The following is a 72,089-nucleotide window of genomic DNA, read 5'->3' on the forward strand; positions in this document are numbered from 1 at the left end:
TGGTGAACGGTTGCTCAAACATCGTGGATTGGTTGAGGTAAGAAATTAACACCGTTGGGTGCCGGCAGGCTCAGTGGTCTATCGGTTAAGTGGTCTGGCGCGAGACTGGTAGGTCCTGAGTTGGAATCTCGCGATTGTGGGATTGTGGATGCGCACTGCTGAGGAGTCCCATGATAAGACGATTTGGCCGTCCAGTTCTTCCAGGTTTTCCCTGGTGGTCTAGCTTCAATTGACTCATGATTTCAACTTTGAAAAGATACTGAAATCTCGACAAAACCCCTTCTCATCAATGAAATGTTAATAGAATAGTTGGAGAATAATGAGTTGGTGTAAAAAATACACTTTTACGTTCAGACAATGTGAGAAACCGGGAGGACCAGTCAAATAGCATCAAAACTGAGGGGATACAACTTGGCAGTACTTGGAATTAGCAAAATCCATTGGAAACAAGCTGGACAGTAAAGGCTAGATACGGGAGAGATGCTGTTGTACTCCAGTCACGAAGAGGACAATGCTTCACATACTCAGGGAGTTGTTTTGATGCTGTCCAGAGAAGCATGAAATGCACGTGTAGGATGAGAATCTCATGGATCCAGAATTATCAAAGCATCATTTAAAACAAAGAAGGACGAGATGACGATGAATATTATTCAATGTTATGCACCCACCAATGATAGCAACAACGACAATGAAGATCAGTTCTACTCGAGGCTGCAATCACTAATAACAAAGTGCTCAAGAAAGGACCTCATCATCCTGATGCTGAAGTCAAAGTGGACAACACAGGATATGAAGATAGATTATATCTTCATATAATATACACAAAGTGTATAACGTTTAGTACATAATATAACATGATTGACATTTTTGAAATAACTCCCATTGGACTTTGTAAATCAACCAATTATAGTTTGTAATTTATCAATTCTTGGCTAATAATGCTATCATTAAATATAAATAATATCTGATTACTACTCCATTCAAAAGTTTCGAAAGTAAGTATCAAGTTTTAATGGTAGCTAATTACTATTGAACCAGTAAATTTGAATAAAATTCTTATCGTTATACAATGATTTACACTTTGAATGTAATAGATTGAGATTGGAATATACCATCAATGAAATGTTAATAGAATAGTCGGAGAGTAATGAGTTAGTGTGAAAAATACACTATTATTCAGTTCAATCACAACTCGGATTGAAAATGTGAAATATGATTTCGAATAATATATTTCAAATAAATCTCTCTGTGATATAAAGTGAAAGTTGGCCAGGTTAAAAGGAACGACTGGACATATTTTTTTTATGGATGCAAAGCTCTGGCGATTTGATCGGAATAGCAATTGCCTCAGCTGTCTGCAGGATTCTCAGTTTGACGGAATCAGGTAGACTGCTGTTAACACGATATATTATTGTGAATGATTGCTCAATGTTGGTTCTATGTCCTGTCTGAACTAAATGGGCTAAAATAGAGTTGTTAACTTCAAGGTCAACTTGTTAATAATCAATTTTATAATATGGTGACATTAATTTGATTAATGTTCATTTTTATATCTTAAACTTAGTTTATCTACACATCTTACCATTGTTATTATTATTATTATTATTACACTTGCTAACCTATTAGAGAAATTTATTCATCATCCACCCCCTATCTACTATATCTGACCTAATTCATATTATTCTATATATTACGTAATCTCTGATTTGTAATCCCATTGTTCTATCTTCACCCTCATGTCAACTATATTTATTCTGATCATTTATCTCATCAGTTCATTTCACTTATAAACTGATTCAAGTTACCATTTCATATAAGTCATCTCCAACATTAACGATTCGATCTTATTTTTATTTTATATGACAAACAATCCTTGATTCACATATTACAGTTTCTTAAATTGATGTACTCTGCCTTAAACTTGGCCAATCTTCTTTTTGGATTATTAATTTGGATTTATAATTGTGGAATCTGATTAGAAATTATAGAAAAGAATATTCTTTGTACATATAATTGTATTTTAATATGATGGGAATTTTTCAGTGATTAAAATCTCTCTGTGATGAAAACTATTGAAATTTGAAATATCATAATTTCAGGACTATATCAAATTCACATTGGATTCCAAGTGATATGATTAACATTCATAATTTACGGGAGAGTTAAAATTCTACTTATATTGTGATAAAAGTATTACAACTCCATTTTTATCAGTTGAATAATATAGTCACATAAGCCATTGGAATTACAACTAGACGGATGATACGCAGTAATTTAAACTATCGGTCGTGGACGCTCACTGCTGAATCGTCTCATTCAGCAACAAAACAGTCGTCTGTTGCTTGTCCTACATCAATTGGTTAGTGATCTCACAAAAATGTTCAATTCAAATGTTCGATAGACATTAACACCGTTGGATGCCAGCTCAGTGGTCTATCGGTTAAGGGCTTCGGCTCGAGACTGGTAGGTCCTGGGTTCGAATCTCGCTCGCGAGAGTGTGTTCGTGGATGCGCACTGCTGAGTAGTCCCATAATAGGACGAAACGGCCATCCAGTGTTTCCAGGTTTTCCATGGTGGTCTAGCTTCAATTGACTCACGCTTTCAACTATAATAAAATACTAAATCTCCACAAAACCCCTTCTATAATTCACAATCTGTTTATTTTCATTTAAATTCATCCCACCAAATGAATGATAAAAACTAGTTTGTGGTTTCGATATTCAATCGTATTACAGAAATGTAATCATGTGAGTGTTTGGATGTATTTCGTACTAACATGAACTCTTACACACAGTTTGCTGAAAGGTAACTACCATTACAGTAGAAATCATTATCATTTAAGCAACACAGAGTTCGTTGACATGAATGACATCAATAATAAAAATTGCTATCATTACGAACCATTAGGATATATAGTATTGTTAGGAAGGTTGTGAATTATCCGATTGTTTATAATGTTGTTCGAATTTTGATGAATCTCTGATGAAAAGAACCTCAAATCCCAGTTTCTATTCCTCTTCATAACTAAATCCATTCTGTATAAAAATTGGGACATATGTTGTTCAATTGGATATGAGGTTGACGAAATCATAGTTTGTGCGTAGGATTTCTGAACTATGTTTGTAATGGATGTCAAATATGATGCCCAAGAAATTACGGAGATCAACGCATGAATTTGTATTCTACTCTTGTCTCAGGTGAAGACGTTTCTCAACTATGGGCATCGTACAATTTTCACACCGATGGATTTTTCAAAATGTCATGCCTCGAAATGTGCTGTTATCACTGATATGAATAGATGGAGAGAAGCTGATGCACTTATACTGACAGAAGATAAAGTGCCAAAAGGAACTCGACCTCCAGAACAATTGTGGTTTAGTTTAATACAAGAGTCGCCTGTACATATTGCTATGGCAGGTTTTCTGGAAAATGAAGTGAGTAATTCTGGTCATAATAATATTACTTATCTTTGTCATTTCAATTCCTTCAATCATCAATGTTTATCATTAAATATCATGTAATATTACAATGTCAATACGGTTGAATGTAGGTGACGAGGTCTACGAAAGGAGGATGGATTCGTGTTACCCAGCGAATAATATCCTTGTTCTTCATTTGAATCCATGGACGGGACTAATTGTATGGAGTTTATGAGCTCCCATATAACACCTACCTATGCGTCACACAACAGTAGAAGTTGTCCAGTAAAAACGTTAAAACTTGATACGCTTTAGTACATATGTTACACTGTGTTTGATTTTGTAAGAGAAGTTTTGCAAGAAGATGAATAAATAAGTCATTTCGTGTGCAGATTTGGGTTACAATTGTGGTCAATGTTCAAAATCAGGTAAAACACATCCATTAATTTAATGGATATTCATTGATTAGTTCATGGAATTTTATATAGTTTCCAACTGATTGTTCAATTATTCGAATGAAAATAATGTTCACCTCTTGGTGGAACTCCATAGAATTCATTTCACCATTTCAGACTATTATTCTACTCTACCATATGTACTGATATGATGGGCGTGCATTTCCGGATAATTTGCAAAATGTTTTGTTTATAACAGTCGGTTGTAAGTGGTTCACAGATGAAGCTTTACTATTTGTTATGATGTGTTTTCCGAGTTAGATGGTTTAATACGGCTGTTTCCAATGTTGTTGACGACAACTTTGTCAGTAGCCACCTCATGTGAGTCAGGAAGTTTTCGTCAATCTATCAGAATTAAATCGGTTTATTTCTGTAGTCAATCACAAAGAGGGTCATCAAAACGAGCTGATTCGACACTGGGTTGTAAATCCTCTGAGTCGCTTCAAAGTGATACTATGCTGTACATCATGGATTCACTCTTCATATCGTGCAGATGATAATTAATTATCTCGTTCTTTATAGCTTGAGAGACCCTTGAGCATTGCAAATACACCACGACACCAGCGATCGTGAACAAATCACTCAAGTCTGTATCGTGAATCTATAGTTCAAAACGATAAAACTCAAATCTACTCACGAACCACTTTAGTAAAACATTATTGGAATACCAAAATTACTAACTTCTTCATTTATTTCAATATCCATGATGTCATTTTACTTCAATTTATCCCTCTCATATCCAGATTAATTTTACTATCTCCTTCCGTTTGGATTCAACGATTTATTCACCATACGGTTCCTATGAGCCATACATAAAGCACCATGGACCAGAAACACGGTATCCTTTACCTTCTAGAAATATCGCTAGTGGGAAATCAAAAAAAGTTGCATGGTTTGTGAGTAACTGTATACCGAAAAGTCCAAGAATGCAATATGCCAAAGAACTTTCAAGACATATCTCAGTGAGTTTAACAAAGCTTAACTTTGAGTTTCTACACTTTTTTCAATAATTTCGAGGAAACGAATAATTGAGGAGAGACAAAATGTATAAAGCACGAATAAAATAATTAGTAGTATTTGAACTACTGTGAGAACTAGGAATTCCCGAAGTAGTGCAATCTAAGTATACAGAACTAGGTGAGCACTAACGAACGTATTGTGTTTGGAATTCGAAACCAGGCAGACATCAGGTACAAATGAATCATTAGCTCATACAAACACCACAACGAAGCATGCGAAATGTGTCACTCGGAACGAATTCGGGATGAGAGTGATCTTCATGTTATTATTCGTTGCATATGCAATTATGACGAAAATGACTGAAAAGTTGATTCATGGAGAAACGAACTAATAATAATTGGAATACAATGAAACAAGGTCTACTGAAATTGTCCTCATTGATTGACAACAGTGCATGAAGTAGACATCGATTCATGTCATCAGTGTATTATTCTCAAATCTGCATGATTGTATGTTCTATCATTGTGTTGATAATAGGTTTCCATCCTTGAAACTAAGACCTCTAAATCACGCATGTGGTCTCGATGGAGTTCAAGCACTGATTCTTTAGCATTACTCACTTTCACAGTCTTTCAAGAGAGCTTTCTTAGTTGCTGATTGGTCATATACTATTGACATTTAAAGACCAGCGAAGGTGTTTGATTTCCTCATGATGTCTGTTCATCATTGCAATTTATACTCAATATCAACAATTTGAATATTTGATTCTCTTTCACTTCATTGTAAATTTATCCTTCAAATATACAAGTTGGTTAGACTGTACATATAAACAAATGAGCATCTCAGAAATCCTACGGATAATCCTCAGAATGAAGATGATTTAATCGAATGGCAATTCCGTAGGGAACTGGATTACTGGATTAATATCACCACATGTAACTATTCCATAAACTAGCCGCACAAGATTATCAATTCAGGTATTCTTACACCATACTCAGTGATCACTCATTTCTATATCCAGGTGTTATATGCATGTACATGTGCATTTCTGAAATCACTGTGTTCATGAGTCGTCGTAATTCTTCCTTCAACTCCCTTCAACTCCCTCCCAGACACCGGAGGATCTAGAGGCGGAGTTTTTATCAAACATATGCACAACGAATTCGATGCAGTCACTAAATTCATCATTGAAACATACAACTCATCTGTTCAATAGTTTACTAAAGTTTTCTATTTTCAGGTTGATATTTATGGTGAGTGTGGTACGTTATCATGTCCAAAGGATATTCCAACTTTCACCTCATCAGTTGGCTGCTTGAAAATGATGCGCGAAAACTATAAGTTTTATTTGAGCTTTGAAAATAGTTTGTGCAGTGAATATGTAGCAGAGAAGTTGTATAAAAATGCACTGAAGTAAGTGGTTTGGCATTTATCTCGCATTGTGGTGTAATCAAAGTAATCAATTTATTTATATGTGTGCGTAATCATCGTCTCAAAGTGTTACATCATTTCAGAAGAACGAAATGAAATTGTCAGAGTGAACTGGGATGGATTACAGTGATGTTGGTTTTAGTGATAGGCGGGAACATTCAACATAGAGAATATGTATCTGCAAGAGAAATGCACTCGTGTCACGAAGATGATAGAATAATGGTGGACATCCAGTTCCAATGGAAGGAATCAGAATGAATTCATCTACTGGAATGAGAGGGATGTTAAGCGATCTCACTTGTGCTTGAAAGCTGATCACTATTTTCGTGCAGGTTCTAACCAATTAGTAGTAGTAGTAGTTGTTGTTGTTGTGGTGGTGGTGGTATTAGTGGTATGAGTAGTCGTGACAGTAGTGTGACTTGTGTTTATAATAGTGATCGTAGCCGTAGTAGTAGTAGTAATACTAGCAGCTCAGATCAATAATCAGTGTTTGCATGGATAGTTACTATGTCCTAGTTTGGCCACCCCGTAACTGGTTTACGACCAACTCAAAGTCATATAGTACTCACTGACTTACTTACTTATTACTTGGCTACTTACTTACTAACGCCTGTTAACCCTCGTGGAAGAACATAGGCCGACCATCACCATTCCACATCGAACTCTGTTCTGGACAATACTTTCCGGTCATTCTCACTTGACATTCATCCTCTTCACATCCGCTTACAATTCTCAACGAAGTAAGTTATTTGGCCTTCGTCTTTCCCGTTTACCTTTACAATTCCAAGTTGGAGCTTGTCTCATGATTGAGTTTGAAGATTTCCTTAATGTGTGTTCTATTCACTTCCAACGTCTTTTATTAATTTCCTCTTCAGATGGAAGCTGATTTGTTCTTTCCCATAGTAGGCTATTGTTGATGGTATCGGCTCAAGGAATATTGAGTATTTTGCATAGACAACTGTTTATAAATACTTGTGAGCTTTTGATGTTGGTTGTGGTAGATCTCGAAGTTTTAGTCTTGTACAGTAGAAATGTGTTGACGTTCGTATTGAAGATAGTGACTTTGATATTGGTTGATAGTTGTTTTGAGTTCAATATGTTCCTCAACTTCGCATAGTTCATGTTCATTATTGCAGATAAATAAAGATTCTTCAATGTGAAATAGGTTTCAGTAAGGTCTTCTGAGGATGTTAACCAGAATATTGCACATAATATAAAATTGTAATTTTCATGCTCAATACTCGAAGTTAAATTTACATTAGAGAGGAGAGAATATGATAAGTCCATGATAGATCTTATCATAGCACGGTGACAGGTGTCCTCAAATATCAAAATTGATGGTACTCGATCAATTTTCTGTATATCTAGTTCCAAAAATATACTATGTTTTATGGACCGTCAACTACCAGGCAACAAAATCGTCAGGCAGAATACCGACTTCTATGACATTGTCCCTGTGCTGAACCAATGATGCTTCAAGCAGCACTAGTAGCCTTGAGTCAGCTATGAGTCCTTATTGGTCTTCCGAATAGCAACTTCACACCTACTCCACCACTTCCAGTCCGGAACGCAGATATCAGCCCCCACTGTATGAATCGTATATTTCATACATACGTGGTTTGTATATATATAATCTAGTTGCTCAATAATTTTGTGATAAGAATAAATGCTATCATAATAGATGGTGTCTAGTAGTGGAATCCAGGTCGCCCGTTTCTTCCTACTTATTGCTCGTCATTTGGATGTACCTGCATCCTTGCATTGATGTTCACCCGTGGACTGAAATCTAGTACTATGAACTCCTGGATTCCACCGCTAGCCCTCATCCATCTCTGCCCATAATGCTTGTGACTTAAAGCAATATCGAGGCAATCGACACAGGATGCACATATGTCGATCAGAGACTGATCAATGTCAGTCCTGAACATCAATGGAACGATTCAAACAAACAATACCAAAATGAATATGTAAAAATGGTCTACAAATAATTCCTAGCAGTTACCATCCATTTATTCATCGTAACAAAGGGCACATAAATTCACTCACAATCTTCAGTCGTAATAATCTATCCTTCAAGAAGCGTCACATGAGCAAGGGATTCATGATGGTGGTGGTAGTTTTAACGAATAACCGGTCTGCAATATTGTCATTCGCATTATCAATATCAGCTTCACGGTCTAATTTAACACATATTAAACCACACTTCGACAGTTTAAAGGCTTAACTCATAAACACCAAACCACAATAGTCCTTAATATCTTGTGTCCATGGAGGAAGAGCATCTCTGATCAGGATTATTCAATAAAATAGCAAGCTGAATAATGGGTCAGTGTACTGAAGTGTCCGTGACAAACATTTCTCTATCAGGTCATATTACTGACGATGCTTTGACCAAGTACTGCTACAACGGCCTTTTCAAAACTATGTGAATTAAGCAATCAAAGTTCACACTTTACAGCGTTTGTCAATTCAAAATAAAACGTTGAAACTGTCAAAAACTGAAATCTGATCTCCATCGTGCTATGAGTTGAAATTTTGACATTTTCAATGTATCTACATATTTTTGTGAATGTTGACGATTTATTTGAATGATGAAGTTTTGACCAGTGTTTAACAGTTTGAAAACTTATTATTTGTTTCAAGTAACGAATTACTTCCAATTGTGATGGGTGCCTCGATAGAAGAATATGAAAGAGTCGCTCCTCCACACTCTTTCATTCACGTTGATCAATTCGAATCACCAGCTAAACTGGCAGACTATTTGAAGTATTTGGATAAGAATGATACTGCATATAATGAATATTTTGCATGGCATGGTCATGGAATCATACATGATTACGATGCTCAACTTCAATGTGCGATGTGTCTACTGGCACATACATCTCAAGCATTTGGTCCATATTGGGTTCCGAAAGTGGCACGATGGTGGAATGATGGATGTAATGGTCGGAAATTGCGTTGGAATCCATGAAAGATGAATATTGAGAACAAAATTATTGTTTTATTTTCTAAACTGTATTAAGTTGTAATGTACATAGTGCTTTCTACTTTATACATTTTCTGGTATAGATCAAAATACATTTGAAAATGAATAAGATTTTCCACATAGAAACAATTCTGATATTTTTCGTGAAAACAGTTGTCATGTTAACTCAGACAATTTCATATGGAATGATTATGGAGTAACATAATGCTATACACTATTCACAAACGTTTGGTCATGTGATAACGAGAAAGGTATAACTGTTCATCAAGTAACCTTGAATAAAGTATCAATGGAGAAGTGTTGTTAAGGAAAATAATGAAAATGCGATTTGAGGGAGGGAAAGTATTATTTTTCCAATATTAACTTTCCATCTTGACTTTCGACTAATTCTAATATAAATACCATAGGATAAAATAATTAACACCGTCTAAATTGAAATTTCAACTGATTTAAGTGAATATAAATAGGTGGGTTGTTTGTGGAGACTTTTAGTAGTTTTTATATAGACTTGAAATCATGACTCAATTGAAGGTAGACCAGCAGGGGAAACCTGAAAGCACTGGACAGCCGTTGCCGTCTAAGCGGTCAATCGGTTGAGTACACTAGCGCGAGACTGGTAGGTGCTGAGTTGGAGTCTCGCGAAGCGGGATAGTGAATGCGCACTGCTCAGGAGTCCCACAATTAGACGAAACGGCCGTCTACTGCTTTCAGGTTTTCCATGGTGGTCGAGCTTCAATGGACTCATGATTTCAAGTATATATATGGATATAAATAAGTCAATAATCGGAAAAATGTCAATATTATTTAGTTGGTTAATTGTTAAAAATAGTCGGGTAAATGAATGGATACGAATGTCAAGGGGTTATCTAGTTAGACATATGATGATCAGACTGAAGAATCTATGCGAACTCGTTATAGATGTAAATGTGATAATTTAACTGAATGATATAGAAAAGGATTATGTACTCAACATAATATACGCTATATGACAGAAGGATTGTGATACTACTTGAATAGCTAGAGGGTAGAATGTGCAGGAGCGTTTCGAATATATGATACAATGTCACTTTTTGAAGTAATAATTATGTCGAGTGAAACGTGATTCTTGCAGTCAATATTGACTAAATCAATAGAGAGACAGTGTCCTAATGTTTTTGTCTGTTTTTTTTTTGTTCACCCATAAAAAGCGACATTTTGAAATAGTATCAGGTTGCTTAGTTATGCATCATGTGAGTAGTCAAAAGTATGTAAAGAAAACAAGCTTCAAAAATCAATCTTGGTTACATAGATATTTACCATGAATATGATACACTTTATTGTTTCTTGAAACATCTCTCTGAAGTTGTGTCACATTTTCATTGTCTTTGTCAATTTTAAAATTAGAGTTTTACTTTGATTTCCAATCAAATTTTAGATGATATGAATGATATAATCGCTAGTTGAGGAAATCGTAATTAAAACTTTAGGTTACTTCCAGAATGACCAATGAGTGTATAAATTGAGACGAAGCGGTCACTTAACAATTTTCTACTAAACATCAGGGGATAGAGATGATAGAGTTCACTTGAATATCTGATGATTGATTCGTCTCGTGATAACTGTCAAATTAGTTTAACAGTATAACATATATTTTCAATGAATGTGTAAATTTTCCCATACACGTTTTCCTATGTGATTCATTGGAAAATATTTATCATTTGAAAATAGTACAATGTGTGGAACGAAAGCTCTTTTCAACCTCTCATTCATCTGCGTAAGATTTATTTCAGGAAATGTCTAGTTGTTTGCTAATCAATTAAAAGCGTTTAGTGATATTACATCTTCTATCTCATAACCCATTACTTGACGGTCATGAATTACATAACGAGTGACTGGCTCACTAGTGACTGACTTCGATAAGTAAATCTAGGAGTTCTAGTGAGAAGCAGTGACCAGTGGAGTTCAAACCACGTCTATTGTGAGATATCAACTCACTGAAGACAATTGGTTAACGGTTGCTCAAACATCGTGAATTGGTTGGAGTTAGACACAAACACCATCAGATGCCGACTCAATGATCTATCGGTTAAGTGCTCTGACGCGAGACTGGTAGGTCTTAGGTTCGAATCTCGCGAGGTGAGGTCATAGATGCGCACAGCTCAGGAGACCAACAATAGGACGAAACGGCCGTCCAGTGCTTGCAGGTTTTCCATGGTGGTCTGGCATCAATTGACTCATGATTTCAACTATGATCCATTTTCAAAAATTCGAAATTTCGTCCAATTAAATCATAGAATACCTCCTCTAAAAATGAAATGACAATAAATCGAATAATCTTTACATTAGATTGTCTATTTCATGAATAAAAAAACAGTATGCCATGAAGAACTGATCAACAATGAACACGCACACACACATACACAAATCAAAATGGAAGTTCCCATGTAACTCTAATGTTCTGAAATGTCATACTTTCTGAGACGGTGGATAAGATTTGTAACTCAGGTGGGTGATTTTGATGGAGTTTTGTTCTCTGAGCTCTGTATTGACCAATCACAACTGAAGACAAATCTACAAATTTTCATCGTTGTATTCCTGAGTTAATTGAAACTAGACCACCATAGACAACCTCAGAACACCGAATGGACCGTTTCATCCTAGTACGAGACTCCTTAATAGTACGCATCCACAATTCCACCTTTCAGGATTCGATGTTTTGTTTTTACAAAAAAACCTTCATTGATTCAAATTAAGTTATTGTTATTATTTCTTTAATATTAACAATTGCTTTAATTATCAGAAGGAGGTTTTGTGGAGATTTTAGTAATTTTATATAGTTGATATCATGAGTCCATTGAAGCTAGACCACCATGGAAAACTTAAAAGCACTGAATGGCCGTTTCGTCTTATTGTGGGACTCCTCATCAGTGCTATCCACGATCTCGCCTTGTCTATCGGTCAAGTGCTCTGGCGCGAGACTGGTAGGTCTTGGGTTCGAGTTTCGCGAGACGGGATCGTGGATGCACACTGTTCAGGAGACCCACAATAAGACGAAACAGCCATCCAGTGCTTCTAGGTTTTCCATGGTTGTCTAGCTTCAATTGACTCATGATCTCAACTATATAGAATTAGTATAATTACAAATAGAAGATTAAAAATGGTAATTGTTTTTATTGAACGATCATATAAATTCAATAACTTCCAATACTGTCAGGTCATTCTATATAAATTTATGTATTTCTTTTCTTAATCGAATAACCTTGACCAGTATTTATATACAATAAGTTGATTTGTTAATGGTTTTATGTTTATTAATTTATATGGTTGTTAATATTGTTCAATTTGATTGGTCTTGTATTTGTTTAGATAACCAAAACAACCAACAAGTTCATTTCAAATTACGTCTAGATCTAATTCAATCATTGAAAAATGGTACGTTTTATATTAATCGTTTATTCATTTGTTTTTTTATTTATTTAAATATAAATATTGGTATAAATAGGCTGTGATAATGCTCGGGTGCTAAAACCGAAGAAGGTCGTATTCTTAGGGAGTTATATCGGAAGCCTTCGACTTAGAGATCTAACCCTTAAGTCAGTGGAGCAACGTATGGAGGTTCAGTCCAATGGTAGCCGGTGACTAATGATTGGTTCGTACGCCATTTGTACCCTCAGGATCCTCGAACTCATGTAGACGATTGGTTTAGAATCAGGGTTTTCTAACTTCCGTATGTGGATCCTCCCTAATGTGAACCGCGAAAGAAGAAGCCTTAACAAACTACAGAAGCTATTTTTGGGGACGTTATTTCATTTAATTCAAAGCTTGTAAAACTGTAACATTTACTTTTGTCCCTAGTCTATTCTACAGATCATAAGCTTTCGTTTGATATATGATTCACTGCCATAGCATTTTTTGTTCCAAAGCTATTGTAATTTAGACGCAACCTTTTGTACTCTATTTTCTACTATAATCCCCCAGTTTTGGACATAATTGTATTTTTCTAATCATTGTAAGTCGGGGTTAGGTTAGTCATCTATTTATTTATGTATCTTTTTACATTAATCTGAATTGGGAATTTGAGTACTAGATCGGGATTGGGATAAAGTGATTAGTGTTCCAGTTGTCCTTGTCTTCTCTCTCTCGTGCTTGCCAGCCAATCAGGAATAGAATAGTTTTCGGTAGTTTTCGACTCTTTACCCCCACTTCGAACTCACGCATATTAGCCTCAAAGTTGGGCCAGTCAGCCTATCGTGTCAAGGTCTTAATCTACATTATACTCGGCACTAAAGTGGGTAGACAGATTCAAGGACGTAACACTGCCAATCCACCAACCCGGTTAAAGCGCCGGACATTCGCCTTTTGTCCTCTCAATTTCGTAAACAACAGTAGTGTCACGAGAAGGTAGTGAGTAGGACTTCCCTGACAGTGGTTGTATACGCATGGCCATGTGGGAGTATTTCAAGAGGGAGAGTGGACTCTCTCCACCCTCAGCTGTACTAGGGCATTTGAGGCATAAATCTTTTGAGTTCCTAAGAATTTTATAGCCGAAATCATGAATCAATTGAAGCTGGATAACCATGGAGAACCTGAAAGTACTGGACGGCCATTTCGTCCTACTGTGGGACTCCTGAGCAGTGCGCATCCACGATCCCGCCTCGCGAGCGAGATTCGAACCCAGGACCTATCAGTCTCGCACGCGATCGCTTAACCACTAGACCACTGAGCCGAACGGCATCCAACGCTGTTAATGTCTAACTTCAACCAATCCACGAAATGCGCGACCGTCCACCATCATCTTCAGTGAGTTGATATCTCAAAACCGACCTGGTTGAAGTCCACTGGTCACCGCTTCTCACTAGAACTCCAGGAAATAACTCTTGAAGTCCGTCACTAGTGAGCCTATTATTATTATTATCAGCAGGGGTTTTGAGGAGATTTTAGCAATTTTATAGTTGGATTGTTTATCATTGTAATGATATTATTACCACTTTTTAATAAATGACTTTTCTTGACATTTGAAAAATTGGTTCAGAAAGTAATATTTTAATGGTTAGACAGTTCAACTTTCAAGTACTTGATTACATTTACTGTAATTCATTTATTTTTTAACGTTGATGATCGATGTCGAATGATTGGAAGCCTACTCGAGATAGACGGTGACGGTGTAACGAATAAGCTAACTTCGAAGTCACACCTCGTGATCAGCACCTTACGTGGATTGCCCCATCGACGCATCAACGGACCATGAATGCTCTGAAGACTGTACAATACAAAGGATTTTATTACAAGAATTTATTAGTTAAAGTAGATACAAGCGAAAGTAGAACCACTGTGCATGGGCCAGTCCATGGCGTATGATTAACTGATGCGCGTTGATTGTCCGTGACCTTGACGGGGATCGATGATCTGTTCGATATTTAGTGACTCGACTGCCAGATGATTTGACTAGGGTTCAGTGACATTTCACTGGCCCTACAATAGAATTCTTCGCATGAAGTATTTCAACGGGTTTCCTTCATATTTCTTTATCAATCCTGACAATAAATATTGAGTGATCTCCAGTTAGGTGTTAGCATTTCAGGAAATGACATTGGAATAATGTTTATTCTTTTCAATTCATATAGCCAGGCATAATGTAATCTCTGATTGTACTTTTTTATATGGTGTACAGCGAAAGGTCGTAGACTTTTCATAAACGCACCTGAATAGATTATTGTATTAATAGACATAATGAGGTATTTAAACAAAAATCATTTAATCGATGCCTTCTATATTGGAGAGTCATCTCGCGAAATCTCGATTCGCGCTAAAGAACATATCAGGTACACAAAGAAACCTCCTAATAATCCTGTAGAATTAGATGGACTTCAAATTAAATCGGCAATAGCAGTTCACGCCATTTTCAACAATCATCAAATTGATTTCAAAAATATCAAAATACTACAGAAAGGTTTTCATATAATGCTTAATCCCACAGCTCTCAATAGAAATGAAGGCCTTACCATACATCCTACTTGAACTATCTATCCTAGTCACTTAGTCTGATATTATTTACAATTTCACACCATTACATTACAAATTAAACTCTATCCTTTGTCATTATAAAGATCACACATTTTCCATTATTGACAGTGCATACATACACACAAAATTACATACATGTCGCTTATGAATCAAACTATTGAAATTTGAAACATCATATTCTCAGCATCATATCAAATTCACACTGGATTCTCAATCTTTAGAATTACAATTAGTCCGATGATACCCAGTGATGTGAACTGTCAGACATGTGGAGCGTTGGTTGCCGGCCTCATCGACTGGACATCCCGTGTTTGAATGTGAGACTGAATGTACTGTGTTTGGTTCTCAGAGGGTGACGGTCGTGGATGCTGACTGCTGAATCGTCTCATTCAGCAACAAAACAGTCGTCTGTTGCTTGTCCTACATCAATTGGTTAGTGATCTCACAAAAATGTTCAATTAATGACTTCGATTCAGGCTTGAAATTCATAGTAGTTGACTAATTTACAAATCAAACACTGAGAACATTAATCCACTGCCACAGTACATTCTGGTTTGCATGCAATTGTTGTGCCAGTAAACAATTAGCTACTGAATAAGAAATACATATGTTACGTGAATATTTTCTCAACTAGATAACATGAATACGTTCTATTGTTGCTTATGATATTTCACTAATGAAAGGTTGTAATATAAGCTTATCAGTGATCTATTGACTATTCTACAATTCTCAGATATCCCACATTTCTGATGATCAATCCTTATAACTGACATCCAATTACTTCTGTAATAAACATCATGTGTGAAGTTTTTGGTATAGTTGTACGAAATGATAAATATTCATTGAAAGTCAAATTGTTGGTCAGTGTATCAATTATTCTGTTGATCATATGGTTGGTCAATGTTGTACCAAGTCTCATTCAATGGAAAATCAATCAAGTCGATCATGATAGAATGCCTGAAACAATAGAAGTCTTGTGCAGTAATATATCAATTACAAACCAGTCAGAATCAGATCTTGCTAGTATATTACACAAAATATATTCCCCTATCAGTAAAACATCCGTTCACAAATACCCATTAAGATTTAGTCTGGAAGAAAATAGACTGGAGAAATTATATGATTCATTAAATATGAATAAGACGGTAAGTTGAACATTAGAAGTATTCTTTGATGTTGATAGAATGACCATGTTCTAATTAACTGATCTTTGCTAACTATACATTGATTTGTCAAAATGATCGAGATTATGCGTGCAAAATATTTGTGGACATTGTTCAATTTCATAGTAGTTTACATCACAGAGATGCACTAACAACCAGGTTTGTTGTTGTAGCATCACAGAACTTCTGGTTCACAGATATTGTTTGTAAGTGGAATGTGTATAGTGAGATATTTGAGAAGTTGAAAACACACTCTTCAGGTGTTTGTGGAAGGGAAGAGTGAAATTATGTCAGTTTCAAACTCTTCATCAGATTGATGTTTACATCACCTGATCGTTTCATTCAAATTGCATCAATGTAATCTTTGAATGTCTCATGTTCACCTAGTATTATTTGTTCATATAATGTGTGTTTTCTCAATAATCGTTTTCTGGTAATGTTGATTTGATTTTGTTCATTCCATTCCATGGAAGATGTGTTAAAGAAGGATGATTTGGATGAGCATTGTTTCGAGGAAGTTCTTAGGAGTGTGATCTCGGATATTTATCGACCTGTCCAATTATGACTACATGTGTGTTGTTTATTGGTTTCCAAAAACAGTTTCTTCTGTTCTAATTGGTTGCAATAAATGTGTTGGTAATCCTACAATGTGTTTATTTTCATTTAAATTCATCCCACCAAATGAATGATAAAACTTAGTTTGTGGTTTCGATATTCAATCGTATTACAGAAATGTAATCATGTGAGTGTTTGGATGTATTTCGTACTAACATGAACTCTTACACACAGTTTGCTGAAAGGTAACTACCATTACAGTAGAAATCATTATCATTTAAGCAACACAGAGTTCGTTGACATGAATGACATCAATAATAAAAATTGCTATCATTACGAACCATTAGGATATATAGTATTGTTAGGAAGGTTGTGAATTATCCGATTGTTTCTAAAGTTGTTCGAATTTTGATGAATCTCTGATGAAAAGAACCTCAAATCCCAGTTTCTATTCCTCTTCATAACTAAACCCATTCTGTAAAAAGATTGTGTCGTATGTTTTTTAATTGGATATGAGGTTGACGAAATCATAGTTTGTGCGTAGGATTTCTGAACTATGTTTGTAATGGATGTCAAATATGATGCTCAAGAAATTACGGAGATCAACGCATGAATTTGTATTCTACTCTTGTCTCAGGTGAAGACGTTTCTCAACTATGGGCATCGTACAATTTTCACACCGATGGATTTTTCAAAATGTCATGCCTCGAAATGTGCTGTTATCACTGATATGAATAGATGGAGAGAAGCTGATGCACTTATACTGACAGAAGATAAAGTGCCAAAAGGAACTCGACCTCCAGAACAATTGTGGTTTAGTTTAATACAAGAGTCGCCTGTACATATTGCTATGGCAGGTTTTCTGGAAAATGAAGTGAGTAATTATGGTCATAATAATATTACTTATCTTTGTCATTTCAATTCCTTCAATCATCAATGTTTACCATTAAATATCATGTAATATTACAATGTCAATACGGTTGAATGTAGGTGACGAGGTCTACGAAAGGAGGATGGATTTGTGTTACCCAGCGAATAATATCCTTGTTCTTCATTTGAATCCATGGACGGGACTAATTGTATGGAGTTTATGAGCTCCCATATAACACCTACCTATGCGTCACACAACAGTAGAAGTTGTCCAGTAAAAACGTTAAAACTTGATACGCTTTAGTACATATGTTACACTGTGTTTGATTTTGTAAGAGAAGTTTTGCAAGAAGATGAATAAATAAGTCATTTCGTGTGCAGATTTGGGTTACAATTGTGGTCAATGTTCAAAATCAGGTAAAACACATCCATTAATTTAATGGATATTCATTGATTAGTTCATGGAATTTTATATAGTTTCCAACTGACTGTTCAATTATTCGAATGAAAATAATGTTCACCTCTTGGTGGAACTCCATAGAATTCATTTCACCATTTCAGACTATTATTCTACTCTACCATATGTACTGATATGATGGGCGTGCATTTCCGGATAATTTGCAAAATGTTTTGTTTATAACAGTCGGTTGTAAGTGGTTCACAGATGAAGCTTTACTATTTGTTATGATGTGTTTTCCGAGTTAGATGGTTTAATACGGCTGTTTCCAATGTTGTTGACGACAACTTTGTCAGTAGCCACCTCATGTGAGTCAGGAAGTTTTCGTCAATCTATCAGAATTAAATCGGTTTATTTCTGTAGTCAATCACAAAGAGGGTCATCAAAACGAGCTGATTCGACACTGGGTTGTAAATCCTCTGAGTCGCTTCAAAGTGATACTATGCTGTACATCATGGATTCACTCTTCATATCGTGCAGATGATAATTAATTATCTCGTTCTTTATAGCTTGAGAGACCCTTGAGCATTGCAAATACACCACGACACCAGCGATCGTGAACAAATCACTCAAGTCTGTATCGTGAATCTATAGTTCAAAACGATAAAACTCAAATCTACTCACGAACCACTTTAGTAAAACATTATTGGAATACCAAAATTACTAACTTCTTCATTTATTTCAATATCCATGATGTCATTTTACTTCAATTTATCCCTCTCATATCCAGATTAATTTTACTATCTCCTTCCGTTTGGATTCAACGATTTATTCACCATACGGTTCCTATGAACCATACATAAAGCACCATGGACCAGAAACACGGTATCCTTTACCTTCTAGAAATATCGCTAGTGGGAAATCAAAAAAAGTTGCATGGTTTGTGAGTAACTGTATACCGAAAAGTCCAAGAATGCAATATGCCAAAGAACTTTCAAGACATATCTCAGTGAGTTTAACAAAGCTTAACTTTGAGTTTCTACACTTTTTTCAATAATTTCGAGGAAACGAATAATTGAGGAGAGACAAAATGTATAAAGCACGAATAAAATAATTAGTAGTATTTGAACTACTGTGAGAACTAGGAATTCCCGAAGTAGTGCAATCTAAGTATACAGAACTAGGTGAGCACTAACGAACGTATTGTGTTTGGAATTCGAAACCAGGCAGACATCAGGTACAAATGAATCATTAGCTCATACAAACACCACAACGAAGCATGCGAAATGTGTCACTCGGAACGAATTCGGGATGAGAGTGATCTTCATGTTATTATTCGTTGCATATGCAATTATGACGAAAATGACTGGAAAGTTGATTCAATCCTTTACGTTCAAATGAAGGAGAAACTAACTAATAATAATTGGAATACAATGAAACAAGGTCTACTGAAATTGTCCTCATTGATTGACAACAGTGCATGAAGTAGACATCGATTCATGTCATCAGTGTATTATTCTCAAATCTGCATGATTGTATGTTCTATCATTGTGTTGATAATAGGTTTCCATCCTTGAAACTCAGACCTCTCAATCACGCATGCGGTCTTGATGGAGTTCAAGCTCTGATTCTTTAGCATCACTCACTTTCACAGTCTTTCAAGAGAGCATTCTTAGTTACTGATTGGTCATATACTATTGACATTTAAAGACCAGCGAAGGTGTTTGATTTCCTCATGATGTCTGTTCATTATTGCAATTTATACTCAATATCAACAATTTGAATATTTGATTCTCTTTCACTTCATTGTAAATTTATCCTTCAAATATACAAGTTGGTTAGACTGTACATATAAACAAATGAGCATCTCAGAAATCCTACGGATAATCCTCAGAATGAAGATGATTTAATCGAATGGCAATTCCGTAGGGAACTGGATTACTGGATTAATATCACCACATGTAACTATTCCATAAACTAGCCGCACAAGATTATCAATTCAGGTATTCTTACACCATACTCAGTGATCACTCATTTCTATATCCAGGTGTTATATGCATGTACATGTGCATTTCTGAAATCACTGTGTTCATGAGTCGTCGTAATTCTTCCTTCAACTCCCTTCAACTCCCTCCCAGACACCGGAGGATCTAGAGGCGGAGTTTTTATCAAACATATGCACAACGAATTCGATGCAGTCACTAAATTCATCATTGAAACATACAACTCATCTGTTCAATAGTTTACTAAAGTTTTCTATTTTCAGGTTGATATTTATGGTGAGTGTGGTACGTTATCATGTCCAAAGTATATTCCAACTTTCACCTCATCAGTTGGCTGTTTGAAAATGATGCGCGAAAACTATAAGTTTTATTTGAGCTTTGAAAATAGTTTGTGCAGTGAATATGTAACAGAGAAGTTGTATAAAAATGCACTGAAGTAAGTGGTTTGGCATTTATCTCGCATTGTGGTGTAATCAAAGTAACCAATTTATTTATATGTGTGCGTAATCATCGTCTCAAAGTGTCACATCATTTCAGAAGAACGAAATGAAATTGTCAGAGTGAACTGGGATGGATTACAGTGATGTTGGTTTTAGTGATAGGCGGGAACATTCAACATAGAGAATATGTATCTGCAAGAGAAATGCACTCGTGTCACGAAGTTGATAGAATAATGGTGGACATCCAGTTCCAATGGGAGGAATCAGAATGAATTCATCTACTGGAGTGAGAGGGATGTTAAGCGATCTCACTTGTGCTTGAAAGCTGATCACTATTTTCGTGCAGGTTCTAACCAATTAGTAGTAGTAGTAGTTGTTGTTGTTGTGGTGGGGTATTAGTGGTATGAGTAGTCGTGACATTAGTAGTAGCTTCAAGCAGCACTAGTAGCCTTGAGTCAGCTATGATTCCTTATTGGTCTTCCGAATAGCAACTTCACACCTACTCCACCACTTCCAGTCCGGAACGCAGATATCAGCCCCCACTGTATGAATCGTATATTTCATACATACGTGGTTTGTATATATATAATCTAGTTGCTCAATAATTTTGTGATAAGAATAAATGCTATCATAATAGATGGTGTCTAGTAGTGGAATCCAGGTCGCCCGTTTCTTCCTACTTATTGCTCGTCATTTGGATGTACCTGCATCCTTGCATTGATGTTCACCCGTGGACTCGAACCTAGAGTAGCGAACAGAACACGACTGGGGACAATCGAAATTCTGACAACCATACAATGAACAGTCAATTTGCAAATTAACAAGCAATTGTCTCAATCTTCACCGTCTCTTCTCTTATTTCATTGTTCATGCAATTTCCTACCGATTGAGCTTCGTTTCAGATCTTTCCTCATCGGTCTTCTGCCAAAATACATTCTATGTCTGACCAACACCATATACTACTTATGTGGATATAAGTAGACCACACCACACTAGTACTGTGAGCTCCTGGATTCCACCGCTAGCCCTCATCCATCTCTGCCCATAATGCTTGTGACTTAAAGCAATATCGAGGCAATCGACACAGGATGCACATATGTCGATCAGAGACTGATCAATGTCAGTCCTGAACATCAATGGAACGATTCAAACAAACAATACCAAAATGAATATGTAAAAATGGTCTACAAATAATTCCTAGCAGTTACCATCCATTTGTTCATCGTAACAAAGGGCACATAAATTCACTCACAATCTTCAGTCGTAATAATCTATCCTTCAAGAAGCGTCACATGAGCAAGGGATTCATGATGGTGGTGGTAGTTTTAACGAATAACCGGTCTGCAATATTGTCATTCGCATTATCAATATCAGCTTCACGGTCTAATTTAACACATATTAAACCACACTTCGACAGTTTAAAGGCTTAACTCATAAACACCAAACCACAATAGTCCTTAATATCTTGTGTCCATGGAGGAAGAGCATCTCTGATCAGGATTATTCAATAAAATAGCAAGCTGAATAATGGGTCAGTGTACTGAAGTGTCCGTGACAAACATTTCTCTATCAGGTCATATTACTGACGATGCTTTGACCAAGTACTGCTACAACGGCCTTTTCAAAACTATGTGAATTAAGCAATCAAAGTTCACACTTTACAGCGTTTGTCAATTCAAAATAAAACGTTGAAACTGTCAAAAACTGAAATCTGATCTCCATCGTGCTATGAGTTGAAATTTTGACATTTTCAATGTATCTACATATTTTTGTGAATGTTGACGATTTATTTGAATGATGAAGTTTTGACCAGTGTTTAACAGTTTGAAAACTTATTATTTGTTTCAAGTAACGAATTACTTCCAATTGTGATGGGTGCCTCGATAGAAGAATATGAAAGAGTCGCTCCTCCATACTCTTTCATTCACGTTGATCAATTCGAATCACCAGCTAAACTGGCAGACTATTTGAAGTATTTGGATAAGAATGATACTGCATATAATGAATATTTTGCATGGCATGGTCATGGGATCATACATGATTACGATGCTCAACCTCAATGTGCGATGTGTCTACTGGCACATACATCTCAAGCATTTGGTCCATATTGGGTTCCGAAAGTGGCACGATGGTGGAATGATGGATGTAATGGTCGGAAATTGCGTTGGAATCCATGAAAGATGAATATTGAGAACAAAATTATTGTTTTATTTTCTAAACTGTATTAAGTTGTAATGTACATAGTGCTTTCTACTTTATACATTTTCTGGTATAGATCAAAATACATTTGAAAATGAATAAGATTTTCCACATAGAAACAATTCTGATATTTTTCGTGAAAACAGTTGTCATGTTAACTCAGACAATTTCATATGGAATGATTATGGAGTAACATAATGCTATACACTATTCACAAACGTTTGGTCATGTGATAACGAGAAAGGTATAACTGTTCATCAAGTAACCTTGAATAAAGTATCAATGGAGAAGTGTTGTTAAGGAAAATAATGAAAATGCGATTTGAGGGAGGGAAAGTATTATTTTTCCAATATTAACTTTCCATCTTGACTTTCGACTAATTCTAATATAAATACCATAGGATAAAATAATTAACACCGTCTAAATTGAAATTTCAACTGATTTAAGTGAATATAAATAGGTGGGTTGTTTGTGGAGACTTTTAGTAGTTTTTATATAGACTTGAAATCATGACTCAATTGAAGGTAGACCAGCAGGGGAAACCTGAAAGCACTGGACAGCCGTTGCCGTCTAAGCGGTCAATCGGTTGAGTACACTAGCGCGAGACTGGTAGGTGCTGAGTTGGAGTCTCGCGAAGCGGGATAGTGAATGCGCACTGCTCAGGAGTCCCACAATTAGACGAAACGGCCGTCTACTGCTTTCAGGTTTTCCATGGTGGTCGAGCTTCAATGGACTCATGATTTCAACTACAAAATTACTAAATCTCCACAAAACCCCTTCTGATAATAGCGAGTTCATTTATGACTGATTATTTTCTTGTCTTGTTATATAACTATCACATATGTCTTGCAGTACACCATAAATTCTTTAAAAATTATTTAATGATGAATAAGTGAGTGATTAAAATTAAGGTGAAATCGGTAATCAAATGGAAAGTGAAATAACAGCAAATGTAACAGTATAAAATCAATGCCTTGTGGATTCTCGTCAACTGCCTACAATACAGAAACGACAGCAACAATTGTTTATTAACAAGGTTTACAAATATTATAGTTATGGAAAATCCTTATCTACTTACTTACATATGTCCATTAACTCTCATAGAGTATGGGCTACCGACTAGGGTTAAAAACTGATGAATACTAAACAGATCTATACAAAATGATGATGTATGATAAAAGTAACCATTCCTATGTAAATCATCTTAATAACAAAACACAGTATTTGCTCTTTATGTAGGTCAGTGAATTATTGATTTTCATTTGCAATGTAACGAATACTGTCTAATTATACAAAACAGATGAAACTATGTATGCCCCATATAGTCTACCTTATCATAGCTGTACAAACCTGTAAACACTTTGTTTTCACTTTTGTTTTACATTATTATTGGAGGTCATATTTAGTTTTAAAGAAAAACCGAATAAAATAGAATAAACTAATAATCTTGGTAGTTGAAAGCGTGAGTCAATTGAAGCTAGACCACCAGGGAAAACCTGGAAGCACTGGACGGCCGTTTAGTCTTATTGTGAGACTCCTCAGCAGTGCGCATCCACGACCTCTCCACAAAACCCCTTCTGATAATAATAATCTTGAACTGATTTGCAAATTGTATTTTCTTTGGTGTGTGTGTGCTCTACTTAGTATTTTTCAGTAATCATGATTTTTACTGTCTAATATTTGATTTTCTACTTCTCTTGTTACTTTGTGTTTAATTAATCAAAAAACAAAAGTGCACTAAAGCAGACAAAGATTTGGTAAAACTATTACATCATCAGGCCTTACAGTGATCAAAGTTTAATTAATCCATGTTTTAAACTGAAAATGGTGAAAGTCACATCGATGGTGTCATAAATAGTACTGCATTATCAAGGATGAATTTTAGCCATCTATAATCAGATCGTTTTGATAATAAATATTTTTCGAAGAAGATATTACTGAGATTTGTAGGTGATGACGTGATTCGAACCTCTTACATTATGAGGTACATTCATTAGGTGAATGGGATACAGACGTATGCAACTGTATTAGGCGTCAGTTCAAGTTGTACTAAAGTAATTAGTTTTTTTATTGCTGTCATCGAAGTGTTTGGTTGAATTGATTCTGCAATAGAGACATTTTTGCTGCGTTTATGTGACTGAATCGCATTCTGACAAACTTATATGAAGAAAACAGCTTTGTTGTGGTTGTGTTCCAAACGTCTATGGTGCATGCTGGAAAATAGTAATGCGTTCGAACTAAGTGAACCTTGAAGAATACAGAAACCACGCTCTTGTTTTTTACCAAAATCATGAATTTGTGCAAGCAAAAAGAACACATACGAATTTATTTCGATGTATAACTCCATATTGTGACCGACTATGAAGCACTGAATTTTATCTACCACCCGACAATTCACTACATTGTTTGTCTGGTCTAGGTGTCGAAAGATGGAATTTAGAACTGAGAGTTCATGTTTTGACCATTGACGTTAGAGTGCTATGAGCATACCATATGCAAACTTTCCAACACGTCATTCCTACCTCGAGCAACCATCTAATGAAAGTGGTTGTTTGTTAGTTCAATCGTTGCCTGTTAATCAGTAAACGGCGCTCAAAAAGTTTGAAAGTATCAGAATGGCAGTTCGAAGATAAGTATTACTAACTGAGTGACTCGACTGTTAACAGCTAAAATCCATCCATAATGCCATAGTTGTTAACAATATAATAGATAATTTCCCTTACACAAGCTTGGCCATTGATTTCGCTGGTTGAACATTTGAGAAGTCAATATTGATGAGCCAACAATTGATTGGCCCCTGAGTAATGACCGACAGCTTATTTGCTTAATTCTTTAATACTGTTCGAATTTCATCGATCAAGTTACAATATTACTACTGGTCTAAGTGACTAGGCATCAGGGTCACTGAAATTAATGTGCTCTTTATACTCTACGATAAAATAAGTTGACATAAGTTGAGATACATAGTAATCGATTGAAGCATGTTTTACACGATAGTGTTTGAATCAAGGTCATAGCAGTAAATAAATCCCCAAAATCAATAGCTCTGTAAGTATTCGACACTTGATGCTGACCACATTTGTTTTAATGGACTTACCTAGCCAAAGGCACTTGGTCAAACATCCGCACCAGATCACGAGTGGGTACGCCGTGCTCAAATTCTCCTACAACCGCTAGCCAGTTGAGAACAGTTACTGCTCGATATATTGATAGCCTATCGAATATATCTTGGAACCTCTTCGCTTATGACTTCTGATTTCACTGGGTTGGCACGTTCAGTTTATAGAAGGCGTTATTGGTTAAGGTGTTGTCAAACTCCAAACACTTGTGGCATCTTCAGTGGTGAGCCCAATGTGAACGGTACACTTATTTGTAAACCGTCAGTCTGTTCCTTTTTGGAACTTTATATATCATTTCGTTACTTTAATTTTTATATATTGAAACATTTGTTTCGTATTTTTTAATATTTTTCTTCCCCCATTCATTCCTATACTTTATATTCGTCATGACTGAACAGACTACTAAGTTACTTAAGATCAAGACTATGACACCAACCTCATTCCAGCTAATGCCATTCTGGCCCGCCAACATCGAAGCCTGGTTCTGCTACTCAGAAGCTGGTTCCTAGGAGCACGGCGCGACCGATCCACGCGCACAATTCCTCCCAGTAGTGAAAGCGCTGTCGCGCGAACTCAACACGTATGTCACACCCAGTATGTTTACTAGTGATGTTTTAGAACTTTACGAAACTCTAGAAAAGTTCATTCTTAAACGAGGAGGTCCAGCCGATAGATAGAGGTTGTAAGATCCATTTTGAATGTTTTGCGTGTAAACGTCCCTCAATGTATACACTTGTAGTTTGTTTCTATTGGTTCCCTCAATTGTACATTTCGTTAGTCTTTTTCGATTCCATTTGAGATGATGATATTTGTATTTTATTATAGTTTTAATGTTTCTTACGCCTTTACTGAGTTTTCATGTTTCTTCGTGAACTGCGTTTACGTTGTTTCAGTTGTTACTTAGTCCTGACGGCAGCCAAATTGATTTGTTCCCCCTTTGATTGTGTTGCTTGCATTGACTGGGATTGTGCATTTTTGATTGTGAATTGAAGCACTCTTCCACAATTAGATACACTCTTTGTTATAAAGCAATCAAATATTATCTTTCGAACGAATCTGTAGGTGATCTATTCCGAAAGCATAGAATAATATTTATTTTAGGCGATTGGTAATTTTCTTACATTCCTTATCAACCTGTTTACTTGTTGTAATTTAGATTGATTATTGAGTGAACAGTTATTGGTTGAATAAATGGGTGGTAATATTTGTTTAGGTAATGATGTACATTTATATTTACAATGAAATCTAGAACCGTCATCACTCCAATCACCTTGTTTTGATTTCAACTGGGCAGTAGCGCGTACCTAAAATAACTAGACAGTTATTCTTCAGTCCAATTCTTAGTTCGGTTTCTACAGAGGTTAAATCAACTCCTCAATAACATCGATCATGAACATGACTCAGCAACAGACATGTTGTTACGAATGGGAGAGGTAGTTGGTCAGGGGATCTTCGACGCTGACCTGTTTAAACAACTCTTCTTGTTTAAGCTTCCTTAACAACACAGGCAGTACTTGTCTCGTTTCAAAGCAACGCTGTATACGAGCTGGCTGCATCTGCCGACAGGATTCTAAAGATCATCAAAACTTCTAACGTCAAGGTTTTTCAGACGAAGAAAAACCTCAAACGACACGAAATGAAGTTACCGAACTTTGTCATACTCTGATACGGTACCTTCGTATTCATCATGACAATCGAAAACTCCTCGCATGAGTTCTTCATGAAAACTATCTGTCTCTATATCACGCAAGATAGATAACCACGATTGGTGCTCGTATCATATACAGTAAGAAAAATCTTAAAATTGCAGAAAGCTATGCAAATTTGCGGGCTCCAAACCGATCGAAAAGAAGAACAATTGGTGAAACTTCCTAGCCGCAACGTGTTAACGACAACCGTTGCCGGCGAACTTATTCATCTGTTGTACGTCACTAATGTGATTAGGAAACTTCGCTACCTCGTCGACACTGGCGCAGAAGTTGTTGTTATTCCGGGAAATTCTAACGACCAACTGCATGAACCGTTTTTAAACTTACAGGCAGCAAACGGAAAACCTATCGCCACATATGGTAAAAGGTGCGTTTATCTCAACGTGGGTTTACGCAGACCCATCCACTAGATTTTCTTTGTTGCAGATGTTTTGTTGGCATCGACCTGTTACAACATCATAACTTACTCGTCGACACGCGCAAACGGAGGTAGGTAGGCTGAAATACTAATTTATCTGTTTGTTTAACATCTTTTTATGGTTGTAGATTATCCCCAGTCACAGTAAGGCACACGATCGTCCCACACTGCCAACAAACACTCCGTAGGCATCCTGAGATATAGCAAACGCAACAGAAATCGCTATGAGTAACCAGTAATATTACACATCACATCACGACTACTGAACCACCTGTATTCTCGAAAGTGCGCCAACTGGCTCCCGAAAAGCTGAGGTTGGCCAAAAACGAAGCTAATCACATGGTAGACTTAGGAATCTTTCAGCCTTTAAACAGCCCATGGGCATCTCCCTTGCACATGGCGTCCAAGTGGTAACTTTGGATGATTTAATGCGAAAAGGGTTCCTGATCGTTATCGGTTGCCTCATGTGCACGATTTGACCGCTACCTTGAAAAGTACAACTGCTTTTTGAAAATCGACTTGATTAAAACATAAAATCAAATCCCCAAGGCTGCTGACAACATTCTTAAAACTGCTATCATCACTCCCTTCGGTCACTATGGTTTTTCGCACATGCCTTTCGGCTTAAGAATGCTGCCCAAAACTTCTAAAGGTTCATCACTGACGTTTTTCGAGGTCTCAACTTCGAACATGCGTATGTTGATTGCTATTTGATTGCAAGTCTGGACAGAGAATCTAATCTCTAGAATCTGGACCGTGTCTTCGAACGATTACAAGAGCACGGCATTACTGTTAACATTCAAAAATGCCAAATCGGAAGCAACTCCTTAGATTCCCTAGGACACACTACTGATACTCAAGGCATCTGACCCCTTAGAAGAAAAGTGGTGGCCATTATGGATTATTCAGAACCTACCACAATCAAACAATCGCCCAGGTTTTGCAGCCTGGTAAGTTTCAATAGACGGTTCATATCGAACTGCGAGTCTCTTATGAAACCACTAACCAACCAACTTCGTGAAAATTAGAAATCCATCAATTTGGACAATACCGCGAGTAAAGCATTCTCCACAGTTAAGGAACTGATCGGCGAAGCAACACTGCCCGCAGATCAGGACACCCAAGCACCCATTAGTATCACAGTAGAAGCATCCGAATCGGCAATCGTAGGAGTCTTACAACAATGAGTTAGCCACACATGGCAACCTTTGGCATTCTTCTCGAGGCGGTTGCTAGACTCTGAAAGGAGGTGTAGCACATTCGGTAGGGGACTCCTAGCCATGTGTTGTGCTGTACGACATTTTCAACACTCCGTTGAAGGTTGTGAATTCACCCTTTTCACTGACCACAGACCTTTTGCCCTCCCTGTAAGCTCATCTTCAGACAGGTACTCACCTCGGGAGTTTCAACAACTAGACTACACTTCGCAGCTTACTTTAGATATGAAACATACCTCTGGGGCAAACGATGTAGTCGCAGACGCCTTGTCTCGTATAACCTCTTTGAACAGTTTCCAAGGAATCGACCTTCTTAAACTTGCTCAGCTTCAAAAAGAAGACACTGATCTTCAGCACGAGTTATCCTCAACAACCCTTAGACTGCGCATGTAACAGTTGGGAACAAATAGGGAAACCTAGATGTAAATGCGAAATTTGCGATGACGGCTGTGTATATTGCTCTGAAGGTGTGTGATGTCTTCTTTTATTCCTTCGTTTCTTTTGAGAGATTACCCTCTGACAACGAAAGGAAACGTAGTGCTCGACAATCAAGCTTCGTGGGATTGACTTGTATGAATGCAACTTGTTTATTCGCACAATCTAATACCACTCTCACTTTCATTGGTTTCTTGGATTTGGTCACAGATTAATAGTGCAAATAGCTTCTTGGGTGGTGACTCGGATTGAGTTGCATACCTGGAACTGCGACCACATACCCATTTTTTTATTCGTCTGGTGCATGTCACGGGTGTAGCTCCCCGGAAGGTCTTCGTCGCACGTGATTCGACGCCTCAAATGCCCTAATCTTCGTCTGACTAGAGCGTAACACGCGTAAACCATATTTATTTCAAGGTAAGGGAACAACTAAGTAAATTTTATCAAAATGAGTGTCGCGTCCCACTATGTCAATTGCTTTTAAATCATTCAAAGATAGTGATTTATCAGAGGAATGTACGTCAGCAAACTCATAGTTATACATATTTTTAACTGGTCGCCAGTTTGAGAAATATAATTCACAATCCGTTCATCAGTCTTTTTATAGTCTGTTGGTCCATAAAGGACCCATCTTCGCAGTGTACTAGTAGCAATGTGTGCATGTTTTGGTACAGCCAAAAATTTACATCCTCCTTTTACTATCTATACAGAGAAACAATTGGTGTTGAATATGTGATTATATATAAAGTGTTACAAATGTGGTCCTTATTTTGTCGTTACAAAAATCGTCGAATATACAGGTCACTATAAATTTCTGTTTAACCCAACACTGAAAACCAGCTTGTAGGCACAATTGTTTCTAACCGTCCATCTTCAGCTGATCCATTAAGTAATCAGAACGTTAAGTTTACAGCATGGCTCTCACAGCTGCAGTCTTGTTGAACCGATCATTGTCAGTTGTTCATATGTTCTTGGAAATTACCTCTCACTCAAACTATCGTCTGACTGAGTTCTAGGTCAAGCACTTGAGTGACAGACTATGTCGGCTCGTAGCAGACATTATTGCAATATCTCCTTACGTTGGTTAATTATTAGAGATACTCATGACTAATAGAACATGAACCTGTTTAAGGTGCAAATTAATTCCGTTCTTAGATGACTTTAGGAAATATAGTCTTATCCTAACTGGTATATTAACATCAATCTAATCAAAAGCTTGATCTCTAAGACTAAAATTATGTCTATGACCCTAAGAAACCTACTACATTTTGGGACTCTTAGTACCTTTAATGCTTTTTCGTAATCTTATGTTTCAATTTTCTTAGTCAGCAGACAATTTCTGTATATCCGCGGTCACAAACTAGGTCACAGAAAGCGGTTGTCACAGACTCACGTCATGTTTTTGATCGATTTCGGTGATGAGTCCAATTTCTGACAGGTACACAAGTATATTTTTTCTTGGAAAAAGTAATGTTCAGTTTTATTGCATTTTCGTACCCAAGGTGTCTGTTTCCTTACAGATAAGCAGTTCGTTGTGCAAGTCAAACGCTTATGAGAAACCGAACATTTATCACTTATGATTGTAAATTTCCTTGTATATCTGATTATTTCACAAAAAATGTGGGACGATGTTTTAGGTTTGACTGGATACAGTTATTTTTTTCGTTTGATGATCTGTGTCGAATGATTGGGAGCCTACTCGAGTAAGTTGGGAATGGTGTGAGTAATATCTAACTTCGAAATCACAGCTCAAGGTCAGCACCTAACGTAGTTTACCACTTCGTCGTATCAAGATACTATAGATGCTTTGAAGACTGTACAACTCAAAGGACATTATTACAGAAATATATTAGTTAGAGCAGGTACAAGAGAAAGTCTGACCACTACCGCATGTGTTGTCGATGGCGTATAATCAACTGATGCGCGTTGGTTGTCCTCAACCTAGACAAGTATAGATGGACTGTTCGACATCCAGTGACCGAACTTCAGGATGATTTGGGTAAAGCTCTTTGACATTTGACTGCCCCTATATGGTGAACTAATGACAAACACAGGTGTATGAGTTTACCAGAATAAAGTACGTGAACGTTATAGTCAATATAGATAAAATATAGAGCTAGAGAATCTGTTTGACATAATTAGATTATCTCATGTTTTCTTTTAAGGACGTGTTTTTGCATTCACATTTATGAAGTGAGGACGAAAGTGATATGTGGCTGTCGGGCATGAAGATTGATAAAATAGAGGTATAATTTTTATCGCTGCAACTAATTGACCAACTGTGGCATAAAAATGTTAACTGAAATATTAAACAAAGGACACAAGAATCCCAACAGTGAAATAAGAGTACTATGAATACCACAAGATCAGTAACTTAACTAAATACTTTAGCGCTTTGTTTTGTTTGAATCATTCACTGTGGGTTGTACTTTCGGGACGTATTGTTAACTAATATGGCGCTTTCTATAACAATCTATTAGTTACAAATTAAAAAGAATATGTTAATTGGATCAAGTAAAAAGCTTGAGGCTGTAACTTTACATTAAAGACATGGAAACCGTGTCACATCACTCGGTATGTCGAACAAAACATATCTTGCATTTTGTATATGTCATTTTATTGTTTTTGAAAAGATGAAACAGGTTACAACGTACACAAGTTTGTTGTATCCAGAATTGCTGATATTTTCCATTTATCATACTAAATGTTACCAAATTATGTCACACAAAAACTATCAATTTCGCAGTATCTGTAGTTCTGTGTCATTTGCTAAATGTTCAAATCTTCTCTAGTGAGTCTGTGTAAGTTGGTCGATTTCTTAAAAAATGAATTCAATCTTCGAGAAAACTGTTTGACAAAAACTGGTGACTTACGAGAACCAACGTGACCATTGTTTGGAGTCAGTTGCGAATGTGTATACATACTCCAACATACTCAACATTAACACTCAAATACTGATATGAAAATTGGGTTTGATTAGAGTCTTGTGACGAGTTAACGAGGATAATGCAGCCACTTAAGATTGTGCGGTTGCTGATTCTTATAACTACTACATATTGGAACAAACATATTCTGTCGACACATTCCAAATAAGACCAGATCTTCACAGTGATCTAGGTTGAAAAGAATAATATCGGTCGACTGACCGTCGATTCCTAGCACCGAAGAACATAAACCTCGACGTGTTGTTTTGAAGATCATATTGTCTGATTGTTTTCGTTGTGTCTAAATATTTTTGCACTGGCTTAAAGTAGGTCTAAAAACTCCTAATATATGAGCTAGTATGCTTCCCATGTGGTTTCTCGAATGCTATTGCTTTTGTGCTAGATTTTTTATGAATGTGCATTTTGTTTTAGTCAGCTAAATGAAGTCGAATGCCTGTTGAATTATCTATGAACAATTAAGACTTTCAACTGAATGTATGTAAGACTTGAATGTATCAAGAAAAGGCTCTATAAATTATCGTCGGGGAGACACTAGGCGCTCAATGAATTCCGATAACGTTGTGCTCATAATCCAGTCTCTATGCCATTTAACTTTCATTGTTATTTCAGACTATGTTTGTTGGTTATGGTGTTCAGAGAATATATTTACATCTCGTTGATTCCAACTATCGCGAAAGTCTCGTCAATCTTGTGGGGTTGGTGTCCGACAAAACTTCTCCGCCTGTCCAGAAACTTCAGTTGGCCTTTGATAGCTAGTGCCAATTATGGTAAAGACGAGACAATCGTCTGTCAACTAAAGAACGACTTTATCCCTTATCAGCCTCCCTTGTTCTTTATAGACGTGATAAAGTTGCCTTAAAAAATAAAGGACATTCGAAATTCGTTAGTGTTTGGTCACAGGGGTCATTGGTTGAGTAGTGTTAAGGTTATATATGGAGCTCTAAGCGACGATGGTAAATTGGTCGGTGAGATGATGAGTGTGCGCCGACTGAGGTGGTTAAGGTATGTACCAAGTGTGTTTATAAACTGTCTACTTAGACGTACGACATTTGGTGTTATAGAGACAGGTTGACAAAAGCCAGAGTAAACAAATCAAGATATGAAATCAGTCGATAAAGCCATCGACCGTTGATCTGGGTTATGTTGGTAAATACTGACGACTTAGTTAGGATATGACTAATTACTGTGGTCAGTGGTCAGAGACTTTAGATGACATGGCTTGAAATTATTCATGGGGAAGCAGATAAGCCTAATCTTTGTCTTCCATTCAACCTTGAATTCCAGAATTTCCTTATGTATACATTTTACTCTCTCTTTTCAAAAGATATTATCAACTTTTAAATTTGCTCGCTATTATTGTTATTAGATTATCCGGCGTCTTCTATTAATCATCTTGTTAAATTCTTTCTGATATGGTTTGCGTGTTTAGACCACTGCATAAATGGTCCAGGCTGCATTCTGATAGTACTTGCTTGTCTTTGTATTCTTTACACAGGGAGTTTTTAAACCATAGTACATCCATGTGTTGTAAATTTATCAGATAGCGCTTCCTGTTGGAGTTGATGTTTTTAGCGTTTTGTTAACTTTCTTAAGGCCGAATTATGTAACAGATGGTTTCAACCACATATAAATTTTAGATAAACAATCCAAACTTGATAAAATAGTCCATATGTCGTGCAAGTAAATACCCACCTTATTGCTTTAAGACTGAATATAAGTACTCATTGCCGAATATACTATAGTTTGTTCTTTAGTCGGGAGTGTCGCCAAAAAGGTTTACATACTGGAATATTTATACTTACAAGGACTGTTGTGTGATTCAGTCTATTTTTAGAAGTCATGTCTTGATTTATGAGTGATATTAAGTAATTAAAATCATGCGAGTCGTCTATATATATATATATATATATAACTCATATAATCATCATCTGTATGGTACTGTGAAGATAGAATAATGCATTCAGATTCTGCTGGACTGAATTGTCTAAAGTAATAAAATGTTGCCGGATGTGGGTTTTGGTATAAATGCGATCAGCGTCCGTGTATAAGTCATAGGGCCCAGAGTTGTTCCTTATGCTGGTCTATTTACCGTCCTGTAGGTGAAGATAGGCAACATAAGTATGTATATATTCGCATTACCTTGGTAAGAGTTCTGTAGAAACAGTTTGTCCTAGGTGGATTTATCATTTCACATTTCTTCAAATAAAATTGTCCTTTGAATAATAGGCTTTTTACTACGATATTATTCATTAAGTAAACGTCTAAGCATAATTGTTTATCTGATGAAACGAACTACTTCTTGGAACTTCTGAAGAATTCCATAAAAAAAGGAGTACTTCACCATAGGGAGAAGGTTTTACGATTACATACTATAAATCATGGTGAATAATATTAAACCAAGTTATATAGCTTCTTCTCTCATGATTCCCTAAAATGGTATCGAGTGCAAACGATTGGCACTTATTATTGTATGAAAGCTGGACAGTGGATATAAGTATGAGAGCCTTGAACAGTTGACAACTAACTACAACAAACTCGCACATTTGAAATACATTTTGTTACTGATCATTGCAGAGGGATCCACTTCAAATTGTTAAAGATTCTGCATTCTTATAGACGTGGTAGACTATTTGAGAAAACTGGTTATGAGCAAAGATGAAATCTTAGTTTGTATGTCATAACTGGAAATGTGGAAACTGTTGTAATAATCTTGAAACCTAATTTAAATTTTCACTAGAATTTGGCTTCCAAGACCAGAGCATTTGTACCGTAATCTGTATTTCACACTTTGATTTGATGGTGTCAAATTTCACATGGAGTTTACTGTAAATTAGAATAAAATATAATTATGCTGTATAATGTCCAGTAAGGTGGCTTTCAATTTCGAGTCCTCTGTGGACCAGAATTTACATGCATAAGGTAGAAGATGAGAAAAGCATTAACTTTGGGCAAGTTAAATTGACATGATCAGATTAAGATACAATTGTTCTCTTTCATTAGAGAAATTGCTTAACCTGAATGAAACATCTGGATGTTACGACATTTAAACTGCCACCCATTTTATTTTTTCATGAAAACTCTTGTTATCTTCACATCATGTATGAGAAAACGTCAGAAAGTAGAAGGCATGTTTATGTTGTACATATAACCGGTTATTATTTTGAAATTAGTGTTATGAAACGATCGAAAATGAAATCTTGACGCAGAGCCAATAGAGCTTGATACAAATGTTTAATCAGTTGGCAAGATTCGGACATTTATTAAAGATTGCGTAACACTTGCGTAGTCAATGTCTGCTCAGACATCCTATGAGAATTGATGTGAGAGTAGACTGTAGTAAGTAAATTCAAATCAGTCCACTCAATCACTAATTTGCTGGTGCCTATGATGCAGTTGTAATCCATGGTTAAAAACTTTATGCGTGTTAAAACTCGGTCAGCAACTTCCGTATATACCGATCCTTTTGTAATGGATATTACATTATTCCAAATCTTACAGTCTACGACCTCATTCGTCTAGTTTTGCGTAGCTACTTATTTTCGCATTTTTATCCAATCTCACACTGTCATATTCCACTTCTTGTTGGCTTGACTACTCATTTGCATTACTCTTGAAGCTCACTATGACTTCACGAATAATTTCAACCATAAATTGTGAGTAATACATAGCATTGAATTTCTGCTAATAAAGTTAATTTTTACTGATTCATCGTAAATCATCTTCTTTTGAAATATTTTATCATTGGGGAAAATTCAGGGTTATTCTGATTCACAACAGCCTCGTTCATCGTCTTCATCATCATCTTATCTATTATCATCAACGACACCACCAACCTCAAAGTTCATTACATCTAACACACATGATTCCTTACATTCGATAACCGATCAAACTAATGCAACTGGTACTACCTCCACTTCTGTTACAACAACTACTACTACTACCACTACTTCGAATACATCTACGGCTGGGAAATCAACTTATACACTTGGAAAAGAAATTGAAATTGAATTAGGTAAATCACATCTTTTAGTGTTATACATTGTGTTAATATATTGTAATATGATCGATGTGAAGCAAAATAATTAATATTCCGCAATTGACATATTTTTATTATCGGTGAATGTCTGTTTCAATTATTCACAGTGAATTAGTTCAATGTTATTAATTGTCGACAGATTGATACGACGCAATTGGAATGAGACTACAGAGTAATGATCGTATGTTTTAAATATGTATAAATTACTGAAAAGGTCAAATAATAATAATATTGAACAGACAACTTCCTAATATTTAGTAGTAAACATATATCTAAAATGATTTATCGGGTGAATTTATTGATACAGGAATAAAGGAACATCTAATATCCTGTTTAAAGTTTTAAACTCTAGAGGTAAGTCTATAGTATGTTTGGTGTAATTTTTGCAGCATAGTTTTTACTTGTAGAGATTTTCCAGTGATCTGTTTGATTGGCATATGGTCTTCATTACTGGTTGACCTAAATTGAAGGTACACTTGAAATTTACACAACAACTGGCAACTTTACAATTAGTACTGAATTCTCTAGCAATCGACACGGATGATACTTCAAGGGATCGAACGAACGACCTTTTAAATATCCTCCTCACTGTACGTCTGTTATAACTTGTGACCGCTTCGAAGCTCTGTTAGTGTATAACGTGATAATACCGTCAACCAGAGAGCAGCGAATTATCGATTGGACCAGTGACACACGAAACCCGTACGAGCAGTCTAGAGTACTTATCAGTCCTGCTTTCTGCCTAGCCCAGCCAGTTAAGTCCAGAACACCAATAACAGCCTCTGCAGTATGAATCTTTATATTTCAAACACACTGAGTTTATATACCAATCAAACAGACCAAATCGTACCATAAAATAGAAGATAACATTTGCACAAGATTCAGCCAAATGTGGTTATGAACAAGGGAGATAGTAAATGATAGGCAGGGCATAATTCAAGAATGGTTAATCATATAACAATAGTTTATAGGTCAAAACTAAGCTCATAATAAGGGGGACATGAATATGAATGGATCCCAAAGTTACCATTCACTATTGTCACCGGGACTTAACAATTTCATTATGTCAACATCTCATTAGATTTTCCTTCTTTTTGCTTTGTACTAGTAAGTATTTGAAAAGATTGACAGTTTGGTAACTGAGATGAATTACACCTTGCTCTTCTTAAACCTTTTTCTTAGTCGTAATTAACCGATAAGCGATTTTCGCTACGAAACAGTCAAATATAAATTATGTCAAATGCAATATATAAATACAATCTGTTAGGACTCTCATAACTTAAAATGAATAACACTGCTAATTTGGACAAATTTTTCACCAGTGAACATGATCCTTATATATATATATATATATATATATATATATATATATATTGTAAACTTTCTATAAAAACACTTAAGTACATTGGACAGTTCGTGCACATAATTTGTCAGTGTAGGTAATCCAAATATGGAAAGGTAGATCGAAAGTTTGAGGGGGCTTTAATTGTCGTCTTTTGGAACTAATGTGGTTTAAATGTGATGTGAACAACGTAATAGAAAAGCAACGGAAGCTGTTTTTGGTGACTTTATTTCACTCCATTCAAAGTTTGTAAAATACAAACATTTAGTTTTCTCCCTAGGTCATTCTTTAAACCATAAGCTTTGGTTTGATGTATAGTGCACTGTCATACTCTTTTCTGTTCCAAAGCTATAGTAATTCAAACGTAACCTTTTGTACCCTATTTTTCTACCCTAATGTCCGGTTTGTGCATAATTATATTTTTCTAATTGTTTATGTGTTGTGGTCGTATTGTGGTATGGGCTACTTATATCCACATAAGTAGTAAACAACGATAGTCAGGAATAGAATGTATTTCAGTAAAAGATAGAGAAGGAAAGAACAGAAATGGAAAGCAATTGGCATGAAAATGCAGGAACAATGAAATCTGAGACGACTGACTGATATTTGCAAAAGGAACAGTCAAGTTTGAAACAGTTGATGGATATTTTTCAAAAGAAGTATTTACTGAAAAAGTTCTCAGATTTTACTAAAACGTTCTGTAATTTCAGGTTCAAATAAATTCGATTGTACCCACTGGTATTCTTGTTCACTACAGTATTAGTCATCTATTTATGCATACATTTTCTTACATTAATTTAAATCGGGAATCAGGAATAAATGGAGTAGTGTTCAAGTTGACCCGTCTTTTCACTCTGTCGCGTGTAAACCAATCAGATAATAGTCATCGATGTTCACTTCTAGGGAATCCGATACTAGGATGAAACAGGAGTCCAGTGCTTCTAGGTCTTCAATGGTGATCTTAAATTGGTCGGTTTACTACCTCAATAATTATATTTAATTATATTACAATTTTAAGTGTTCACTATTCTATATGAATGAATGTCAATTCATGTTATAGATCAGGAGGAGTTTTTTGTGGATATTTCAGTATTTTCATAGTTGAAATCATGAGTCAGTTGAAACTAGACCACCATGGAAAATCTGGAAGCACTGGACGGCCGTTTAGTCCTATTATGAAACTCCTCAGCAGTGCGCATCCCATAATAGGACGAAATGGCCGTCCAGAGCTATCAGGTTTTCCATGGTGGTCTAGCTTCAATTAATGTTATCTTAATTTGTATGCTTCCAATATTATTACCCTATTTTACATTCAATTTTGTGCAAAATTCAGTCATCTCAACACTGTTGATAATCATAGTAACAATTGTTTTTATTATTATTACTACTACTACTGTATTCATCCATTTATCTATTATATGATCGATAAGCTATATTCAGTCAGCTTATTTATTCGTTAAGGTTATTATTATTATTATTTGTTTTTTAATGATACAGATATTTTACTATTTTTTTTAGTTGATAATTATTACAATGATTCTGTGTAACTGGACAACTGACGTACATATACAAACATTTACACACACACACAAAATAGTGTAAGTATAATCCATGGATTAAAAAAGGGAACTACTTAACACATATATGTATATGACATTTATTTCATGTGATCAGAAATAAATAAAAAAACAAAAAACGATGAACTTGATAAAAAAAAAAACACAATATGACAAAATATGTGCATTTGTGTGAATGTGAAACAAAAAAAGAAACCTATAAAATAGTGTATCCAAAAGCATATAATCTATACAATATAGTGTATTATTGATATGAATGCTTGTATACACATGTGTATACAAATGTATTACATGTAATAAAAATAAGAGACGTCCATTTTTAAATGATCAGAACAAAATGATAATTTATTACTATAAGAAGAATAGACTACTTGTCTATTATTCTCTTCTTATAAATTATACATATATAACTGGAACGAAGTTGTGTTCAGAATGAATCTTTTTTCTAATTTTGTGGTTCTTAATGTTAATATTTAAAAAAAAAACTAAAGAATTCTTAAGAAAAGGGAAACATTCTTATCAACGAACACAATTTTTATTTAAGCAAAGATAGATAGTGACTAGAAGTAGAATCTAATTTGACGCGCGTTTCGTCCTATTTGGGATTCGCCGCCTGGATGAACCTGCATCTCAGAGTTGATGTTCATTCTGCAACTTGAACCCAGTACCTTTTGCTTTAAACGCACAATATGCACATATGCCAATAAGAGACTGACTGGTTACAGTCCTAAACATCAATGGAAAAATTCAAACAAGTAATACTAATTGAATTTAAACTTCACCCTATCGCCCAAATAAGTGGCTATCAGGAATCAGTGGCCGAGTAGATAACGCGATGGTGTTTGAAGCGAAAGGTACTGGGTTTGAGTCCCAGAGTGGAAATCAACTCAGATGCAGGTACATCCAGCTGACGAGTCCCAAATGGGACGAAACGCGTGTCAGACTGGATTCCACTGCTATCCACTATCCATCTTTGCCCACATGAACATAATTTTTATTTTTTTAACGTCATATTTTTGTCTTATATCAAATTCATGATGAACAGAAACTAGAAGTAGTAAATTCAGAATATTGATTTATGTTTTTAACCATTTATTTGTTGATGTTATGATACTGAATTTAAGAAAGTATTTTCTTTTAATCTACCTAAGCTCACAATAGTTTGATTGAGTGACTCGGTCATATTGTAGTGAATAAAACACCGGTTGGAACAATCGAATGTATTTAAGCAGAAATTTCAGACTATCACACTAAATTCTGACAACCATACAGCAAACAGTTAATTTGCAAACTTACAACCAATTGTCTCAATCTTCACTGTTCCTTCTGTAAATATCAGTTCATCTTCCCTATTTCCATTGTTCAAGCATTTTCCTACCAATTGCGCTTCATTTCAGTTCTTTCCTTATCGATCTTCTGCCAAAATACATTCTAGTCTGACCATCATCATATACTATTTATATGGATATAAGTAGACCACACTACAATATATATATATATATAACTAAAATTAGTTAGCCGAGCTCAACATTGTTTCATTCCACAATGTTCTTGTCAGAATAGAAACAGTGACTCAGTTTCATTTCATTTTCGCATATTACCCCTCATGGAGGAGTATAGGCCAAGCACCAGGTTTCTCCATCCAAGTCTGTCCTGGGCTATCCTTTCCAGTTGTTTCCAGTTGCTATTCATCCTCTTCATATCTGCTTCCAATTACTGACATAGTGCGTGCTTTGGTCATCCTATTTTCGTTTTCCCTTCAGGATTCCAAGTTAACGCTTGCCTAGTGCTGCAGTTTGATGATTTCCGTAATATATGTTCTATCCACTTCCAACGTCTTTTGCAAATTTCCTCCTCAGTTAGAAGCTGATTCGAGCGACTCTATGGTGACAATCAATCACAAATGAGTTCAACTTTAAAAACCGTAGTTGAAAGAGTTAATTTATTCACAGAAACAATTGGTAGTAGGAAATCTATTTTATTTTTAATCAGAGTGAGACTAGTATGGTGAATTAACATAAAAATGGTCTTTAAAATGGCTTTTGTGATTAGACCTTTGACAGTTGCTTTGTCCTAATTCAGCTATCCCCAATATTGTGCACTCAATAATTAGTAAGTAATGATTATACCCAGGAATTACGAATCCTGTGATAACCGACAAAGAAGATCATAAGCTCAACTGAATAGCAAAATAGTGCAACTACCACTATTCGCCATAAATAATAACTTTCCCACTTCCAATACATGATAATAATGAAAATTATGCTTATTTAAAAATTAAATCCAGTTTCAGTAAGTGATATTTTCGATTCTTGTTTTTTTTTCGAGTCTCAAATCTCAAAAATAATTTAGAAAGTATTCATCATATCTATTAATTCTAATATACCATAATCCCTGATCTAACACATTTACATGTCTAGCCAGTTTCTTGTGAGCTCATATATATTTCCTATGACTTCTATCAATTAATTTTATTCATTTCCTACTGAAACATTACAATAAAACAAGTTTTATTCAAACTATAACAATGTTATGTATAATTTTGTCATTTATATCAATGTAATATATCATGTTGACTGAATAAGATTTTATTATATTAGTTGAAATCATGAGCCAATTGAAGCTAGACCATCATGGAAAACCTGGAATCACTGGATGGCCGTTTTGTCTTATTATGGGACTCCTCAACAGTGCGCATCCACGATCCCGCATCGCGAGATTCGAACCCAGGACCTATCAGTCTCGCGCACGACCACTACACCACTAAACCGGCCGGCATCCAACTGTGTTAATGTCTAACTTCAACTAATCCACGAAATTAAGCAACCATTCACCGATGTCTTCAGTGAGTTGATGTCTCTCAACAGACCTGGTTGACTCCACTGGTTACTACTTCTCACTAGAACTCCAGTAAATACCTCATGTTTTTTTTTTGAAAATGGACATAACAGTGTCCATTAATTTTTTATTAAAAATAAATTCATTATTCTGTAAAATTAATGGTTTGCTTGCATATTAAACTTTACTAATCTCAGATTAATCTTTTTTTCTTATTTTTTTTAAAAAAAATACAAAAACATTTCGAAGATTAACCGAAATAATTTTTGGTACAGTTGTTAATGTGAAATGGGAGTATTTTAAGTTAATTTTTTAGATCTATGCTCGAAATTATAGAAGAAAAATGGTTGTAATGTACAATGTAACACTTACTTAATTCTTGTTATTTTCTAATAGTTTTACCAATTTATTTCAATTTTAAAAATGATTGAGATCATGAATCAACCAATGTTAGACCATGAATGGAAATCTGGAACTACTGGACGGCCATTTCATCCTAGAACGGAGCAGCCACCGCCAGACAATGGAAGGTGGTCGCGCGATTTCGTAGATTGGTTGAAGTTAGAAATTAAACGTCGTTGGATACCGGTTAAATGGTCTAGAGATTGAGCGTCCGCCCGTGAGACCATAGTTTTCGGGTTCGAGTGTTATGCGCTGGATCGTGGGTGCACACTGTCGAGGAGTCACAAACTGGTATGAAATGGCAGTCCAGTGTTTTCAAATCTCATTAGAAAACTTAACAATTTTCACTACCTCGTACACATGATTAATTACAATTTCAGTAGAAAGTTAATTTGAAATACTTAATTTAATGTCAACACTAAATATTAACTTACCTTGTTCAATTCTGCATTGAGCTACGCTTTTTGTATGAATATAACTTGTAAATAATTTAAGAAATAATTAATTCTTGTAAATTAGAGTAATATATTTTAAAGGGTAATGCTGTTTTTTATTCCTTGAATGTAGGTTAGTTGTTTTTTGATATATGTTAATAATTCATTTTTCAATTGCATAGGATTATCACAATGTGTAACAGCCGTAGACATTACCATTTAGGTAATCGGAATGCAAATTCAAACACAACTTTCCTCAACTATTCAGAACTGAATATAATTCGGTTAATACCTTTATTATTGACTATTATTCAGGTTAATTTAAGTTAAACACTGGATTAGCAAACACTGCACAATTTGATGTGACCGGCTTGCGTTGTTTACCGAGAAAACAAGTGATTATTCTAATCATTTTTTAAATAAATATTTCTTTATTCATGTGGATCATTGTCAATTCTTAATTGAAAGTTATTCATACATGAAATAAATTTTCACAAACATTTAACATAGATTATTTTTTGTATTCATTCTATCCAATTTTATAACTTATATGAATATTCGTCAAGATTAGAACGAATAACTTTGACTAAAATTGGGCGCCGAGTATAGAGAAGTTTATACATGTGAAAATTATATTTGGAACAATCTCAGCGATTGAAGTTTAAATAATTTTAACGTTTCGTCCAGCTAACTTGTCTGGACTTCTTCAGGGTAATAATCAAAATCAAAATCACCAGAGAAATATGTAGTGTTTTTTAACGAACATATCAAAATCTATACTACGTTAATCCAATCATATTTAAATACTTAATTTAGTAAATAGGATAATATAAGTCAGTTAACTGATAATCATGGATCGTGGATGTGCACTGCTGAGGATTCTCACAATAAGACGAAACGGCCATCTAATGCTTCCAGGTTCTCCATGGTAGCCTAGCTTCAATTGACTCATGATCTCAAGTATATAAAATTTCATAACTGTTCAAAATAAAATTTAAAAATAACTTGCCTACTTATTTATTTAAACAAAACTTACAAATTGTAATAATAATAAAATTTATAATTTATAGAATATTTGTGTCATCTATATTACATAACTGAAACTACACATAAACACAAATATATTCATATTCATTATGTACTTAGATTATGAGTAAAAATAGGAGAACTCTTCTGTAATTTACATAGCTGAAAGCATGAGTCAATTGAAGCTAGACTACCAAGGAAAACCTGGAAGCAATGGACGGCCGTCCCGTCCTATTGCGTTACCTCTCAACAGTGCACATCCACGACATCACCTCGCGAGACTCGAAACCAAGACCTACCAGTCTCGTGCCAGAGCACTTAACCGATAGACCACATCTAACTTTTACTATTTGCTAATGTTATTCTAATATTAACCTATCCAACAGTAAATTAATGATTACCATTGTTACAACATGTTTTGAAACATATTCAATCGTTAAGCTATTGAAATGTCTTATATGAACGTTTTCTTTTTAAAAAAAAAATAAGGGGAAGAAAATATAATTCTAATATGTTGGGAAATCTTCAACAGGATTTATCGTGTAAACTATGATTTCTTCAAACAAACAAAAAATGAAGGAAGGAAAGAAAGAAAATTAAATCAACGGTACATTTACTAATATACATAAATAGATGAAAATGTTTACGACTAGAAGAGAGTGTAGTATATTAAAATAAATAATAAATGAAAATAATGTAATGTGTTTCTAGGTCAAGGTTATTAGTAGTACTTCATTGTGCACCTTTCATATTTGACATTTATTCAATCTAACAACAATATAGGCAGATATATATACATATATAATGGATTAACTTTCATATTGTAAAATGTTTCTCTTCTTATAGTACATAAGATGTAAATTAAAAGCAGAATACAATTTATGGTTTATTCAATGTTTCAGTTTACTTGGTGTTTCTTTTTACATTTACTGTAAATCATTATTTCATTTTTGTATTTTTATTTTTTAAAAATATTCAATCTTTTTCTCTATCACAAGGGGATTTTGTGGAGATTTTAGTAATTTTTTTATATAGTTAAGATCATGAGTCAATTGAAGCTAGACCATCATGGAAAACCTGGAAGCATTGGACGGCCGTTTCGTTCCATTGTGGGACTCCTCAGCATTGCGCATCCACGATCCCGTCTTGTGGGATGAATGTTTTTATGTTCTTATTAATTCACTTCATTTGGATTATTAGTTTGTTAAGCGAACATTTGGTTTTTAGAATAAAAAACAAATGTTTAGAGAGAACCAATAGGGTAAAATAATAGTTTCACAGTTGAATTCACGAGTTGATCTAAGCTGAACCACTATTGGAAACCTGAAATGAGTGAACAGCCGTTTAGTCCTAGTATGGGACTATTCAGCAATGTTGATCCATGGTCCCACATGTGAGACTAAAATCCAGGACGTTCAGTCTCACTGAGCCGGCATCCAACAGTGTCAATATCTAACTTCAATGACCAATGATTTTGCGCAACCGTTCATCCATTGTTTGAGGTGGATAACTGTTTCATACTCTACACAAATTGAAATCCACTGATCACAGCTTCTCAATAGAACTCTAGGAACTCCATCTTAAAGCTAGTCATTAGGAAAGACATGATTAATATCAGTATGAGAATTTCTGGAGATTGTAGTATTTTTACAGTTGAATTAATGAGTTGATCTAATATTTATTGAATATAAATTTTTGGTAAATAAAATGCACATTAACCATTCCATGAGGAATGCTTATAATGAAATGAATAATATCCACTTTGTAATATTTTTAGTGTTTCCATTAATTATTGTCTATTTTGAAGTAGAATAAGGTGACATATATATTATAGCTGTATTCATTACAAAGTCATATAGGAATAGATATTGTTGAACAGTAAAATCAATAGACAATATAAGAAAATAAAAGATTTTTGTGCAATAAATGACTGTTATACTGATATATATAGTGTATCATTTCATACGTTTGAATTGTTTTTTGGTAGGATATTGATATAAAGTTGACAGAGTGATAAGTCTTGTTGATTGAACGCTATACTCGGATTCTAATCTAGTCTTGTACCCCCAAGCTAGATCTACACAGCGACTTGAACACAAGAGAAAAAGCACAAAATATACGAGAAGAACTGTATTCCAAAGGTTCATTTATGTACAGAAAATATAGGGTTTTTATAGTATTTTAGAAGTTCTTGGGTTTTCCTGAAAATTCTAAAATACTACTAAACATAGTAGTAGTGTAGTAATCAGCCAATCAGAACCTCTATATGTGACTTTTCATTTTCTCAATATTTCTAGCAAGACGTCTAATGAAACGCTGATTGGATAAAATGCTTCTTAGTGTTTCCTGAGCTTGTCATGTCTATTGCGGGAAATTCGCAGGATCATCCTAACACAGGGCAAGTGAACATGGGATTTTTATATCATAAAAAAATGAATATAATCATGAGAAATTTAGTTTATTCCAATAATATTATGTGTAAAAGTGTGAGTGCAAAAAGAGACATATTGATAGAGGATACTTGATAAAATAAAGATATCTATATCGGTTAAGTGCTCTTGCGCGAGACTGGTAGATCCTGGGTTCGAATCTCGCGAGTGCAGGAACGTGGATACGCACTGCTGAAAAGTTTCATAATAGGACGAAACGGCCATCCAGTGATTCCAGGTTTTCCATGGTGGTCCAGTTTCAACTGACTCATGATCTCAACTATGAAAATATCTATATATACATGATAAATATCATTTTTTTCTCTTTTTAAAGATAACTATTATTATTGTAGGTTACTGAATCCTTATTGTTTCTTTTCCTATTTATTTCTATTTTTTTAAAAATGGAAAATAAATCGGTATTTTTTTCAGTCACGAGCTTTTTCAAATCCCCTTTATCAATGTATATTATTCATAATAATAATAATAATAATGATAATGATTGTCATAAATTTCGATCTGTTTTTTAAAAAAAAATAATTTCATTTCTATATTGTTTTTTTTTATAGGAAGTGGTGTATCTAAGGAAGATACAAAATTAGCTAAAAATGATAAAAATGCTATTGATTTTGTATTCGACTATTGTAAATTATGGTGTAAAACATGTAAAGATTTAGTATTAACTTTAGAAAAACGTGCAACTGCTGGTAAGTGATAATGAATAAAATAATTTCTGATTCATAATGTTTAATGATTAATTATTTTTTTTAATGGTATTACATTTTATATTACTTATAAACTTTATGCATCTCTGTTTTTATTATCATATAGTTTTGATATAACATGTAAGTGAGTGCGTGCCCTGTTTAGTATATGAAGTGATGATTCCCACCAATAGGAGAGCAGTGATTTATCGATCGTCCAATGATACACAATAGCCGTATGAACAGTCTTGAGTACTTGTCAGTCCTGCTATCCGCCTAGCCTAGCCAGTTAAGTCCAGAAAACCAATAACAGCCTCTGTAATATGAGTCATTATCCTCAAACATACTGGGTTTATATACCAATCAAACAGACCAAATCGTACCATAAAATAGAAAATAACATTTGTACAAGATTTAGCCAAAAGTGGCTGTGAATAGGGGGAATAGTAATCAATAGACTTGGGATAACTCAAGAATGGTAAATCGTACAGTAATAGTCTATAGGTCAAAATAAAGCTCATAATAAAAGGGACACGAATATGAATAGTTTAGTTACTTAACAACTATACAATAAGAAATATACATATCATATTTGTTCATAAATACTTCTCGAAGTTACCATTAACATATCTCCACTAGATATAACACCTCCCCTTTTTTGAGAGATCCGGAGTTGATATACGGATGTTAAATTTCTCGAATTCAAGTTTACAGTCTCTATTATATTAATCCAAATTATAAGAATTTCAGTCCTATAGATATTTATTTATGGCCTAAATAACTCAGTGGTAGCATATTTGATTGGGATACTGGGTGATGTATGCTTCATAATCATAGGAAAATCAATGTTTATTCATAATCACATTCTGATTACAAGTGCTAACCATCACAGGGTGTTCATTGAATTTTTATAGTTGCAATCAAAATCAACACATAATGAATGATATACTATGTCACTTCTTTTAATAGTACCTACGAAATTATATCAGTAATATCGGCTTAAGAAATATGATATTAGTTGGTACTCAATTATCAATCATCATTATGTACTTTCTTTTGGTATTTAGAATAATTAAAGTTTTCATAAAGAACAAATCCTTTGAAGATACTATATATATATATCACAAAACAAGGTGTCATTTTAGCAATATTTCTAAAATTAAGACCCGAAGGCAATAGTTGTATACAACGGAATATAACACCTAATTCAAAAATGACACTTTGTAGTTAGATTTTTTCTGTGCATCTGTTTTAAACTTTATTTCTTTGACTAGGTGCTTAAGATTTGAATATAGTTAAGTACCATTGAAATAATGTTAATAAAGTGGTGAGACTGTGAGTTATGGTTAAAGCAATCGGATTTAAGATATCAGGTCATTTATTTGGCTAAATAGAATTTCGGCATTATAGCTGATGTCTTTCCGTGATGAAAACGCTAACTATCAACCGCAAAAATTAATCTTAATTCCCCACACCGGTTTATAACCTTCATCTAGCTGTAGTATGCAGATAAACATTCTCAAGGTCATTTTGGCGTCGCTCACAGATTGTCCAAAAATTACAGTCTCACCAAGCCTGTTTATTGACGAACTTCTCAATGTAAAAAAAAAGTTATTCTGTTTAGCACACTAGATGGGATTAGATTGCCGTTTATTGATTAGGGACTATTAAACTCAATCTACTAGTTGAATGAAGTCTATATTGCTTTCATTAAATTGATTTTTGATATCTAAGAAAGTATACATTATTTAAATGATCATGAATAAACATGATCAGATTAACATATAGATAAAATTAATGCTTTATTATGATCTACATAAACTTCAAGAGGCTTAGTTATTTCTGCTGACGCTTATGTAAGAATGTATGTTACAAAATTGATTAGCCTTTCTCTATTGCACTCTTGAATGAAATTCATCAGTTTTCGTGTGTCTTCTGTATGTTTTCTAAATGTGAAACTGACCCTTTATAAAAAATTATAAAATTAAACTCTCCTATCTTATAAGATAGTTCATCAGTGGTTGTGTGATGATATATCTCCTTGAATTAAACTATCCTATACACAGCAACTCGGGATGAAATACATCTGAGTTGGATCATGTTGACATGATAATTGACCTTACAAAAGTAAATAAAGTATTCAGTCTATTAAATATTAATAGTCCTTCACATCAATTCTGACATTAAAGAATGACTTGTAAGTAGAAAATTAAAAGAGATATTTTATATTATTATTTGATTAATTTAAACAATTTAACAAGTTGCCTACATATCTACTCACAATTAAAGTATTAAGTTAATTAGAATTGGTTATATATTACAAAATCTCCTATACTGTACTAATTATTATTAATAGTTGAATTCATCAGTCAATCTAATCTATATCACCATTGGAAACATGAAAGCTCTGGACTTACGTTTTGTCTTAGTATGGGACTCCTCAGAAGTGCGCATTCACGATATGATTCAAAAGCTTATATTATTAGCTACCTATAGAATAAGAAATTAGTGATTATTTATTATATTAAGAATTATCATGTTCAGTGAAAACTTTGATTTTTATAAAATTTTAATTAGTTCAAAAACTTGTAAAGTTATTCAATGAATAAAACGGATTACCGCAAATATCGTTTGAATGTTTCTCGTTTCTATCTACTTGTTTTTGTAAATTACTAATCACTATTTTACACTTTTTTTATGTTTTCTAACCAAAAAAAAACATTTTTCAATCTGTGGATTTCATTGGAAACCAAAAAACAAAACAAATACGGTGATCATGATAATACAGAAAATGAAAGTACACGTATTATTATGAAACAATTTCAATTATTGGAATCAAATACAATTAATCAGGTTAGTTGTTAATAATGCTAATTTTATATTGAAAAATTATTAAAAAAAAGAAAAACGAAAAAATAAACGAAATATTAACTATTCATTTTCATTAACATTTATATATAAAGTAATTTTATTTCCATGTTAATTATGAACAGAAATTTATTATCAGAAGGGGTTAGAGTTAGACATAAACACCATCGGATACCGGCTCAATGGTCTATCGGTTAAGTGCTCTAGCACCAGACTGATAGGTCCTGGGTTCGAATCTCGTGAGGCGAGGTCGTGAATGCGCACTGCTGAGGAGTCTCAAAGTAGGACGAAACGGCCTTAAGGCAGTGCTTCCAGGTTTTCCTTGGTGGTCTAGCTTCAATTGACTTTTGGTTTCAACTAAGAAATTTATTAGCATATAATCATCTTCACTGCTAAATTTTTGATGTAAAGAATAGGGTAGTTAGTTTCACTCGAAAGATCAGAATAGTTTACTATAAGATATATTTCTGGATGTTATTATGTTTAAAAAATATTTTAAGTCATATAAAATTGATATTATGATTTGTTACATCCTAGATCTGTCTACTCACTTTCGTGCCGAGGATAACTTATCTAATGTTGATTAAGACCTTGACGCGATGGACTGACTGGATTAACCTTGAGGCTAGTATGTGTGAGTTCGAAGTGAGGGTAGAGAGAAGAAAACTATTCTATCCCTGATTGGTTGACAAGTATGCGCGAGAGAGAAGATAAGACAACTAGAACACTACTCGCTGTATTCCAAATTCCGATCTGGTACCCGATTTCAGATTAGTGTAAAAAAAATACATGAATAAATAGATGACTAACCTGATCACAACGTGCAATAATTAGGAAAACACAATTATGGCCAAAACTGGGGGATTAGAGTAGAAATAGAGCACAAAAGGTCACGTCTAAATTACAATAGCTTTAGAACAGAAAAGGCTATGACAGTGAATCCTACATCGAACGAAAGCTTATGATCTGTAGAATAGAAAAGGGGCAGAAGTAAATGTTACTGTTATACAAGCTTTGAATTAAATGAAATAACGTCCTCAACAATAGCTTCCGTAGTTTGTTAAGGCTTCTTGTTTCGCTGTTCATATCATAATTGAATGAATAGACTGAAATAAATATGAAATATTGAAAATCATTTCATTAGTCTAGTAATAGATTTGTTGTTGTAAACTCTGAAATTCATGTGTTTCTATCTTTTAATAGATTTATGAGTACATACTGTTGAAAATTCAGTATTGTTTTTCTACGTATCTTCAAAGGTTGTTTAAGTGAAATCAATTCTTAGTGTAAACTATGTTTGAAAATTTAATCTAACTCGAATTTACTAGTGGCAAATTTTTCTTCTCAATATTTCTTGATAATTTTAGTTACTCTTTATGAATACTGATAAAAAGATGTGTACAACTTGTTTGAGACATATTGCATGTTTGAGACTAATCATTTTGTTAAAACAAGTAAAGTAACTTACATCCTAAATAATGTACAGTAAAGGAACTTACTCAGAATACTGAGAAATCGACACCTATGAATGAAAACTAAACGATCAAATAAATATGAGATAACATTATACGCGAAACGTATGGTCTATACAACAGTTCAACAATTGAAAACTGTCAGGAAAAAGGCTTCAAAGATCTGTTAAGTGTGTAAGCAATAATTCAAATTTCATTCTCTCTACTTTGTAGAACGAATTAGACTAAATATCGCAATGTATATGTGTTTGTATACCATAAAGCAATTGTCAGCTCAACTAAGTCATAATTTGCTTTCTAATATATTAGACTAAACAGAATAAATAATCAGTCAGTTATAGCATATTTATTAATGTTTGGTATTGAACTAATAATAGAAATTACTTGGATAGTTCACATATCAGTTAATCATATAAAAGGAACTTATCAGTACGCCATAATACATTTATAGATGAAAATAATTGACATTGGTGATTGTTGTTTCATTGGAACACATTGAAAAGCAGACATATCGTGGGTTTTATCAATGTTTTCAATAATTTGTCCCAGTGATGATGAATGATTGACAAAATTTTGATGAAATGTTGTTTACTGATAAAGACATTATGGAGTGATATATAGTTAGATTAACATTCGAATTTGTTAAGGTGCCTATAGATGGGTGACCAATTGTCTTTTACATAAATTGAAAAGTTATTTATTGTTTAGTTCTATAGTTTATTGTTAGTTTAACACTTTATGAGCAATCATTATTCCAGGTAGAAGTGAACTCATCATCTTCATGTCTCACAGATAGCTTCATAGTATTAGGTTCCAAGTTTGGAATTCAACTGTATATGTTGTCAAATTCAAATAAGGACTGATAATATTATAAACCAATTCATCTTCTAAATACTGAAATTTTTGATTGTAATAGTAAGCATGATTCGATTCTGTCATATTAAAGTGAAGTTTAATTATTCCATATAACAATGAAATCGATGGCAGTTGAATGAGTTCTTACTTATAACAGCCAGTGGAGTTAACTTATTAAAACATTCATATGGATTTTTACTTCGGAAGATTGTAGTCACCAGCTAGTCAACTGAAAAATGCTAAAAATCAATGCAACTGATGCATACAAGTTTGAATTTACGAATTTAGATTCAGAGATCAAATGATACATTGATTACTCAAAACTTAAAACTTCTTGGCTCTCTCAGGTTTAATGATTTATGTACACAGAACTGACGTTGCGGTTGTTAAACTAAACAAAACAACTATGTATGATGGGTTTCTTGAAAGTATTTCTGAATATATAAAATAGTAGCTTTTTAAAAATTATAAGTTTTTTCTATTAATGACTTCATTAATGTGATTTTATTTCAGAATGGTGCTCCGTATAAAAAACAAACTCTCAATTTATGCCGAATGGTAAGTGTTGAATATGTTTTATTACTATTTGTGTTAAATATGTTTCTGTAATGATAATGTTGAACTCTCTAAGGTAAATGGTTTCATTGAGTAGCTTTCAGTATTATTCTGGAAAACATCATCAGTGCTTACTTCATGAAGAAACCTGTTAGTTATTAAAGGTGCAGCGTAATTTTAATAAAATATAATATTGGTTTCAATGTTAATTTTTATTACATGGTACATGTTTCGTGAAAATTAAGTGACTGCTCTTAAACTCATATGTTTGAAATTCACTTTCCATTAGAGATGACCTTATATAATTAGATAGATTCAAGCTAAACCACTATAGAAAACCTAGAAGAACTGAACAGCCGTCTCATTCTAGTATAGGAACTCCTCAGCAGTTTGCATTCATGATTCTGCATGCAGGATTCGGACCCAACGCCTCTGGTCTTGCGCGTGAACGCTTAACCTCTAGATCACTGAACTGGCATCCAACGGTGTTAATGTTTAACTTCAACGAATCCATGACTCGTGAATTCAACTATTAAATTACTACTGTGTCCAAAAATCCTCATTCTGACATGATTTGATCGTTGAGCATTTCATATAGACATAATGTATGTACAGTATTTTTAGTTTCAAAAAGTTTTTTTTTCAAAATAAATGAAAATCAAACCATAAATAATAAAAAAAGGAAAAAATTTAAAGATAGTTCATAGAGTGATTTCATCATCGTCTGGAGGTTGTCAACTAATGGGATTAGACGATTCATATTTCAATAATGTAGAAAACATAATAGTAATTGAACTTAAAGTTGAAATCTGATGCTTGTAAATTTTCCATTCAATATAAAATCATTGGATAAGACGATCGTGACACAATGCTTAATAATAAATTAAATTCAATAATGTAAATTTAAGTAAATTAACTTTTTAATTCGATGAAATACCTATTAGAATTATTGAAGCGAAATATGAAGTTTCCGCTACATTGATTGAAGTTTGTTTGATAAAATCAATGTACCTCTAAGGTAACAAAGTAACTACCTAAACATTGATTGTATTTTTAATTTTATTACAAAATATAAAAAAAATGTTTAAATATTTTGGTAAATATATTCTAGATGATTGATCATTGTAAAGAAGTTGAAACGAATAATTCCAAACGATGCAGAGAACTTCTTGAGGTAAGTGTTCTACAGAAAGTGTCTTACAAGATTCAATTTGTATCCAAATTTACATATATTCATTAAACTATTATTGTTTTCAGTGATTTGAAAAAGCTGTTTGATAGGCTAAATATACTTATCAAACTCGAGATTAACAGTCCATGGCCACATAGACGGATGTTTTTATTATTCTGATCGCATTTAGTCTCCTATTATACGATAATAATACTACTACCTAGCATTGTACACCTTGATGAAGGGTAACTAGGCATACGCATTATATATGGAAACCTGAAAATCGGATAAAGTTTCATAAACTCATTTGCCAACGTAACTACTTTTGTTCACTATTTTTTTGAAATCTAGTGAGATTATGTACATCAATGAAGTGATCAAATCGTTCTCTTATAGTATTTTTGAATGACAGTGAAGTAGTGAAGAATTAACCTTTAAGCAAGACTTTAGAATTACACCTGATAAGAAATAGTACTAAAAGTGTTTTTATTGTCCTTCAAGTCATTTGTTAGTCTCTTAACTTTATCATCGTCTACATTGAACAGAACAATGTTATTTATTCGCTTGAACTGTATAATATTTTCTTCAAGTAAGAAAAATGTTCCGGCTAAGTCCAAACAATAATAAATTAATCTCCGGATCGTGATAAAAACTAGTGGGTTAACAGATTTCGAGAAGAAACTTTCAATTGCCTCGTAAACAAAAAACGATAGTTTTGGTTGAAGGTTATAGCTAGCGAATTTCTGTGGATCTAGTAGATAAAATGCTCAATGGCAAATATTCAAATGTATTTATTGTTGTGTGGTGTAGTTCAACAATTGTCTAACTTCAGTAATGATCAGCTGTTTTCATTGATGAAGTTATCTAATTAATATGTTGTGTTTTGTGATTTACTTATCAATCTACAAAATGTTATTTTTGAATACACATTAGTGAGTTCAATGAGTTTCTTATATTTGATTGACATTGACAGTTACCTCCTTCATCAAAAAATCTTTCGATATGTGGAGATATCCTTAAATGAACTTACAGTGTATCTTGTTTTCAATTTTAGAAAGTAATTGTGTCTTGACATTTAATAGCATAGCATTTAGATTAGTTTAGAGGGAGTCAACAGTACATCTGCTTAGTTATTCAAAGTAAAAGACTTAAAATGATCATATATTTGGACCAAAAATTTTATTTTTTTGCAAACTTTTCACTTATTTAGTTAATTCTTGGATGATATCAACTTACATAACATGAATGGGAAACAAATAGGGTTGATTTTAGTAATAATAGTAATATATTAAGTCTTCTTGATAGCATTAGTATATAATTTTTAACCCGTTCATATGCTGCTATTACTTTCTTCTAAAGCCTAAATCTTGCTATTAGTTACTTTTTCTACATTTAATGACCTTTAGGTACTAATGGATCAAATGTATCATAAACGTCCAACTGCTCACATGTTAACACATTTTTATTGCTTATTTACCAAAGTTGGATCTATTAAAAAGTGTCCCTTTTGAAACGTAACCATTATTTTATTATTCCTAAGATATATTAACAATATTCAACTAATGTTGCGAACCGTACTTTGTATTAACCGAAATGAGGTTTTTTTTTTATCGTAGAATCGAGTTTGAAATTTTATCAATTCAGTAACTGTTTTCTGTTACTGTATAGCAATAGACATCTTATGTATTAGCTTAAATATAGAACCTATTGAGTATAGTCAAATTAAAATCCACAGAATCGAACTTAGTCATATATTTATATCATTCAATTGATGATGATGTTATAACGTATGGACTCGTAATATATATGAACGTGCAATTAGAGAGGAGTGGATCTTACTGATCGGACGCAAATGATACTTGAAATCGTACGAGCAATCTTGAGTGCGTATCGGCCCTGCTATCTGCCTAGCCCAGCCAGTTGAGTGCAGAACACAAATAACAGCCTCGGCAATATGAATCATTATTTACAAACATACTGGGTTTTTATACAAACCAAAGTAATCAATAAACTGATTATAACTCAAGAATCGTATGATAATAAATCAAAGATCAAAATAAAGCTAATGATAAGAGAAACACGAATATGAATAGTTTAGTTACGTAACAATTGTACAATAGGAAATAGGCATAATACATTGGTCGATAAATAGTCCTTAGAGTTACCGTTCATAATTCACCAGGGGATATAACAAATGATTTAACTGATATCCAAAAGTATCACTTTAAAACAATAGCGTACAGCTTTGTGTCCCGGTATCTGACTCCAATTAAATCGTATGATGATTGTTGTCAAAATATACATGCCTCTAACCCTCGTACACGTTAGGGAATAATGAAATGAAATGAGCCAAATACGAGAATGAATTTTGAATATGTATATTTCATACATTCATCGATCCGGACAGACAATCAAGGAAACGATGTGACGCGCAGCGGAGAAAGCAAGTGAGCTAACTCCATTTGAGCAAGCATGACTCAACATTTATATTTAGACCAAAAGTAAATTACAAACACGTGATGAATGAGACAAACAACTAACATACATTCGATCATATAAAATCAGAGTTCATAATCGAATAGTTGGCATGGTCAAAATGTGGCTTGAGAAGAATGAATAAATTGGTCTGTCCGAAAGCTGTAATAACCTATGTCGGTTTGACATAGTACCAACCACTATAAAGCCCCCCTTCTATGTAGAAAATGCGAATAATAACGTAAATTAATTATAAAGTAAACCTATATTAACTGTCCCCACAACATGTAGCTACTAATGTATTACTAAACACGAAGTTCCTTTAAAAGCTTTTCTCCTAAAAATCTTACAGTAAGGTAGAAATACAATTTATTTCTTATCATGAATTACGATCAATTTATATACAATAATTTAATCAACTATAAATACAAATGTAAATTATTTTTCAAAATTCGTAACTAAAAATAAGAAAATAGTAAATGATAGTATAATCATTATAAGCAAAAATGGATAGTGACTAGCAGTGGAATCCAGTTTAACGCGCGTTTCGTCCTATTTGAGACTCGTCAGCTGGATGTGCTTGCATCTCAGAGTTGATCTTCACTCAGTAGCTGAGTGGACAACGCGATGACGTTTGAAGCGAACGGTGCTGGGTTATTACGTGTATTAATTAACAATATGATTATTTTACATTTTGGTATGCCAACTCGAACTGATGTACGTAAGTACGAAGTTCTACGTTGTGACTAACTGATTGACTATTTTACATTTATATCATTTGTTTTAATGAATTAAACAAAGTTTCTTCTAAAACATTAGAAATTGAATAAAAGTGATTATTATTTCATAACAATTTGATTTTTATAACTGGAATCTTACATTAGTTAAAACATCATTTACTGATTTGCTTTATCAAATTTTCCTATGTTTCATTAATTTAATTCAACGGAAATAAAGTTCACAAATAGTTGACAATAATTCAATTTGTTCATAGAAGTTATATGCATTCTTATATAATCTATAGATCATTATGAACAGCTATTTAATAGATTGAATATATATTTGTTACTAATCAGAAAAGCTAGAGTAACTATACTAATCAGGCCTTATAACCTTACTAATAAACTAGAAGATATATGACATCATATTTTGCTTGATTTTTTACCCATGAGAATAAGATTAACATATAAGTAAAACGAATGTTTAAAAAAAACCAAACAGACAGTTGTAATAATTGATAAAGTTCTATGGATTTAGCCGAAACTTGATACAACCTAATAAATATTATCCAGTAATAGTTATATGTGATATTATGTTTGGGAATTAATTGAAAGATTTATAGGTTAAATGAACAAAATGATAAGCTTAAAAGTAAGGTATGTAGATATGCAGGATCTAGGCATACTTTACATTTTCTTGGTGAATTTGCAGTCAAAACATAAGGATTTCAACAGTGAATGTATGTTAGAATCAAGCAAATCTGAGGCATATATATGTATAAATTCATCCTTACGTTCATCATTTTTGTGCCCCTATTAGTTATAGTACTTTTCTAACTTTATGTTGTTTTTAATCGTTTTGATTAAGATATGGGTGGCATTGCTTTTAGGTAAAATAGGTTAGAAAGGCTCTAAAATAAATAGAAATTGTCATTAACCGAAAACGTTTGTTTGGACTCAGTGATGAAAAAAGTGAAAATATAGTCATTTTATTGCACAGTTCTGTGGTATGAAATATAGTTATATCGAGTAACTAAGATATGTTTCTAAATTACAACTCCTTAGATGTCATTTGAGTGATAATGTCAGTCATTAGTCTGTTATTAGTCAATGTTTAGAATAGTGGAGAGTAAGATAGTCTCCGTTACATTAGTAAAACTAGCAATAAACCCCTTAATTGACATGAAATATCCTGTTGGGATTACGAGCCAATATAAAACAGACAACCATTGAGAACTAGGAAGGACTGAAGGACTGTTTTGTTCCAGTATGCTACATCTCAGCAATGGACATCTACGACTCAGAATAGGTGACTTCGAGCATGAACGCTTAATTTCAACACCATGGAGCCGGTATTCAAAGGTGTATACGTCTGACTTCATCCAACTAACGGTATTACGTGATCATCTCCGATTGTTTTCAGTTGGAAAATTCCTCATACATGATACAGTTAACCTTGACTAGCCACAGTTTCTGAACGAAATCTAACAGTCTTCGCAACTCTATTTTGATTAAAATACCAACTTTCTTAACCAAACAGTAAATTTTATCGAAATTTTTTTTATTTATTTAGACATTGGTTAAATAACTTCATCTGTTTCTAGTTTATCATGATATTATCTATTCATTTTGGATGAAATATTCCTATATTTATAATTTAATTAGACTTTCAAATCTTATAAGTAAATATAAATTCATGAAACATATCTTTTATCATAATCATTTCATATAGTCTGATTATATTAAATACACTGAACGATAAATTTTATTTGAAGTTGATATTATTGTGTATGCTACTGATGTTGACAGATATAAGTAGTATGTATCACCAATCGAAATTGGAATGCCTGATGTCAGGTGGTTGAGAGAAATCGAGGAGAAGAGAACGAGAACAGAGAGTGATTGGTATGAAAACGAAGGAACAATAAAGTCTAAGACAATTGATGTATATTTTGAAGATGATGTATTTATTGTATGGTTCTTAGATTTTACCAAGATTTCTGTAATGTATTAAAATACGTTTTGGTTGTCCCCACTTATGTCCTTGTTCACCACAATACTACTACAACTACAGTCACTACTATAATTACTACTGTAACTAATAATGATGAATATATATATTTTATCCTTAACAAATAACACTTAAAGCAATTTCATTCCTTTGCTACATTCAAACCGAATATTGATCGCAAACAAATACTTTTACCACTTTTATACCTATCTACCTACTTATTTTTTTAACCGTCCCCACACATTCTCTCGCTATGTGTATATTTATATATATGGATCGTAAATTTTGCCTTGAAGTTTTGTTGAAATATTTTATGCGATCTTACCTCATACCCCTTTTGTTAAATAACATGTATGGGTAAATATATGTGAATCTGTTTATGTTTATAGATATATTGATGTATATATATATATATAGTAGCTAATTTTGAAGTAGTACAATTTATAATGTATCTACAGTAGTATTGTGCGTTTGCTTTCATGATTGCTTGCCTACTTGTTAGCTAGATCATGGGTGCTACGATTATCATTGTTTCTATGCATATATATATATTCTTTAGTTATTCAGTAGACAGATGGACAGAATTATGTCAAAACACATATTTAATGATTTAAATATCTACCATAGTTACCATCATTGATTTTTTTTGAACAGGTTAACCTCTTAACAAATGACAAATGTTAGTGCTAGTAAGATTATTGTTAATAAGTATATTATTTAGCACAGATATATATGAACATAGAATAGATTTATATAATCTTATGTGAATTAGGATTTTTTTTTTCTTATATAAACACATGCATTCGTTTTTTAATCGTTTAAATAATCATTTTATTTCAGCTGTACACCTAGCTATATCCATGCACATATATATAGAACAATTTGCTTATATAATTGAAATACTCCATTGCATATTTCTCTCTCTCTCTATATATATATATATTACCATTTATCCTAATGATACTAAGAGGAGCGAAAGAAAAAGGTGGTTTTCTTTTAAAGGTTAATGTGTTTTTATATATATATATATATTAGGTTATAGTTTTATTTATTCCATTATTGAAACAAGAAAAAAAAAGGGTATCTACACACAAACATTAAATGCTTACATATGAATGAATGAATGTATAATAAATTCATTTAGAAACTTTCATTATTCTATACATTTTATACATATTAACATTTTAAGTAGTATATATTAAGGCTAAGTTATTAGCCTGTGTGAATATTAAACAATATAACATATTTTTGAATAATTCACTATCTTGATGTCATTTATTATTATTATCATTATTATTACTACTATTATTGTTACTATTATTATTACTATTAGTATTACCATTATTATTACTATTGTTATTATTACCACCATTATTACTATCATTATTACTACTATTATTATTACTATCATTTTTATTACTGTTATTATTACTACTAGTATTACTACCATCACTTTTATTACTACTACTATTATCGCTATTATTTTTATTACTATTATTATTACTATTGGTATTATTATCATTATTATTACTATTACTACTACTATTATTATTACTATTAGTATTATTATCACTATTAATACTATTATAATTATTACTATTATTATTATCACTATTATTAATACTATTATTATTACTATTGTCATTACTATTATTATTAATATTATTATTATTATTACTATTATCATTATCACCATCATTATTATTACTATTGTTATTATTATTATTATTGAAACTATTCTATGCTAGAGAAACATTTTTTTCAAAAAAAATTTATGAAATAAATAAATAAACTAATTTGAATAGGATACAATGAATGACTTACTGTTTTTTTCGACTAGAAATTTATAGAAAATGTTATTTGTTTTATTATTTAAATACTGATGGCGCCAATCTTCAATAAGAAAAATAAATTCATATTATTAACCAGTCAAGTTTTTTTTTAAATTATAGATCAATGTTTATATTTGGAGGAATTATACTTGATTTTATAGAAATAAGCATGTTTATAGATTCATATTCTATTCTACTATTCTTTTCTTTGTGTGACTTCTTTTGACAAATAATTGGTTGAATAATATATAAGAACTCTCATCTACATTAGAGCGAATAGTTTCATAGTATTTGATAACTTTGATGTTTAATTATATTTCCTTGGAAAAAGCTTAGACTAGATTGCCAGGCGAAACGTTGGATTTACGTCAAATTCATTCGCTGAGATTTTACAAATATATATTATTCCTATTTAATGGTTGAATGATAATTCAGCACAATTTGTTAGCTTATTTTAAGAGTACAAGTTTATAGTGATAGTTTATTAAAACGCTTATTAATAAGATATATTCCGGTTTCAATTAGTCAATAACAAATAATTTTATATGTAATGAATGATATAAGGTTAGTAGTGTAAAGTAGGCTGCACGTTTCACTCACTTTCGGAATTGAGACTATTTAGGAGTACTCATCATCGATTTCATTAGAGATTAAATCCAGTACAATTAGACATCGGAATGAACATTTAACATTCAGATAACTAAGTTGGCATCTAGTAGTTTATACTCATAATTTCAGTTAACTCACCATATCACACGACCTTCATCAATTGTCATTGGTGTCCCATTCACATGGTCTAACTCCACTGTTCATGGCTTTTAACTGGAACTGGGTATCTGGTCACGTTATGTATTGGGGGTCACTATTAAAATTTTTACATTTGGGGAAAAATTCCCTCTATAGTTTTAATCTTTTTATATTTATAGTTCAGTGAATTTATATCTTTTGCATTTAGTTGGTGAATAACATGTAAATTGTAGCTATTCATTATATTCAAAATGATATTTTGTATTAGTGTGTAATATTCACACGACTGTGATACGGTTAAATTTGGATCGATATTACAATGGACTAAAAAAACATTAACAATAACATAAACTTGAACATTTAAAATTGTGAACGAAATGTGAACTGGTTCAAGCAACAAATCAAATACAAAACGCAATGTAATTAGATATGTAGATTCAACTTTTGACCATAAAATCATTAAAAGTTATTATCTTCCTTAATTTTTCGGTTATCGATATTTCATCGTTTACAGTGCCATCCATTTGTTGTTTTAACACATTTCTAAAGACCTTCTAATATTATCTTTAGCGGTTACTGAAACAATCTTGAATTATTAGTCAGTATTAAACATTTAATTATTCTGGTTGTTTCTTATTTCCTAACTTTGACATTAGTTGCTTGCTATGCATCTTAAACCAACCAGTCTTGAGATACAACTAAATAGTTAGTTACTCTAACCATTTACTGCCTTTATAATTAATTTATTTCCTAATCGATGTTTGCCAGATTAGTGGGAATGAGGGACAGTTTTCTTAAATATTTTTCTCACAATTCTATTTTTAACACAAATATGTAAAATATGGAGTTTGTTATAGAAGGAAGAAACTCAAGCCTCCAGTCTGTTTAGCCATATTTGTGATGATAGTATATGAACACACCTTCCTAAGAATTCCATAAACACAGTCTCGTATATTCGATTATTGTCATGCAGCAAGTCACCAATTAAGCTATCTAAATAAGTGATTCAACAATAAAATAACCATTCACATTGATTTCATCTTAGATTCAGTATTTTGAAGAAAGCACTTCCATGAAATAAAAATACTAACATAATTAACGTCAATATCTGATGTGAAAAAAACAACTGTATTTTAGGCATTCTACATAAAACTCAAATTGTAATTGTCGCCTTAGCTACGTTGTAAAGTGAAAGACATTTCATGATTTAGTAGCTTTATTTGATCATTAAGATAAAATGCCTTTTACAAAATGCAAAGATATAAAATCCTTTTATTCATATCCGCAATTGGTTTCTTTCAAACTCTGTTCTTTAATAAATGAATTATCTTTTCAATTATGACATATATTGTCCCCTCTATTGTGTTAACTAACTTTAATTCACTAAACGAGACATTTTTACTAAGGTTAATAAAAACTTTTAAACTTAATGTCATAGCAAATACTAGTCGGTTATAAGTTTTGCGAGTATAAAAAATATGCTTTTGTAAATTGTTTAACACGTTTCCTCCTACGATTGTCACTAAGCCTGACATAGTATATCTCTTTAAATTAATATAAATACACTACCGGACTTTTCTGGACAATCGTTTGTTTGTAAAATTCAAACTGTTCAATAGATATATAAGTTCAATTTCTTTTAAATACAATTTATTCTTTGTTATTTCCAAAGTATTCAGTTTTTATTATGATCTTCATTGTTCCATATTTAGGTATTAAATCGTCAACGTACTTTATTTGAAAAAACTAGAAAATTTCTTAAAGATAAATGGAAAGCAGATGTAAAACGTATGTTAGATGCTGAAAATAGTTTGTTTAAAACAAAAACAACATATTATCAACGTTGTCAAGCTGGTGTGAAATTACGTGAAGAATTAGCTACAGCACAAAATCTTCTAAATGAATTAACTGCTTCTCTTATGCAATCATCGTCAGTTTCATTTAGTGGTGCATTATCATCATCTGCATCAACAGGAACAACAACACCATCATCATCATTTTCATCGGTTACAATAATGCCACCTACACAAACAAATGTATCAGGTGAATTATCTAATTATGATAAATAATTATTTTAAAAATCTTTTTTTAGGTCTACCTGTTTATACTACTGGGACTTCATACTCATCGAATCTAATGGGCTCAACTGTTGGGAGTAATGCAAATTTAACACAAGATTTAATGAATGATTCAAATATTGGTGAATCAAATCCATCAAATACAACTTCATCATTATCAACTTCTACATCAAATCAAGTGGCTAAACAAAGAGTAAAAGTTGAACGATTGGAAAAACAATTAGGTGATAATGATAAAAAGGTAAACAAAGACAATAATATTAAGTACTAATAATTTTCCCCATCTTACTGTAAGCGATGTCTAGTCACATAAACCAGTACTCAAAAGGTAACTTGAAAGATAGAATTCGATCAGCACAGAAAAGAATTTGACAGACATAATTTTGGTCATTATTCAGTGACTAATTATTGAATGTATTAATCATATATCAAGCCAATCACGGCACGATAGCTCAGTAATAATATTTAAGATAGAGTATTTGATTGTCAAGGGATTGAATACTTCAGATAGTAAGTTCCCTTGGTATCATAGGTCGAAAATTCTGACAAACATAAAATAGCAAGAAACTTAGACCGCTCATAGTGCATTATGTATTGAATTATCCACAATTATTGAGCCATTATGAATCGATGGTTAATTGTTAACTAGTATGATTCTCAATGTGTTCATATGTTTTTATTGTGCCCTTATTATCTACTTTTTTTCCTTTAAAAACTGAGAAAAAAGGACAATTCTTGTTTGTGATGTATTTTACAATTTTGTTTTCTTCTAACAGGAAATTGAACTGATGTATGCCTATCGGGAAGCAGTAGATATTGCAAACCATCGTTTATGTGAACTGGAAAAAAGCAAGGTAAATTATAAGTGTATAATTTTTTAAAGAAGAAAAAAGATCTTTCTATTTAAATTAAGCACATACTAATAATGTTTCAACATTTTCTACAGTGAACAGGGATTCTGACCTTGAGTTGAGACTAACCGCATTCTCGGATGTGGAGAAACATGTCTAGACTGACACACAAATGAGAAGTGACTTGAGCAACTGAATATTTCAACTAATACTTTGATCAGTGGTTAGTTGAACTTATTATTCAGCCAAGGTCATTAGGACTAAAAACTATGAAATTTAAGAGCGTGAGAATTACGAGCATCTTCGCGTCATTCGCTGTTATTTTTATCGATTTTACACGAGTTTCTGGTTAAAAGTATATACAGACGACTGACCACATTTTATAAGTAAGAGAGCATACATATGTAATAAAGTAACACCAGAAACCTATGAATCTTAAGAATGAATTACAAAATAGTGATAAATATTCATCCACGTCGATCGCTGGACACACAATCAGAAAACGTCATATCTTTGATCAAAACTCAGATTTCATGGAGTAGTATAAAATTGTTATAAAATGAAATTTTAACTGTATGACAATCCTGGCTTCCCCTCCTCTAGTGTGATTGAAACAGTTTTTGCTTATACTGAACTTACCTATGGCAATATTCATTCTAATTTAGTGATGATATGTAATTAACAGCTTGAGTGAGAAAACATTTTTTGTAGTTATTTCCTCATTATCGCTGTTTATTTATGTGTACGTTTTAAAATTGAGTATAAAATCAATAACGTTCCGAGTACTTATCAGATAAACTGAATATCTAAAACAAACTATTTATATCGTCTTATAGATTGATATCATATTTTTTGCTGTCTCACACGGATCATCAGTTCTCTCGAGATCGCAGTTACACTTTTTTGACGAGTATCTACTAACATAAAGCCAAAGTGCTGTGTTTTTCACCAAATAATAAAATCGGTGACTAAAGTCTTGCACGAGACGGCTACTAATAGGTGAAAACAACAAACTGATTAGCTATTAGTATTTATGATTTAAATTATTTCGATGCTATTATAGTCTACCATACATCTATTTTGCTACATATATTTAATAATGAAAAGTTAAAAATGTTTTGGTTAGTACGAATGAATTAGATATCTCAGACATCTTATTTATTGGTTGAGATTATGAATCGATGAATGTTAGACCACCATTGAAAACTTAGAAGCACTGGACGGTCTTTTCATTCTAGTATAGGACTCTTCAGCAGTATGCATCCACGATCCCACACTCGTGATTCGAAGCCAGGATCCAATCTGTGTCAAGTAGAGACAGGTATCTACTTCAGAAAATGAAAGATGATAACGCGATTTCGTGGATTGGTTGAAGTCAAACATTAAAATCTTGGGTTACCAGTTCAGTAATCTAGACGTTAAGCCTTCGCGTGGGACACCGTAGGTTCTAGGTTTGAATCCCGCATGTAGGATTGTGGATGCGTACTGATGAGGAGTCTTATACTAGGACTAAAAGGCCATCCAGTGCTTCCAGGTTTTAATATCATGATCTAACACTTATCGATCCATGATTTTAATCAACAACCTAACAATCCCCACAACTCCACACTGGTCTTACTCATTGTCAGTAATGAATCAGTTAAGTGTACTTAATCGAAACATATATTATCACAAATCATCCTAAATAGTTCACTTCTAAACTGAATTGCTAAGAAACATAGATCTCCTTAATGTAACCAATATATTTCATTAGTCATTTTAACATTGTCCTTAACTCTTTCCCCAATATGATCACCATTAGTCCATTTTTTCCAATAACATCTTACAGTTCAATATGAAAAGCTGAACAAAAGAGACATTCTCGATCATTCGTCAGAGAACAATTAGTGTATTTTGCTTTAGCAACTATACTGTGATCATTTTATGAACCACAAATAACATGTAATTATTCCAATCTCTTGAAAACAACAAAAATCAAAATCAATATGGCAATTAGTCAAAGCTAAAAATAACATTTAGACAGCCTTGATAAATTAATGTGAAACATTAGATGGAAATATGTTACAACCTGTTGATTATATAACATCTGTAACTATTTACAAATTTTAAAAACTACACAGATCTATTTTCTCTCGATTTAAATATAAGACTAAATTAAGAAAAGGTTCTTTAATCGATCGAATCAATGTTTGCCAGGTTTTTCTTATTCATTGTAATACACGACATGTTACGTAATAAAAAAATTCTTTGTTCATAGAATCTAATTTTGTAGACTTCTGTAAACACTAGTTAGTTTATAAGTGAAAATGGATAGTGGCTAGCAGTTTGAAGCGCGTTTCGTCCTATTTAAGACTCGTTAGCTGGATGTACTTGCATCTCAGAGTTGATGTTCACACTGAGACTTAAGCCCAGTACCTTTCGCTTCAAACGCTCAGCTACTGAGTCCTGATAGCCACTTGCTTGTGCAATGGGGTGAGGTTTTTAAAGTCACTTAGTATTGTTTGTTTGACACTTTCCTCTGAGATGCAGGTACATCCAGCTAGTGACGAGTTCCAAATAGGACGAAACGCGCGTCCTGGATTCCACTGACAACCACTACCCATCTTTGCTCATAATGCTTGTGAATTGAGGTTATATCGAGGCAATACGCACAGTATGCACATATGGCCAATAAAAGACTGACTAGTTGCAGTCCTAAACATGAATGGGAAGATTCAAACAAACAATCCTAGTTTGTTTAGTGGGAGTATATTGTGTATCAATAGACCAGTGTGTATGTCACATGTTTTCATTTGACAGATAAAAAACCACAGTTAAACATTCAAGCTACACATTAGTTATTGAAAGTTACAAATCATATGAACGATTTATTTGAATTGCAAATACATAATTTTGTTCGTCTTAATAATTATTGATACAAAATATAACCAATAATATCAAAACATAAACGACTAGAAAATTAGTTCGTTCTCGTTGGAATATTTTTGTTCTCTATATCAAAAATAAACTGATTTAGCTCATAATTAGCTGACAAATATGCTTGCTCTTGTGCTCTTTGAAGTGGATCGCTCTATTATGTAGCTTATAGTCCAATTTATAATCCATAGAATAAAACTTGAAACAGAAGATTTTCTTCTAAATTGCACAGCTTTTAGCGTCAGTTTCAATCAGAAAAACTACAAAACATTGACTATAAACCCAAAGATAAGGCCAATACAAAAACCATACGGTTCTGAAATTTTACGAAAACTTACCTACTGTAACAGTAGGAAGTTAAAAAAGATAATAATTCATCAATAAATCAATGTTAGACCACCACTGAAAACCTGGAAGCACTGGATGGCCGTTCCGTTCTGGTATGGTAATCTTCAGGAGTGCGCATCTACGAAACCGCACACAACATTTAAAACCAGGATCTTTGGTTTCACGCACGCACGCTCAACCTCCAGATCACTTAACCGACATCCAACGGTGTTAATGTCTAACTTCAACCAATCCACGATATTGCGTGACCGTCCTCCATTGTCTTCAGTTTGTAACTGCCTCACAAAAGACACAGTTGGACTCCACTGGTCACGGTTTCTCATTAGAACTCAAGGAAATCCATCTTGAAGCATTGATCCATTCATGATGTCAATCTAAACTCAACAATCTCCACAACCTTCTATTGATAATAATTCATCAGTCTAACTCATGACAACCATTTTGTTCTACACAAGTTGAAGAAACTAAAATCCTGATATGGAATAATCAGCTTCATCTGCACAATCATAAACCTATAGTAACATTTCAAATCTACTTACGTATCTCTCAATACAATTAAATATATATATATATAATATGTATTAAAATAATTATTTATTTCACTGTAAACAAATATGTGAGCAGAAAGATCAAAATCACAAGTTAGAACAGGAAACAAAAACAACGAGTATCTATTTAGTTATATTTACTAGTCATTGAGTATGGATCAACCAAAGTGATCATTAATAACTTGGTAAATTATAATGGTAGATGATGCTGTTTCATTTCTCACACAGAGAGAATTAGCTTTCTCACAATTGCATGCACACTTTGTTGACGAATATCTAGATATGGTGTTTCTCAATAACTGTTTCCAACCATTCAACATTGTTGATGATGTATATACCTAACAATAAAAATACTTTACGTTAATTTTTTTTTTAAATTTTCATCAATAAATGACTTTCTCATTGGATCATATTTCATTTTGTAAAATTCTTTCTCATCTTATCCTACTTTTAATCTACAATAAATATTATCTATTTATTAGTCAATTCAGTCTCAATAGTGTCATTTACAAAATATGTATTGAATTTTATCTATTCTTAAATATTTTATATGGTAGTTACTGATTTTTAGGTGACTGTAGAACTATTACTAATACTGTTGTGAACAAGGACACGGGTGAAAATAATCGAATGTATTTAAGTATTTAATCACAAATTACAGACCATCTCCTGATAACCATACAGTGAACAATTAATTTACAAAATAACAATCATTTGTCTCAATCTTAACTGTTCCTTCTGCAAATATCAGTCCGTTTTTCTCTGATTTCACTGTCCATGTATTTTCATACCGATTGCGCTTCATTGCTGTTCGTTCCTTATCGATCTTCTGCCAAAATACATTCTATGCCTGACTATCACCATACACTACTTATATAAATTTAAGTAGACCACAACACAAAACTACTCAGGTTATTGAATTGTTCATCCTACTGTCATAAGTGTGTACTCTTAAAAAGGAAAAAAAATTATTCAATTAATTACTTATTCCGACTGATGGTTTATTTTAATAGTTGAATTCATGAGTCGATCAAATTTAGACCACCGGTGAAAAGTTAGAAGCACTGGACGGCCATTTCATCTTAGTATGGGATTCCTAAGCAACACGCATCAACGATTCCGCATGTATGGCTCGAACACAGGACTTTCGTTATCGCACGTGAACGCTTGACCTCTAGATTATTTGTTATCATAAAATGCTGTTTTAATTTATTATTACGCAACCGCTGAATAATAACTTACATTATTATTATTATTAAAACAATAGAATGTATCTTTATTTTCTATTTTTATTTATTTTTTAAAATTATAGATTGAAATTTTATGCGATACACGATTGACCATAACGAAAAGTGATGAAGTTGTTAAAGATTCATTAGCAGAATTATTAAATCATTTATATACAACTCGTTCATTAATGATAAAACAGGTAAATAATGAAAATTGTACAATGATTGACTCTATCAACCATCATTCGTATCATTTATTTACTTATTTAATTACGCCTGTTACTCCCAATGGAGCATAGGCCTCCGACCAGCATTCTCCAACCCACTGTGTCCTGGGCCTTCCTTTCTAGTTCTATCGAATTCTTGTTCATTTTCCCCATATTTGTCTCAATTTCTCGGCGTAATGTGTTCTTTGGTCTTCTTCTTCTCCTTTAGCCTTCAGGATTCCATGTGAGGGCTTTCCTTGTAACGTAGTTTGGTTATTTTCTCAATATGTGTCCTATCCACTTCCAGCGCTTCCTCCTGATTTCTTCCTCCGCTGAAATCTGGTTTGTTCTCTCCCACAGTAGCTAGTTGTTGTATCATTTATATTGAACATTTAATTTATATGTAAATGGATTTGGAAACTTATTTTAAGTAATTGAATTACAAAGATTACAATATCTAGCTTAAACATGTGAAATAATAATAATAATAAATCCGCTTAGTATTATTTGTTTGAATTTTCCAATTGATGTTTAGGACTGTAACTGGTCAGTCTCTAGTTGGCATATGTGCATACTATGCATATTGCCTCGATATATCCATCTTTACTTACAATAAGAATAATAATATTTAAGAGGAATACAATGAATTCATTGTTATTTTGTCTTCAACTATGATTATTAAATTAATTCGAAACGTTTTTAAAATGAATCGGTAACTAATAATTGATAATTATTACTATACAGGGTTTATTGGGATTGTTGAATGCTACTGAGATCACGAAACGGACAAGTACTTACCTGAAATCTAGTAAGAAGTCGTGGTCAGTAGAATTCAACTCTCCCTTAATTGTTATCCGGTTGCTTATTCAAAGACAACTGAAGATGATTGAAATATATGACTGGTTAGTTCAGGTAAGATATCACAATCTCTGGATGCCAGTTCAACAGTGTAATGGTTAGGTTTTCGCTGTGAGAACTGTGGATTCTGTGTTTAATCTCTAGTGAAGTCATGTGTATTCAAAGCTGAGAAGCCTATTACTAAAACAAAATAACTTTCTAGTTTTCTTAGTTTTAACTGGTTGTCTAACTCAGTTCGATTTGCAATTTCAATGAAAAATAAGTTATCTGCAATGTAAAGAAGTTAAGAGTTAAATTTTTTACAGAGATTCTCAATTATTTAGGATGATAATTTTAGAACAAGCATTTTAAACAAAGATAGATGTTGTACACCAGTAGAATTCAGGGCGTGCATTTTCTCCCATTTGGGACTCGTCAGCTGGATGTACTTGCATCCCAGAGTTGATGTTCACTCCGGGCCTCGAACCCGGTACCGCTCGCTTCAAATGTCATCGAATTAACTACTGAGTCCAGTTAGCCACCAGTTTGTGCCTGTGTTGTTATCTACAAAATAAACTGAATTTTTACGTATTTAAATCAAATCAAAATAGTAAACATACTATTGAGCACGTTCAATTGATTGACAAATGTTTTACATCATTTAAAAAGTGTATAAGCAATATGACTGTTTTATCTGTAATTAGTTTCAGTGTATATCAATTCTTAGTTGTTGTCCTTTTTAGTTAACCGTTCTATAATCAACATGACAATATACAGTAACAACTCGTTTCGACATTCATAAGAGTGAATATCATCAAGTTGTGGAATTGCGAAATCATAAGGGATTTTTTCAATTTTT

The 72,089-nt window shown here is 33.5% G+C and overlaps 6 protein-coding genes across 6 annotated transcripts in view; all 6 read left to right on the plus strand.

The window, feature by feature from the left end:
* Positions 1-6,155: 6,155 nt before the first annotated feature.
* Smp_137730 (putative alpha(1,3)fucosyltransferase) lies at positions 6,156-6,251 on the plus strand (the record flags this gene model as incomplete). Its single annotated transcript, XM_018799890.1, has 1 exon — positions 6,156-6,251. The coding sequence occupies one exon, from the start codon at positions 6,156-6,158 to the stop codon at positions 6,249-6,251; it is 96 nt and encodes a 31-aa protein (XP_018653758.1).
* A 2,679-nt stretch (positions 6,252-8,930) lies between these two features.
* On the plus strand, positions 8,931-9,236 carry Smp_193870 (putative alpha(1,3)fucosyltransferase; the record flags this gene model as incomplete). The annotated part of the gene is made up of 1 exon (XM_018799891.1): positions 8,931-9,236. The coding sequence occupies one exon, from the start codon at positions 8,931-8,933 to the stop codon at positions 9,234-9,236; it is 306 nt and encodes a 101-aa protein (XP_018653759.1).
* An 8,418-nt stretch (positions 9,237-17,654) lies between these two features.
* On the plus strand, positions 17,655-17,933 carry Smp_193620 (hypothetical protein; the record flags this gene model as incomplete). The annotated part of the gene is made up of 1 exon (XM_018799892.1): positions 17,655-17,933. The coding sequence occupies one exon, from the start codon at positions 17,655-17,657 to the stop codon at positions 17,931-17,933; it is 279 nt and encodes a 92-aa protein (XP_018653760.1).
* Positions 17,934-20,586: 2,653 nt separating this feature from the next.
* Positions 20,587-22,960, plus strand: Smp_142860 (putative alpha(1,3)fucosyltransferase; the record flags this gene model as incomplete). Its single annotated transcript, XM_018799893.1, has 2 exons — positions 20,587-20,678; positions 22,532-22,960. 2 exons carry the CDS (start codon positions 20,587-20,589, stop codon positions 22,857-22,859), a joined length of 420 nt encoding a protein of 139 aa, XP_018653761.1. The 3' UTR covers positions 22,860-22,960.
* Positions 22,961-29,784: 6,824 nt separating this feature from the next.
* Smp_142870 (hypothetical protein) lies at positions 29,785-55,944 on the plus strand (the record flags this gene model as incomplete). The annotated part of the gene is made up of 7 exons (XM_018799894.1): positions 29,785-29,811; positions 36,481-36,736; positions 47,378-47,515; positions 50,301-50,365; positions 53,221-53,265; positions 54,374-54,436; positions 55,840-55,944. 7 exons carry the CDS (start codon positions 29,785-29,787, stop codon positions 55,942-55,944), a joined length of 699 nt encoding a protein of 232 aa, XP_018653762.1.
* Positions 55,945-64,353: 8,409 nt separating this feature from the next.
* Positions 64,354-72,089, plus strand: part of Smp_142880 (hypothetical protein) — a gene marked incomplete at its 5' end in the record, with an annotated part of 43,116 nt that continues 35,380 nt past the window's right edge. Inside the window, 2 exons of the mRNA XM_018799895.1 lie at positions 64,354-64,536; positions 65,072-65,149. Coding sequence (XP_018653763.1) covers positions 64,354-64,536; positions 65,072-65,149 — 261 coding nt within the window. The remainder of the gene's footprint in view (positions 64,537-65,071; positions 65,150-72,089) is intronic.

This window comes from Schistosoma mansoni, chromosome W (assembly GCF_000237925.1).
Source record: "Schistosoma mansoni strain Puerto Rico chromosome W, complete genome".
Taxonomy (NCBI): domain Eukaryota; kingdom Metazoa; phylum Platyhelminthes; class Trematoda; order Strigeidida; family Schistosomatidae; genus Schistosoma; species Schistosoma mansoni.